Consider the following 71,210-nt stretch of genomic DNA (forward strand, 5'->3'; position numbering starts at 1 on the left):
CCATCCTCCTCTCTCACTTTGAAAGCTTTCTCCCTCCCATCCTTTGGTCCCCTTGCCCCTACTCCAAAGCCACTTTCTCCTCAGCACCTCTCCAGGGCAAGATGCCCCATACCTGCCTCCAGGGTGTGCATTTTCCCCAGACCAAGCAATTCTCCGACACCCACTGGTGTCATTCAGTTCAGCCCACTTCTGACACTCTCTACCTGCGGTCCCGTGAGACCGCTTCCACCCCCCCACCCCCCATCCCCCGCATACACACACTTCAGAGGCCAATCACACACCCAGGCTGTCACCAACCAGCGATAGATCAGAGGTCCCCAGGATCCCCTTTTTGGGTTGCATTAATTTGCTAGAACAGTTCACAGAACTCAGGGGAACATGACTAGAACACCAGTTTTTTATCAAAGGATATAACTCAGGATCAGCCAGATAGAAGAGATGCATGGTGCATGGGGGTGAGGAAAGGATGTAGAACTTCCAAGCCCCCTTCTAGCACGTCTGCGCGTTCACCAGCCCAGAAGCTCTCCAAATCCCAGCCTTTGGGGGTTTTAGGGAGGCTTCATTACATAGGCGTGCATGATTGAATCATTGGCCGTCGGTGACTGAATCCTGAAAATTTCAGCCCTCTAATGGCATGGCTGTGCCCCTTGCAAGCAGTCCTCAACCTTGGTTTATCTAGGGGCTTTCCAAAAGTCACTTCATTGACACAACCAAGGATATCACTTAGGAAATGCCAAGGGTTTTAGGAGCTCTGTACCAGACACAAGAAAAAAAGACCAAATATTTATTGATTATTATAAATCACACCCCACTGCCCCTTTCCCGCATTCCAGCCACTTCCTTCTTCCGCAATTTCCTTGCTTCCAGCAAACCAACCCACCAGACCACTCTTTGCCTGGTTCACTAAATGGGGATAAGATAAAGGTCTGCCAAAAGGGCATCCTATTCCCCCCTCCCCCATGAGATTAATTCCTCCTACAGGAAGGCCCACAAAGAAACCGTGGACAGGAATATGCATGTCAGCTACAATGGAAACTTCTCTCTACAACTCCTCGCCAGCTCTCCAGCATATAAGAATGAAGTAGTACACTGATATCCTCACATAGCTGAGCAAAACAAAGACCTCGTGTATCTGAGCAAAATAAAGACCAATCACAGACCACAAAAGTTCTATTTCAATAAGAATGGCTTTTATTCACCTGGCTGTGGCTCCTGCCCAGCAGATAAAGGCAACCACAGAATCCTGGCTCTTGCTCCGGCTTGGTGATCTCAGTGAAGCTCCCACAAGGGTTTTCCTGGGATGATGGAGGACTTTTTTCTTTCTTTCTTTCTTTCTTTCTTTCTTTCTTTTAACACCACTTAACTCCTGACAATCATTTCCTACACATTCCAGTATCTTTGTCTCCATTAAGTTGGAGTTGAATTGTAAGCTAGAGTTTACCAAACTGGCAGTGGTTGGGACTTCGTGTTCCATTTTGGATCCTCAGCAGCTAACCCGCACCTCTAACCTGACACCAGTCACTTAACCCGTGACCCCCAAAGGCTGTCTTCCCAATCCCCAGTCTGAAAAGCTCCTTTCTCTTTGTAAGTGGACCTTCTGTAATTCTTTTTGCCTGAGTTCTGAAAAAGGAGGTTGTGCTGTTTCCCATAAAAGACTGACCACAACTAAGTAACGGCTCGAGAATATTGGCCTCTGGTCCTCAGTACATTAGCTGCACTTCTTAGCCACAGCAGTCATTTTAGGCCATGTCAAGCTGCTCCTGAACTCAGCCCCTTCCTCCAAAGCCCCTGACAACAGGTACATTGGGGCATGAGAAGCATCATGAAGGGGAAGGGTCACACTGCCCCAGCAGATGGCATTCACCCCCCAGGCCCCAGCACCTATACCTTCTCTTCCTCAGTCTCTCTCCCAGGCCCCAATCTCCAGGGGACTCCCTGGCCCTCACCTCCTCCCCACTGCCTCTCCTTTCACTGAGAGGAGAGGAGGGGTTTTAAAATGATCAACAACAGGTTTGAACCCAGAGGTACTGCCATGATGAGTCTGGGGTACCACCTGGGCATTGGGGTTTTTCAGAGCCCATGAGGACTGGACCCCAGATTAGGCCCGCTTGGTCCCTCCACACGCAGGCTGGGCCACTGGGCACCATCCCCAAGCTTGCACGCACCAGTCCTCTCCAGTCCTCACTGGTCCCGGACACCAATCCTGCTGGCGCCCCCAGCAGGGAGCACCATCCCAGCTCCCAAGGTCCCTAACACTCTGCGCTGTCTCCCCACTGAGGCCAATCACCCCTTGTGTCATGGTTTGTGTTTGCCCTGCTGGGGTCCTACAGCGAAAAGGAAAGTGGTATGTTTCTTGTCAAACGACAGACAACCACCCAGGCCCTGTGCTTCTTTCAGCGGGCCTGCTCTGTCCGCTCACCTGGAGGACATGTCAGTTTGTGACCCTGGCCTTGTCCTCATTCCAGAGTATGATTATCATCATTCCTAACTCCCATGGGAGAAAATTAAGGCTCGGGGTCATGCAACTTGTAGCTGATAGATCTTCTTGGGTCATCTAGACTCACAAACCCAAGCTTGTGATTTTAAGATCTACAGGATTCTGCTTTCTGCGGGTGAGCCAACTCAGTAGCCTACCCTACTCAATTGCCAGAACATTCTGGCTGTTGGAAAGTCGTGCCTTCTGTGGAGTCCCAAACTGCTCTTCATCAGCAAGCATAACAGGCATATAAAAAGAGAAGAAAAGAAGGAGCGTCTGAGGGCTAAAGGGGGTTGGGTTGACCAGAGGGCTCTGCTCAATGAGCATCTGCTGTCTGGAAAGACTGCCCTGGCAGAATTCCCACAGAGCCCAATGCTGTGGGCTCGAAAGGAATCTGGGAGCTCACATGCCGGCAGGAGAGAAGGAAAAGATCCCTGGAGATCAGAAGTGTGGGACTGGGGGTGGCCAGGGAGGGCAGGGGGAAGGCTAGAGCTGGAACACAGCCCCTGGTTTGGAACGGAGGTTGAAGGAATGCACTTTGAAGATGGAGACAGGGGCCACAAACCAAAGAATACGTGTGACCTTCAGGAGCTAGGAAAAGGAAGGAAGTAAATTCTGGCCTAGAGCCTCCTTTTAAAAAAAAAAAAAAAAAAAAAAAATGCTGGCCTGCTGACCCCTGATTTTAGGACCTCTGAACTCCAGAACCATAAAAGGGAAATTTTTGCCAGATTCTACAATAGGCTGTGGTTCTTTGTTACAGAGGCACAAGGAAAGGACTGTGGTTAGAAGTCGAGGTCCTTCCCACATGGGTCAGTTTGCTAGGCTTCTGTATGGACATACCACACACCGAGTGGCTTACAGAACAGACATTTATCACCTCCCCATCCTGGAGGCTACAAGTCTGAGCTCAAGCTGTGTGGAGAGCCACACTCCCTCCCAAGGCTGTAGGGAGGGAGCGATGATCCAGGTCGTTCTCGTAGCTGCTGGGGTTGGCTTGGCTGGCAGCAGTCTGCCTACAGCCCTCACATCACGTTCTCCCTGTGTGTGCGTCTGTGTCTGGGTCCAAATTCTCCCCTTTGATGAAGACACAGTCATACGGAATGAGTGCCTAGCCTAATAAGCTCATCTTTATTGGATCGCCCACAAAGACCCTCTTTCTAAATAAGGCTAGGGGTTAGTACCTCATCTGATCTTTTAGGGGGACACAGTTCAACCTGTACACAATGTTATTCCTAAATGTGGCCTTCCTTTATGAAGCCCGGGGAGGAAAGAAAGCATTCCTTCCCTGCAAAAACAAGTCATCTGAATGTGCTCCAGCTGCCCTGCCCTAGCTCCCTGCAGTTGTCCTGCGAAGCCAGAAGCGATGCCCAACACCCACGGCCAGGACCCACCCCCCCCCCGCCCACCCCCCCTGTAATTCACCACACCGTGCTGGACCTGCTGGAGCTGGAGTGCCTCTGTCCAGACAGGATGGGGACATCCACCCCCCGGGGAGCCTCCTCAGTTCCTCCTTGGCCACCCTGGCCTCCCAGCTCCAGCACCCGCAGCGTGCCACACGCCAGTTAAGTGTGGGTTAGAAGAGTGCACTGCTCATCTCTGCTTCCCATTCGCTGAACCCAGAAACAACACCAGCACTGAGTCGGTGTGTGTGAAATGAAAGCGTGGCCCCGGAAAACCTTCCGTAGACACAGAGGAGCTGAAGTCCACCTGTTTTCAAACAAGGCACTGCTGGTGCCATGGGGACCTTCTCTGAGTCACCAGGACACTGCGAGCAGTTCACCTCTGCAGCTCAGGCAGAAGTAAATTGGAGCCCATCCTTTTTGAAGCAGAGACCAGACCGAGAACCTCTGGGAGATTAAGGAGACACACAGGGAGAAACGGAGCCTGTACGCATGGTACCCCCCCACTCCCCACCCCATGAGCGCAGCAGAGGGCTTCAGACAAAAACATCACCTGCAGGGCGCCTGATCTCAAGAATATCGACGGGGTGCCTGCCAGGTCAGCTTAAAGAGAGGCCAAGATGCCAGCCTGCTGCCTGCAGAACCCCTTCCAGGCATCAGGTCTCTGCATTAACGAAGTCGTGCCGAACACAGAGCTCCTGCTGTTCTTGGATAGCAAGGCCTCCTCTTGGTCTGGAAAAAAAACAGCAAACACTAGTCTCATCCACAGGCACACACACAGCCCCTGCGCCGGAGCCTGCTCCAGTGTGGTTTCTGAACAGTGTTGCTGTGGGTCCTTGAAGCTGGCGAACATTCCAATCCTTTTCTCTCTCCTGGGAGGCAAAGCAGACACGGCCTGAGCAACGCTCGCCAGGGGCCAGTCTCCCCAGTTTGGACAATGAGCCTAGTAGGGACTATGGAGACTTGGGCCCATTTCCTTATTCTCATTCCCTGACAGAAAGGGAGATCAGGCCTCAAGGAATCCCAGTGAAGTGTAGGACTCGAGGCAGAGGTACAGTCTTCCTGGGGTGGAAGAAGAAGGCAGGAGAGCAACTCTGTGGGGGGTCAGAGGTGGGCAGAGGCTCGGGCGTGGTGCCTTCCTTCTGTGGCTCTTGCAAGCCTCTCAGCGCCCTATGGCACAGTTAGTAAACTACAGCCCGTGGACCCAAATCTGGTCGCCACTTGTTTTTATAAATAAAGTCTTACCAACACACAGCCATGCCCCTTGATTTGCATATGGTCTGTGACTGCTTTTGTGCTACAAACATAGACCTGAATCACTGTGACAGAGACGATATGGCCTGCAGGGCCCCAAACCAGGGGCAATTTCATGGGCATGCAAACCATGAGGCCCGGTCTTAGAAGATGCCACAAGCTTAGTTTAATTCTCTGCCGCCACCATCTTGGAATTCATCATTATTTTCAGCAACGGGTCCCGCATTTTTGTTTTTCACTGGCTCCTGGAAATTATGTAGCTGGTCCTGCCCAGAATATTTATTATCTGGCCCCAAAGTCTGCCTACTTTTCCCTGTACTTTTCCAACCCTGGACTCCCTTTCACCCTCTGTCTGAACAATTCCAGCCTTGGGGAGTTCACTCCTTTCTGAAGCAGCCTAGTAGACTTGTGGACAAATGAGAGTCCGTTCTTTCCCGTACTCTTGACAGGAATCCCATCAGTGACCATCATCAATAGGCCTACCGTGAGCCGGGCACTGGGTTGAATGAAGTCTGCTGCTTACTCACAGGTCCTCGGGACCACTAAGAATAAATCTCATCCCTGAAGCTTTCATGAATTTGCGTAAGATTCTTCTGCTGTTCCCCTTCAGTCTTCTCTCCTTCAACTTGACATTATTTTATTTTCATGAGACATACTTCCAGCTCTTGTACCGTCTTTTACCCTATTTAGACAGGATCTAGTTTCCCAAAACCTCTCTTGGAGCCTGGACCCCACGGTGTACCAGGTTCCCACTGTAGTCTGACCAGCACAGGGCTGAGTAGGTAAGTCACCTCCATCGTTCTGGATGGTATAACTTTATTAATATATCCTGAGACCACATCACCTTTTTTGGAAAACATTCTAAAAATCTCCAAAACCTCTGGTAGGAATCAGGTACCAAAATTTGGTAAGAGGGGATGGTGTCCTTATCTTCGTTATATAGAAGAGTTTCTTCTTCTCTCTCCAAATCCTTAGTTCTCCCCTCCAGGAACCAACACTCTTCATCTCTAAAATGCAGAAACTGGGTCTCTTCCAGCTCTGGAATGCTATTATGTGTCTTCTACATGCAGGCTCCAAAAGCCAAGTAGGAAACAAAAAATAAAGGCCCTCTGCCTAGATCTAAAACTCTGACAAAAAGCAGAAAGGTTTCTTTCTCTATGCACCCTCGCCTTACCTCTCTTGGAGACTTCTGCATAAGCGATAAATCCTGCTGGTTAACGCAGCCTTCAGCCTGACAGTTAATTGAGTCTTCAGACTGTAGTGCTATGACTCTCCCAGTGAGTCGGTCTCTATCATCTTTCCTATTACTTCCCTTTTCTCACTCCACAGATTTATGTCTTCCTGCACATCCCATTTTCAAAGATTTTTCCCTCTCTCCCTGAACAAGCCCAACAGCAACAACAAAATGCCTTTAAAATAAGAACGCAGAGTCCTCCACAAACCCCCAGGCACAAGATGGGCTTCGGAAAGCCACTCTGCCTCCTTTACTGTGCTTCCATGTCAGGAGCTCTGCCCCAGGGCTGCCTCGAAAGCTTCATCTTCCAGCATGTTCTTCGTAATGTCTCCTCCATGGGTTCATGGGCCCGAAGGTGCCCTGTTAGGGCTGTTCCTGTGTGTGAGGCGTGGAGTCCAGGTGAGGATGGCCACCTACAGCGGACAGGTGGGAAGGTCAATCGCTGACTCGGAGTCACGATACTGGCTAGTGATGGGGCCAGGGGAAAACCTCAGGCCCAAGTTCCTAACAGTTCCTGAGTTAAAGGCTCTTCCCACTACATCGCCTTTGGAAACAGGATCGTCAGAATGAAATAAGAGACCGCTCTTTCTCCACCATTGGCACGTGGCTCTTCCCACTCTGCCTAATTCCACTCATCCTTCTGGTCCCGCTGCAACACCACCTTCAGAAATTATTCCCTCATCACCTCGGACCACAGCATCTCCTTCCTCCAACACCCAAAATGTGTATTAGCTGCCCTACAGCCTCCTCAACATCGACCACCATCTCAAGGCGGTCACCCTTTCACAGGACCAGTGGGACAGCTCAGGGACACCGAGGGTCCCTTCGCAAAGCACCAGTGTATAGGGAACCTCGACAAACAAAACCAGCTGTTCCTGCTGCTCGCACTCACTGGGACTGTAAGCTAGCTACCCTCAGGTCCAGGGCCATCAAAAAAGTATGTTTGAGGTCTCTGTGGTTTCAATATTGAGATAGGACGCAGAGTAGCATGTCTGCCCCACGACATCTGGGGGAAGCTGTGGAGGTTTAGGGGTGACTTGAAGCCCAGGGATTGGCCTCGTCCACTGCCATCAGATAACTAGTGTCCACTGCTAGCTGGGGGCCTTAGACCCTTCGCACATGGTTCTCCACATGGACTCCTATGGGCTTTCTCAGCCCCCAGCTGATTTCCCAGAGCAGGAGTCCCGAAGGTGGAGAGCTGGCAAGCGGTATCCTTCCTATGGCCTGGCCCAAAAGTCCCAGAACATCAGTTCTGCTGTGTTCTCTAGATCAGAATAGTCTAAGCCCCCACCCAGATGAAAAGGGAATAGCACAGACCCCACTGAGTGGAAGAGAGTCAGTCCTCCTATAAGAGCATAGATGTGGCCATCTTTGAAAAAACACAGTCGCCCATAGTCATCACTATCTGTTACCATGACTTCTCCTTTACCATGAGCTTCTTCCAGGCAGCTCCTCCTCCGTCCTTTGTGAATTACTACCACCCCAACTTCCCCGGCTCTTTACCAGACACATCTGGTCCCATGGTGGACAAGACTGAAGCTCAGACTCAGACCCCTGCCATATCCCACGTGAACACAGACAAAAACGCTTTCTTCATCTCGACTCTTCATAGGAGAAGGTCGAGAGTCCCAAGACCTGGGTACCCAGGCAGGGGGTGAAGGAAAAAATCATGGGGTAAGTCCTAAGAGGGTTAGGAATGGAGTTTGCTAGTTGCCTACCATTTATCCCTAGTGACACTGTGGGGCTACCAATGTGCTCTGCGACAAATCTGCATTTCCTAGCCTCATTGGCCAAGAGGGATAGCCAATGACAAAAAAAAAGTTGTCAAAAGGGACTGGGGGGGGGGGGAGCTCTCTGATGGAGCTGACTAAGCTGGCAGATACCTTTTCCTGGTGCACCCTTGCCCCCTTTCCCTCTTTCATCTGATCACTGGAAGAGCGGCAGCCCCCTTGTGCCTAGGGGGTGGCTATAATAGCAGAACAGAAAGATGGCGGTCTGGGAGACTGATGGCATAATGGAGCTCCCACAGTAGTTCTGAACTGTCTATTTGTATTATGTGAGACAAGGGGGAAAGCCCCTACCTTGTACAAGCCACAAGTATTTTGCATTTATTAGATAGTAGCCAAGCAAAATTACTAACAGAGCCCAGCTTTTTGCCTTGAGCTTTTTGACTGTCTTCCTGCCTCAAATTCACTCAAGCGCTAACCACCAGTGATCTTCCCGATAGATCCTCTGCAGTGCTGAAGTCTCCAGTGCCTTCCTAATACCTCTGTAAAATCCATACTCTTTAGGGGGTGCCTGGGGGGCTCAGTCAGTTAAGCAGATGGTTAAGCATCTGCCTTCGGCTCAGGTCATGGTCTCAGGGTCCTGGGATCAAGCCCCTTTCCCTGTGCCCCTCTACCCCCACTCTTCCTGTGCTTCTCCTCCCTGTGCCCCTTCTCCCTCTCTCCCTGTGTACCTCCTCCACCGACCACAGCTCATGCTCTCTTGAATAAATAAAATCTTAAAAAAAAAAAAAAACAACCCGTACTCTTTAATATGATATTTGGGATCCTTCCCACCCAGGCCCAAGCTGAGCCTTATGTCCTGCCTCACTCACATCAGACAACCACGCCCTGGACACTGCACACTTCTCAGCATCCTAGTTCACACCAGTCCTCTGACACCTATGGTCTTTACACCTGAAATGTTCTAGGTAGTGACCTCCTGCTTGCCCTTCAACACCTAACTCTAAAGACACCTCCCCTAGGAAGTCTTCCCTGATGGCCTCCGAGGAAGCTATTTCTTCCTGTGGACGTCTTAAGGCAAGGTCTTTGTAAAATATCTCTGAGCTGTAACACTTGCCACACCCTATCATAATTACTTATTTTTTAATGGGTCTGTCCCCACAGACTAGGAGCTCCTCTGGGCAGGAACAGAGCCTGATTGGTCTATTTGTCACCAGCTGTTAGCAAATCTTGAATGAATGAGTGGGAGGCTGGGTGAATGGGTGCACAGACCCTGGCACCTAGGGACCCAGAGTCTTGCTCGGGGACCTTGCCATGATGCCCAAGGACCCAGAGAAACCGAGCAGACACCTTGGAGAGGAACATCCCACCGACAGCCTTGCAGTGTCTGGGGCCCATGGGCACCCCATGCTCACTTGGGGCAGAGCAAAGGGCAGCATAAACATGGATTTCATGTGCCCTCCACGTGGCATCAAGAAGGCAGAGGAGGGTGGGCAGCCCCGTCAGTAGTCTGCTTCTCTGTCTCCTCCCACGGTCCATCAACTCTCCTCCCAGGGAAACCCCGGAAGTGGCAAAGACTCAGCCCTGCTCCCGGCCCCCAAAAGGCAGGACCAGGTACTAACTGCTCCAGTGAGAACCTCTACCATACAGCATTTCAGTTCCTCAAGCCCCTTCCCACACACGAGCTCATCTCCTCCTCTCCAGGAGGGCAGGCAGAGCCCCTGACTCTTATTAGCGAGGCCCCATTCTCCAGGTGGGAGCGTGGTGGGCCAGAGAGGCGAGGCGTGCCGAAGCTCCCAGCCCGCAAGGGGCCGACCTGGGGACCAACCCCTCCACCCCGCCCAGAGCAGGCGAATTCCAGGGCCTGCACCAACAGCCCAGCCATCCTGTGGCCCACAGACGCCAAAGCCTCTGCTCTCCCTCGGGTGAGGCCCGGTGCCCTCAGGAGCCCCTGTAAGGAGTGCTGGACCTTCCAGCAGAGCTCCAGTCTTAATTTTAGCTTGGAGGCCTGCCACAGAGGCTTTAGCGAGAGGGAGGCTGAAGTTATGTGGGACAGCTGTCAGCTGGCATGCTGGGTGGGGCCTGCTTAGCCTGCAGGGACACAAGTCTGGGGACACTGAACTGTGTCCCTGCCCCAAGTCTTTTCAGCCCCACTGGCCACACGGCTCGGATCTCCCCCTGCAGTCCCCCAGCTCCAAGATGATGGCCGAAGAGCACACAGACCTGGAGGCCCAGATTGTCAAGGACATCCACTGCAAGGAGATCGACCTGGTGAACCGAGACCCTAAGAACATTAACGAGGACATCGTGAAGGTAGGCTCGGCGGGCCTGCCTGGACACCGCTGCCCGGAGGGTGTCGGGTCTGCAGAGTGTCCGGGCACAGGACGGGGGAGGGCTCTGCTCCATGCACAACCACGACCGGCTTCCCCGATGAGAGGCCCTGTTCCTCGGTCTTCTCCAAATCCTCCCTCAAAAGCCAGCTTGTACACCCCCAAAGAAAGTTTAGTGTAAACAAGAGCAAAACCTCAGCCGCACATACATGACGCAGGTGTTGCCTGGGGCGCGGAGGCAAGTCAGAGGCAAGTGCCTCCCTACTACTCCGAAGCTCTTCCCATTAGCTTCTGGCCCTCGTCCCAGGATGAAGACAAACGGGTGGCCAACTTGGGCTCTTTTCTGCACCAGGGGTTATTTCTGCGGTCTCCTCAGTGGGTGCAGGGTTAATCCCCAGAGGGTGGCTTCCAGTCGGCATTAATTCCCCCAGAGCACTGCCCCGTGTCTACTGCCCATGGTGTGGGGGGCCGTGCCCGGCATTCATGCCAGCTCCCCGCCTGACCCCAGGTCCTGCAGCCAGACCAAGGCAGAGGCCTCTGGGAAGGCTCCTGAAAGGAAGCTCTCAGCAGACAGTCACCTAGCTTTTAGGGTGTCTTCCCCATCACCACTGCATGAGTCAGCCTCTTTCTGCATCTGGATGCGACTAGCAGCCTGGCTGCCTCCAGGCCTACACCCCTCACTCCAACCTCCTCCCAGCAGTTGGTAGCCACAGGGATCTTTCAGCAGAATTCCTGGAAGCAGGGTGCTCCACCCCCAGCATGGGAGTCTCTGGAAGGGCTGTTAAGAGGGCAGGTGCCTGGGGCCCCTGGGTCCTACTAAACGCATCAGAAGCACAGATCAGCCCTGACCAGTAGAAATACAATGCGACCCAATATACAATCACCCAAAGTCATTTCACATTTTCTAGCAGCTACAATTTCAAAAAAGAAAAACAAACAGGTAAAATTAATTTTTGTAATATCTTTGATTTAACCCAATATTTCCAAGATAGTATCATTTCAGCCTGTAACTGATCTAAAACAATTATCAGTGCACGGGTAGAGTCTGTTTCCACCTCTGAGGTTCAGCACGTAGCTCCCATGTAGGCTGTCCATCCCTCCAGCCTCCATGTGGATCAGAAATCCTTGTCCGGTCTTAAGATCTCATAAATGTACAGCTGAAATTGAGTCACAGGTCCAAATTTTTCCCAGTATTTTAAAAAAAAAAATTTCCCATCTCAGAATGAAGTATTGCTTTTTACATTTGAATTAAAGTTAAACAAGATTGAGAATTCTTCTGTTGCCCTACTCATAAGTCAAGTGCTCAAAGCTCGTGGCCACTGGATTAGACAGTATGGCTCCGCGCTTGCTCAGAAGCACAGCCCTTGTATCCCACAGCTCGGTGGGATACCTCCCACGTCCCAGAAACTCTAACTCCTTGCCATGGCTTTCAAGCCCCAACCTTCTTCTTCCACGTTCCAGTTCCAACGCCAGTAGCCAGCCACACCTATCCAAATATACTCCTGTGTCTATACCAGGAGCCCCCGCCCCCTCTCCCTCGCCTCCCTGTGGTAAATGCCCTGCTTAGATTTCAAGACCCAACTCAAAGATCACCTCCTCAAGGAAGCCTTCCTCAGCTCCTCCAGGTAGTCAGCCACACCCTCCTCCATGTCCCAAGTTCCCTCAGGGCATTTCCCCATCACAGCTCGTACTATGTTATTATTGTATTTATCTGTATCATTAGTGGGGCAATAGGGTACTTATGGCCCAGTGTGAGAAGTGCCACAAGGAGGAAATGACTAAATGTAAAATAGCATTCATTGGTGGTTTGTGCAGCATGGTCTGGAGGAAAGAGTCCTGAACTTGGCTTTAAAAGGCTTGGTTTCCAAAATAAAATAAAATAAAATAAAAGGCCTGGTTTCAAATTACTCTCCTCTGCATCAAAGTGATGACCCTGGGCAAGCCACCCAGTTTTTCAGGACCGAGTTTCCCTCTGTACAAGGAGCATTCCCTCATTTACCTCCACCAGGTACAGGACTCCCAGAGCAGCGCTGTGAAAACAAAAGTATAATGTGAGAAATAAAAGAAAAAAGGGATTGGAAAGTGCCTAATGCAGTCGCTGGCTCGCAGCAAGGGTGTGGCCCGTGTGAGCGGAGCCGGAGCTCGGAGGAGTGTGCAGGACAGGGCCACGCAGCCACAGGCCAGCTCTTACAGCCAGGTGCCCCTCGGGAGATCCTGGCCGGCTGCTAGGGGTGGAGAAGAGGACCCTAAGGGAGAAAGTGGCTTCTAAAGAGATCCACAACAGGTAACCAGTGTAGAGAAGCCCTTGGGCCCCACCAAGCCCAGAGGGAGCCGGCCCCAGGCTGAGGGAGGCCCTCTAATCCGAGGGAGGGCTGGGAGCTGCCCACAGGTGCAGTGGCTTAGGCAGCCTCCCGGGGTGCTAAGAGCAGTCTCTCCTGAACCCCAGAAACATTCCTCAATGGCTAAGCAAAACCGTTGCAGATAATCTTGTCGAGAAGAGATGATTGTTTGGTGTATTTACTGGACGTTCCCTGGTTTGGGGGGTTATTTGACTTTCTTTTGTTTTTAGTAACTGAGAAATGAAAGTTTTAAAATTCAGAATGAGGATCATAGAACGGAGTCGGATAAACAGCACAAACAGGTCGAAGTAGACTTGGGGTTTGTGTATGGTTTTATGAAAGGATATAGAAAAGGAAGAAAGAGACAGGAGAGCTGGCTGGGCAGGCAGCTTGTGAACGGGAGCCTGAGCGACCTCTGCTTTTTCAGTCAGCTGGGGCAAAGACAAGACGGAGGGAGGCAGCAGAAAAAGGAAGCGAGGGGTGACAGAGACAGAAAGGATCAAGGCAGAGGCGAAGAAGAAGGCTCAGGAGGTGTTATGCATCTGAGAGACCACCAAGGGGCCAAGCACCGATGCAATCACACGAGGGTGCATTTGACAAGCTTAAGCTTGGGCCCAAGTATACCTGACACAGCGGAGTAGGGACTTGGACCCCCAACCAGATTACTGTTAGAGTTTTTAAAGGCAGAGTAGGGGTGGACTCGGTGGTGGGTGAGGACAAAGAGGATTAGGGATGGTGTAAGTCTCTAAGGAATTTTGGGGACTCGATCCCAGGACCCCGAGATCATGACCTGAGCCGAAGGCAGAGGCTTAACCCACTAAACGACCCAGGCACCCCTCTAAGGAATTTTGGAAGCAAGGTCTCCAGGACCTTGAGGAGCTAGCTATTATTGGGAGAAAGGTTATTTATTACCAATAATAAAAATCTTCTCATGAGACCCTTTAGATGTATATCAGTGGGCCATATACTTGGGAATGATTCTTGACACTATCTTGGAGGTTTAGAGATAAAGTTTCCTAAAGGAATTGTTAAAGGAGACTTACAGGATTCTGGTCGGACCTGTCGGGGTAGGGGGTCAGTCAGGCTAGGATTGTCCTTAGCAAAATCTCAAGGTGAGGGCAGTTAAGTCCCCAGGGGAGAGCCACTCTGTCTGTTTCAAGGGCTTGTCAGTAGGTGAGGAATTTTAATGATTTTCTTCTGCCTCTGTTTCCCACATCAGCTAAACTTGAGGTGGGATGGCCTTAATTTTCTTGGCCTCTACAGAGGGACCTGTTAGGGTGGTTTCACCAGTGCTAGCCCTGTGGGCTAGAATGCAAGACACAGGAAAAGGCCGGAATAAGACTGAGCTACAGAGACCCAGGTTCTGGTCCCAGCCCTGACACAGGCTCACTGTGTGACTCCAGGAAAATCCCTTTCCCTCTCTGGCCTGAGTCCTGGCAGCAACAGAGGCTGGGTGGCAAAGAGGGAGACCCATTCCCTCTGCCAGCCACCGCTGAGCTTTCACACAGAAAAGCCAAGGATGCAGAGCAGGAAAGAGACCCATGTTGTCTGTAGATTTGACTCCCAGAAGACCAGAGGTGCTCCCTTTTGACTTTCTAGCCAAAACTTCCCTAAACTTCCCCAAAGAAGGCATGGTATGGCCCTTGAACCAGGGCTGGAAAATGAGTGCCAAAGGCAGAGCAAGAGCCCTGTGCAGTCCACCAGATTTGAACTGCGGTCCCCAAGGTTCAGGGCTGGGTCTCGGGCAAAAGGGAGGCTCCTGGGCATTAGAACTGAGCACAGCCCATCCCCCCCACCCCCGACCATCACCACTACTCCCAGAGTACGGATCCCACGAGTCTGTTTCTGAGTGCCTACTATGTGCCAGGCTCTGTGCTGTCTCAGAGGAGATGGTGATGAGCACAACAGGCCCACTGCACACGAGGCCCTGTGCCGGGCTCTGAGGGACGCGACGCTGCAGCAGTCCCCAGGGCCCTCCAGCCTTCCCTTCAGACCCACCTGGGAAACCTCCCAGCCCTCTTCCGTGGCATTCCTCCAGGACCACAGCCTCAGCTCCAAGGCCTCTGAGTTCTTTCTGAGAGGGCTCAGGACTGTCCCCCTAACCCACACCTAGGCACACAGATCCTAGAACAGGAATGCATGAGCCCAAAGTGTCACATAGGTTCCTCACCTTCAGGCTCCAACTTCCTTTCCTGTAGCCACTCAAGGTCAAACAGAGCAGGAGCCCAGACATGACTCCTACCCATCCTAGGTTTTCATCACACCTCCAACCTACATTTGCCACTAAACACCCTCCTCCCTCAGAAAAACACACAAACCGCACCCTTTGCCTATCAGCTCAGGCGAAGGAACAGCCAAAGGACCCGGTAGTCACCAGTTCAGCAGACTCTGCCCCCGGTTTGGGCCCACCTGGATACCCCATTGTGGAGAGATGAAACTGACCTTTACTTCCTCTGGAGGGGGTAATCCAACCCAACAGAGAGGATGAGACTCAGGAAATGAGAATATCTGGGAAAAGGTGCTAAACACCATAAATGACAGCCTGGTGCAGTGGCCTGGGAGGAAGAACTTACTCTAGTCTCGGAAAACCAGGAGCCAGATCCATGGGGAGACAAGTGCCCAGGTGCATAAAAAATGGGGAGGGCGCCTGGGTGGCTCAGTGGGTTAAAGCCTCTGCCTTCGGCTCAGGTCATGATCCCAGGGTTCTGGGATCGAGCCCCACATCAGGCTCTCTGCTCAGCAGGGAGCCTGTTCTCTCTCTCTCTACCTGCCTCTCTGCCTACTTGTGATTTCTGTCAAATGAATAAATAAAAATCTTTTTTAAAAAGGAGGGGGGAGAAAATTAAAATGTGAATAAGGCTTTTGAAGAAGAGGGAACGAAATAAGCAAAAGCCATAATATTGAGAAGGACGTTGAGTGGCATTGACAAGCTTGAGAGACGGGTACTGCCACCACCACCACCTGCACCGACCTATGTCCATGGCAGACATTAAGAGTGGAGCCCAGCACTCCTTCAAGCCATGAACCATGGGCAAGACAGAGTTGGCTCACAGAAGAAACCTCTTTGCTACTCTGCCTGCCAAAGAATGAAAAGACTAAGGGCATCCAAAAGAGAATTTGTGGGAGAAAGAAGAAGGGGCAGGCTGAGACTGGGTTATGGAAGGTCATCCAACCTGCCGTTCATGCCATGTTGGTGGTTTCTTCCATTTGGACATGTCTGGTCCCCTGTCAGGTACTCTTGGAAGGGTTACACTGAACTAACTCACACTAAGGTACTTAGAATCCAGTGATATGGGGAATCCTAGTTCCTAAGTCATCTAGCTTTTCTTTTTTTTTTTTTTTTTTAAGATTTCAATTTATTTATTTGACACAGAGAGAGAGATGACAAGTAGGCAGAGAGGCAGGCAGAGAGAGAAGGGGAAGCACGCTCCCCGCTGAGCAGAGAGCATTGCTTTGGTTCCCCCAGATCATATAGGATTCTATTATTGTGATTACCAATCATAAAACAAGAAGCGAAGCTTTTTCATTTTTTAGCTGTTTCAGAGCTATCATGTCATGTTAGCTTCCTACTACATCGACCAGCATTTCTCAAATTATCTGGGTGAAGGGCCAGTTTTATTATTATAATTTCAGTTTGTTGAACACAGAGACTTTGGTAAAATTCAATAGAGATGAATTACTAGGGAAACGAAATGAAGAATAAACATCTACAATGTAAACCCCAATTTTTATTATTAGGAGAGTTACCAGACATACAATGACTGGCTCAAATTTCTGTGACAATTTCTAAATGCTTACTCTCAACTACTGTCCATACCTTGTTGGGAAGAGGGCACCTGCTCTGAACCAACCTGTAAGTAGCAAGGTACTAAGCAAGAAAACTAAGACCAGTAAAACTAAGCCTCCCCCTTGGGTGTTCTGACTTCAAATCAAACTCCAAGTCACTAGATATCTTGGTCCAATCTTCTTGGGGTAGTTTAAAAACAAACAAACAAACAAACAAAAAACCCCAGAGACCCAGGGAGGAAAAGCACCATGACCCAAATCACACAGCAACTCAGTGGTCAAGAGCAGACTGGCCCCCAGATGTCTATCCCCCTGCCTAGAGCTGCTTCCCACCCACAGATACTCTATCTGAATTGTCCAGGGCCCCGGATGCCCAAGGACTGAGTCATATTGGAATCGTGGGAGGTATTTTTGACAGAGGGTGGCTGCCGGCCTTCCCCGAATCCCCGGCAAAGCCCGCCCCTGTTGTCCTGCACCCTTCCCCACCCTCTTGGAGCCTGTGGGGGCTGCGCTGGCTCGTTCCAAGTAATCAGCTGGCTCTCTCGCTGTTCCAAAAATAAATATGCCAGAGAAGGGGACACTGACTCAATGGGCAGCCACGTTCACCCTTCCCATCCTCTACCCTTCCTCTGATTGCACACCAAACCCTGAGGCTCTGCTGATAGGTCCAGCACCACCACCCCCACCCTCCCAGAAGAATCCTTCTCTCCTTCACTTTAGAGACGAATTCGGAAATGAAGTCACTCTGTGCTTCTGATACACTGGCATGACTGGCTAAGATCTCCCTGAGCCGGGTCTTATAAATACCTTCCCAGAGCTGTCCCAATGCTCACCCTGAGTGAGAGAAACAGCTGGGCCCGCCCACACAGCCCACCCCGCAGAGAGCACATTTTCTGATTCCCAGAAAACGAGCAGTCACCCCCGTGCACAGTGCCCAAAGGCAATTGCGGGGAATAATTCAAACGTCAGCACCGATGTCTTCTGCAAAGAAATAATCATTAAAAGACTCAACAGAGAGGTCTCAGGGAGTGAGATTATTACCATAAACAGAAAATGAGGGAAAAGAAGACAGCACCCATCTTACCCGCGAAGGCAGAGGCATGCGAGCACACGCACACAATCACAACCAGGGAAGTCACAGAATTACTGTATTTAGGATCTGGGGTGTCAATAGGTTTTCTGAGATATATTTTTGTAGGAACTTGAGAACAAGGGAACACATACTTAATGTCACTAAGCACCTAGCACGTGCCGGGTACATTGTCTACGGCCAAGCACAGAGTGGGTGCTGAATAAATCCGTGTTTGAAGGGATGGAGGGACGGACGCGTGAATCAATGCATGGAAGGGTGGATCGGTGGATGGATGGGTGGATGGATGGATGAGAGATGGAAGGGTGGATGAATAGGTGGTCAGGGGGACGAACGGATGATTAATTATTTCTATTCCTCATAACAAGGTAGTAAGAAATAGCAAGCCCATTTTACAGATGAGCAAGTGAAGCGCAGAGCTGTAAGACACCTGCCAAAGTCACTCATCAGAGCAGCGCGTGCACTGGTGCGCCAAGCCACCTTTGGGGCTCTACCGTCCTCCTGAAGAGAACACTCTATAACAACCCACAACAGCAGCTATCAGTGATGAGTCCGGTATTCTGCGCAGGGCGGTGTTCTGAGTATTTAGATGTCTTACTTTATTGAATCCTCCTTCAGACTTTTTGAGATGAATCCTGGAAAATGAGGCACAGAAAAGCTCAGCCCGCTAGCTGACGGTTACGGAGCCAGTGCGCAGCCGAGCTGGACTCCAGCCTCTGCAGTGGGACTTCAGACAGGGCTCTTTTCCACCCGGCCGTCTCTCAGAGGCCAGACGCAAATAATCACATGTGTTGAAAGGCAGAATACATGGGACTAAGTGAACAGAGCAGGCTGGGCTACTAAGGAGCAGGGTGGGTGGCTGGAAAGAAGGGGCCAGGAGCCCTGCCTTGGGGCACATCTTTCTGGCCGACGAGCACCAGACCTCAGACGCTGCATAGCCAGCAACCACCTCAGCGTCTGATGCTGGCCAGGCAGTATGGACAGCTTAGATTAGAATCAGGAGGCCTAGATTCGCTCGCACCTCCGGGTGGTCTGCCTCCTGTGAGGTGAGGAGGCAGGGCTGGGTCACCTGTGAGTAGGGGAGGCACCATCCTAAGGGAGGGCAGGGAGGCTACACGCACTGAGTGGGAAGACAAAGGAAGGAGGAAGTGCCTGCTGGGACAAAAACAGGGAGGCATGTCTCTGCCCTAATATCTCCTTCTGCTGGCAAAGCTCCTGGGGCTCCGCCCCGCTCCAGAAGCCAGCCTGGGTGCTCAGAGGCATCAGTCTGGGGCACGGCCATGACAGAGGATGGACAGACTGCAGAGGTCAGGACAGGACCCAGGCCCTAGGGACCTAACTGAACCTCAATAACCATGATGAGTGAACCCAGATCAGGGCTGGAACGACCGTCCCAGGCCTCTCCTCCCCAGCTTCTTAGATTTGAAAGCTCCCCCAAGAAACAACAACTGAACTTTTGCCCCGTAAAAACCAAATAGAGAAGATACCAGCCCTTTCCAAGCACTGTCCAAAGCCACGAAATGCTCCACAGCCATCTTGGGTCTTCTTTTCCAAATATGCAGCACACCAGTCTTCCATCTCTGCCTCCAAACTTCACAGCCCACCAAATTCCCAGCCCGCCACCACCTCCCAGAAGCCCTCCAGGAATAAGTATCATCTTTCTGAGATGAGGACCATATTTATATTCTTCCCTCTAGCCTTGCCCTTCCATCCAGCCTCCCCACCTTTAAGAGGTTAAATGACCCCTGCTGAACCCCAGCAGAGACAACTGGAGGCTGAGATTTACAGGGGGTCCTGGAAGGTCCCACTGACAACCTGAGCCAGCTTTTCACATCACCTGCAGCCTGAAATCCCAGTCTGTCCGTCAACTTTGCTCTCCATGAACATAGCAGCCCCTGGGGGAGAATTCATCCTCTGCTGTCTCCAGGGGGATGTGGGGACCTGAGACATGGCACAGGAGCTCAGAATATACTCGTGTGCCAAAAACAGGACTTGTCATTGGATGTACAACAGGATTATGTCCACTCTCTCCCTGCAAAAAAGTCACCCTGGAAAGAAAAGTACCAAAGCCATGACATTGTTAGTACTAGAGAAATACAAGTTAGAGATGCTTTCATTTTCTTTTTACTATTTCCCGAATTTTTTGCAATGTGGCTCTGTCATTTTATAATGAAAAGTAATTTGAATAGTAATTCTGGGCCCAGAAGACTGATGGTTGAGCTCTGGCCCACCTAGGCCTCACAGGCGACCCCTCCACCCTGGGTCTGATGAGTCTGAGCCTTCCTTCAACCAGCTTCTATTCAAATGGCCCAGGAGAACGGAATATGGTCATGTCCCCATTTCACAGACAGGAGAGCTAAGGCTTAGGGATGCTAACAGACATTGCATATAAGAAAGCAGCTATGATGGTGTTTAACACATAACAGCGACTCAAGAAAGATGAGTTAAATGACTCGGCTGAAAGTAATCTTTTTTTTTTTTTCAAGTTTACTGATTATTTTTCCCCACCTCCCCCATGGGGCCTCAGCCACCATTTTAGTGGAATGTGTGAACCGGATTCTCTGGGCACCGGTGCTCCATCCAGCTGCAAGGCAGGCTGGGGTGGGCAGCAGGGAGAGGACAGTCTGAGGTCACCGCGGGACCAGGGTGAGGCGCTGCGGGCCTGCTCGGCCTGACTCAGCACCACATGTCAGACCCTGAAATAGCCCTCCGACCCGTGCACCCCTCTCTAACCCATCACCATCACCCCAAACCAGCCCGCAGCAGGTCCCATCCGGAATACTGCCATGGGTCCCCACTGGACCCCTCCCTGTGTCCTCTCTCCCAACCCCCACAGGCTCAGCCGGCTGCTCAAAATTCAGATCAGAGAGCAGAGAACAGACAGGTGGTTGCCGGAGGCAGGGGTGGGTGGTGAGCAAAGCGGGGGTCAAAAGGAACAACCTCCATTCATAAGATAAATAATTCATGAGGACCTAAGTTCTGACACAGTGACTGCAGTTCACAGACTGGGCAGCAGCTATGAAAGGTGCTAAGAGAGAATATCCTGAAAGTTCTCATCACACACACAAATGTGTCTCGATCTGAGGGGACAGACGTTAACTACACTTAGTGTGGTGATCATTTCCCAAATATACACATACTAAATCATTATGTTGAAACTAATATAATGTTATAAGTCCATTACACCGCAATAAAAAATAATAATAAACTCCGATCAAGTCAAGCCAGTCCCTATGCAACAGCCTTTGGAGACTGCTCATCACTGTGACGGTCTGGCTGGGCCCCTCCCACCTCACTCTGGCCACGCTGGGCTTGGACTTGGCCTTCCAGAAGCACCTGCATTATCCCCGAGGGCACACATTGTCCATCCCAGGAGTCTTAGCTGTGCCCAATATGCTTCTCCAGTCCTCACCCCGTCTTCCACCTGGCCACCTTCGCGGACCAGCCTAGCTAGATAGCTCCGCCTTACCCTTAGGACGACGAGGACCGTCCAACTCTCCAGGATCACAAAATCACAGAAATTTAGAACCAGGCCTCTAACTTGCTTGTGGCTTTAAGCAAGTCACGCAACCCCCCAGGACCTGTTAGCCCCCCCATAAGTTGGGGGGGGGGGGCAATTCTGTGCCTCACTGCTCCGGAGCGTCACCAGCATCACCTGGGAGCTTGTCAGAAATGCAGTGTCAGGTGCCCCCCAGCTGTGCTGGTTCAGCATCCCCCGGGGCAGGGGGGGAACCCCACCAGCAGGTGCAATCAGCCTTCCAGAGCATTCTGATGCTGTCACACAGAAGGGTAGGAAGTGGGGAAGTGGGTGGATGCTGCAACTGAAAGATTGCCCTTCCCGCCCCTGCAGGTGGATTTTGAAGACGTGATTGCAGAACCCGTGGGCACCTACAGTTTTGACGGCGTGTGGAAGGTGAGCTACACCACCTTCACGGTCTCTAAGTACTGGTGCTACCGCCTGCTGTCCACGGTGCTGGGGGTCCCGCTGGCCCTGCTCTGGGGCTTCCTGTTCGCCTGCATCTCCTTCTGCCACATCTGGGCGGTGGTGCCTTGCATTAAGAGTTACCTGATCGAGATCCAGTGCATCAGTCACATCTACTCCCTCTGCATCCGTACCTTCTGCAACCCTCTCTTTGCTGCCCTGGGCCAGATCTGCAGCAACATCAAGGTCATGCTGCGGAAGGAAGTGTAAAGCCAGGTGGGGGCGGTGGGGGTGACAAGGCAGGGGGAGTCAGTCCAGGCTGACCCCCTGGTTCTGCTCCATGGGCCTGCCGGTGAGCGCTTTCTCTTTACGGACTGCTATTTCCCCCCAAGATGGAAAGAAAAGACAGCCCAGCCACGCAAGCAGTCTGCCCCTGACCTCACCTCAATGCCCCTGTGACCAGGCAGGAGGAAAGAGAATTTGCTAAGAGGCAGCTACCGCAAATCTTTGCATTCACCTGTACTGTAACAGCACAAACCAGCACTCAGTTCCCACCCGTGGTCAACCTGTCTGTGCATGCCGCCCGGGAAAGCTACCAGTGACTCTTGGCATTAGGAGGGTGGCTCCAATAAAGGGGTTCGGCTGCATTTAGAGAACGCTGTTTTGTGTGCATCAATAAGGTCCATGCATGTCCCCATGAGCTCCAAAAATACAGTTTGCTGCCCTGAGAAACAAGCGGGGCAAGTTGGTTGGCCCTTCTCCTGGCCAAATTCAAGAACTAGAACGGAGTCTGGTTCCTCTTGGACTTCTTATTTGCTGGGTATCTGCTCCCCCATGCTCCTTAAGAGATTACTTCCCACTGAGTTCTTTTGCTCTGGGCCAGCCAGTGGTCAACAACAGAAGAAAATGGCCCTTGGGCTGGAACCGCCAAGGGCAGAGCCTGGGTTCAAAACTCTGAACCTCCCCTTCAGCTCAGTAGACCCCAAGCCCCTGGCACTCCTGCTTGGCACACGCACCCCTTAATGTGATGGGGGCATAAGGTCCAATATGTGCATTTGTGGGCTCACTATAGATGTAAAGTACAATAGCAAGGGCACGCCCTGCCCTTTCCTCACCAACCCCAGTGGGGGAGAAAAACAGTAATCTTACATTCTTTAGAGATACTCTTCCTAAGAGTGTTATTCAGAACTTAGTCCTTAGGGAAAAAAAAGGATGGGGGTGGCTGTTGTGATTAAATTTGTTTGGAAAATGCTCTGTATTTCTCTCAGAGATTTTTCAATAGACGTCAGGACATCAAAGGTTCTGACAAGTCCTGCAGTAAAGAAAACTGTTTAGGACATTGTCTCCCAATCCCACTTGACCTTTTTTTACGCCCATGTAACACCCATATAAGTCTCATAAAATGACGGTTCCACAACAGGTTTTCAGAGGCATCACCTCACTGGTGCCTGGCCATGAGCCCAAGGGGCTTGGGGGACAGTGTGGTAGAGCAGATTGGGAGACAGGGCACAGGCAGACTCGGTTCTAGTCTTGTCTCTCCTCCTAGTTGCCTTCTCTGTTTCAATTTTACCATCCACAAAATGATCCCTAATGTCCATCTCAGCCCTAAAATGTTACCCGTTTTTGCTTTTTCTAGTATCTTATTATGCCATTTTCAAACACAGAGGAAAGTCGAAACAGTTTGCTCTGAACACCTGCGTGCACTCCATCGAGGTCTGACAATGAATGTTCTTCTGCTCCTGCTTTGTCACAGCTCTATCCATCTGCCAACCTCAGCTTTGTTTGTTTGTTTGTTTTCTTTCTTTTTTTTTTAATTTTTAATTTTTAATTTTTTTATAAACATATATTTTTATCCCCCTGGGTACAGGTCTGTGAATCGCCAGGTTTACACACTTTACAGCACTCACCATAGCACATACCCTCCCCAATGCCCATAACCCCACCCCCCTTCTCCCAACCCCCAACCTCAACTTTCTTTATGCAAGCTTATTTTTTATGCATTTTATTTTTTATTTTTTTTAATATTTTATTTATTTGATAGAGAGAGCGATCACAAGCAGGCAGAGAGGCAGGCAGAGGGAGAGGGAGAAGCAGGATCCCTGCTGAGCAGAGAGCCTGACGTGGAGCTCGATCCCAGAACCCTGGGATCATGACCTGAGCCGAAGGCGGAGGCTTAACCCACTGAGCCACCCAGGCGCCCCTTTTTTATGCATTTTAAAATAAGCTGCAGATATCCATATTTTTGCTACTAAACACTTCAGCAGTCATCCCTTAGTTTTTTCCAGGTCGGGAAGTTACAGCCCAGAGAGATCAGCAAACTTGCCAAAAGGGACCCAGCAGGACAGCATTGGAGCACAGCAGCTCTTGCCCACCGCTCTTTGCCTTATGCTGGGACTCTTCACATTCTCAGGCAGACTCAGTATCCAGGCTCCTCCTACTGAAAAGGCTTACATTCAGTATTACTTACATCCCCCTTGAAGGGGCTGCCCTTTCAAACATCTCTTGAAAGCATTAGGCCAACAGCTTCAGACTTGGAATCTTGGGTTATGCAGAGATTTTTCACCCCTTTGACATTTCCCATAACCTGATTTGACTACAGCTCCAATTTTCGAAGCTCGCTCTCTTTCTCTAGGGACAGACGAGACCAGGTGCTCAGTTACCCGTGCTGTTCACGGAACTGGAGAAAGGGCACACATTTAAAATGCATGTATGTCTGAGGAGTTCTGTTTCTTCCGGGAATCTCCTGGAGAATTAGCGGGAGAGGAGCACACTGGGCGCGTATCAGGAACAGGCTGGAGGAGGGAGGTGGAGCTCTGCTCTCTCTCACATGCTACATTCGGCTCATCAGGGACATGTACTCATAATGCAGCTCCAGAGTGTGAGTCCGTGGAGCCCAGGAACGAACACAAACCCATCTGTGGTTCTGCAGATGGGCCCCTTACCTCCCTGGAAGAAATATGTGCTAAGGCCCATTCGAGATGACGGTCTAGAATCCTATTACCTCCAGAGTTCCACAGCAGCACACAGTGGGTGTGGCCATGTCATATCCAAGAGGTCGGTGCCTGGGTCTTGGAGCCTCTTTTTTTTTTTTTTTTAAAGATTTTATTTATTTATCTGACAGAGATCACAAGTAGGCAGAAAGGCAGGCAGAGAGAGAGGAGGAAGCAGGCTCCCTGCTGAGCAGAGAGCCGGATGTGGGACTCGATCCCAGGACCCTGAGACCATGACCTGAGCTGAAGGCAGTGGCTTAACCCACTGAGCCACCCAGGCGCCCGGAGCCTCTTTTGATGGCACTCTGACAGATCGTGACCGAAGGCAATGGGACCAGGTCCCCCAACCCCTGCCTCCCACCCCTGCCCCACCACACCCCAGGTGTACTTCTGTCATAATCAGGCTGAAAACTCTGCCTCCCCATTGGGGATTCCAAGTCTGCAAACCACCAGACACAATCACTGTTTTAGGGAAGGAGAAAGAGGACAAAGCAACATATAAAAAAAAGTTTGTTCAGTGTGCCTTTTATAAAGCAGGTGATGAAGCAGACATCTTGGGACTGGCCACATCATTCACCGACAGGCACAGTCCACAAGGCTACCAAAAAACCACCATAGTAGAACAAAATGGAGGAATTCACATTTTGCATTTAGTGGTGTTTCATTGCCACTGAATAGAAAAGGCTAAAGACTTGGAAACCAAGATCTTTGTAAAAGGCAGCCTCCTGCAGCTGTAACCCACAGATCCATCCCCAAAGGAGCACAAATTGTGACAGATTATTCCTTTCAGGGCCTAAAGAAATAAGGCTCGGAGTCTTCAAGGGTTCACATTTCACTTCTGACCACCAGAACAATGAAACATTCCAGAAAAAAACTTACATGTTCCATTTGATTGGCACTGCCAGTCAATTGTGGCTTGTCAACAAGTCTGACACTGTGGGAGAAGACGGTACGCAGACCTCAGGCGTGGGGTCCGTGGAAGGAGGGTACCTGGGCTCCAGACAGTGATCAGGACCCCGCATTCATGCTTCCAGGCTCGGTTGGACAAGGACTGATATGGTGAAGATACTCTCCAACACAAGACTGGGAGGGTAGTGGTATAGAGCCACGAGTGCTGCTGAAATCAAATGCCACCAATTTGGTGGTTCTCCATGGTGCTCAGGAAGGGTGTGCCCCTAGTGAAAAAAATCTGTGACTCGCTGTCCCCTTAGTCCCCAGTGGCCTCTGTTAGCCATTAGGGTAACAGCTTCCCCAGGAAGAGAAGAGGCAAGGACATCTCTGATTGGTGAGCAGGGAGGCTCAAAAGCCAACAGACCCCACCATGGCTGCAGGTACACCCAGAGTGCCCCAGGGGTCCCAAGCATGGCCACAGAATCCCCCAATCAGCGTCCTGTTAGCTTCCCGAAGAGCAGGGACACACTGGTGTTCACACTTTCGGGACATGTCACAGCAACACCACTTCTGGGTCTTCAGTGTCCAGTTAGTCCTGAAGACCTTGTACTAACTGATAAGAACCTGAATATGGGCATTCCGCCGCATGTCTCACTTCTCTCTGAATGTCTAGACCATGCCAGCTCCTTCTACTATGTGCATAAATGTGTACGTGTATGTGTGTAACACAGTGTGCAGGGAGAAGAGGACAGTGTGTAGAGTGACAGTGTGTAGAGTGGGCTTTGGGGAAGTGCTCTTCCTTGGATCACAGTCCAAAAAAAATATGTATAGAAGTTTTTTTAAAAGTGCCCCAGAGTGCCAATGAGTTGGCCAGTCCCCACTGAAAAACCTCTGATGTAGAACATCCTGTGCTTAACAACCAAAGGTAGTTCTTAGGCATGGTTGTATCCTTCCTCAAGGCTGAGAAGACACCTGAGAACATGTTTACCAGATAAGTATAACCTTTGAGACCCTTGGTAAATTGCTCTTGTCAGTAAAACACAACAGTCTAACCACAAGACATCACTTGTGCAAGATGGGGGGTTACTAGAGCAGGATGGGGGGATTATCACCACTTGGCTCCTTCGGCCAAATGGGGAACACCATCTCTTGCGGAAAATCTGAGGAGCCATTCCTCCTAAAATAGTGAGTCACAGAGACAAATGGAAGCTCAAGGAGAGTCTAAGGAATTCATCCTTCCAGCTGGTAAACATTTTTTTTGTTGTTAACTTCCTTTAAATATTCAATTCAGTGGTTTTAGCATATTCTAAAAACTCACCTACCATCATCACTAATTCTAGAAAATCATCACCTCCCCCCTCAAAACCCAGCATTTATTCTCGTTCGCTCTCCATTAAGCCCAGCGTGCAGCCCCTGGCCAGCACGGTCCTCTAACCTTCTCTACAGATTCGCCTATTCTGGACATGTCACAAAGATGGAACCAGACGGTATGTGGCTTTCTGCAATGACTTCTTCCACCTGGCATCACGTTTTCAAGGGTCACCCGTGTTGTAGCATGTACCAGGATTTCATTCCTTTATATAGCCAGATACCATGCCACTGTACAGAGAGACCATATTTATCCATTCGTCTGCTGATAGACATCTGGGTTATTTCCACTTTGGGCTATTACAAGTGATGGTGTCAAGAACATTTACATCCAAGTTCTTCTACTTGTGTATGCTTTCATTTCTCTTGAGTAAATACCCAGGAGTGGCATTTCTGGCTCATATAGTAATTCTATGTTTAACTTTTTGAGGCACAGCCAAAGTATTTTCCAAGAGGCTGGACCATTTTCTATTCCCACAAGCAATGCAGGAGAGCTCCAGTGACTACATCCTTGCCTGCACCTGTTAGCGCCCAGCTCTCTGAGGACGGCCATCTTAGTGGGTGTGAAGTGGCATTTCCCCGTGGCTTGAACACGCATTTTCCTAATGAATAATAATATTGAACATCTTTTCATGGGTTTATTGGCCATTTTTATGTCTTCCTTGGAGAGAATATAAACATATGTCTATTTATTTGTTTATTCAAATATATTGCCCCTTTAAAAAAAAAACCATCTTGTCTTTTTATTGTTAAGTGGTAAGAGTGTTTGATATATTCCAGATAGGAGTATATGATTTGCAAATATTTTCTTCCATTCTGTGAGTTGTCTTTTCACTTTTTTGACAGTGTCCTTTGAAACACAAAGGTTGTGTACCCCATTTCATGATGAGGTTAATTTACCTATTTTTTTCCTTTCCTTGTGCTTTTGGGTAGCATATCTGAGAAATCATTGCCTAATCCAAGGTCACAAAGATTTATGCCTGTGTTTTCTTCTAAGAGTTTAACAGTTTTAGCTCTTACATTTAGGGCTTGAAGCATTTTGAGTGAATTTTTGTACACAGTGTGAGGTAGGAGTCCAACTTCATTCTTTTTTTATTGAAGGATGGTTGACATACAATGCTTTATTAGTTTCAGGTGAACAAGATAGAATTCCAACAATCCCATACATTATTCAATGCTCACACAGTAAGTGTAATCAAATACAAGGTTATTACAATATCATTGGCTATAGTCCCTGTGCTGTACTTTTCATCACTATGACTTACTTTTGTAACTGCAACTTTGTTCCTCTTAACCCCCTTCACCAACTTCATTATTTTGCAGGTGGATTACCAGTTTTCCCAGTCCCATCTGTTGAGCAAATTGTCTCCCCTACTGAATTCTTCTGCCGCACTTGTCAAAAATCAACTGGCCGTGAATGGGAGGGTTTTTAACTGCACTCTCCATTCTATCCCATTGGTCTACTCCATTGATCCACATGTCTATCCTCATGCTAGTACCACACTCCTTTGATTACTGAAGCCTTGTAGTGAAGTTTGAAACCAGGAATTGTAAATCTACCAACTTTTGTTCTTTCCAAAAGATCATTTGGCTATTCTGGGTCCCTTGCATTTCTGTGTGAATTTTAGGATCAGCTTATCAATTTGTGCAAAGAGGCCAACCAGGATTTTGATAGAAGATTTGCATGAAGCCTGTAGATCATTTTGGACAGTACTATCATCTTAATAATATTTAAGTCTCTGATCTATGAACACAGGATGTCTCTCCATTTCTCTGAGTTTCTTCAGTTTCTTTCAATGATAGTTTGTTGTTGTCAGGGTATAAGTCTTGTACTTCTTTTGTTAAATTTATTCCTATTTTTTCTTCCTTATACCAGTATAAATGTGATTATTTCTTAATTTCATTTTCATATTGTGAGTTGCTAGTATAAAGAAATACCACTGGCCTTTGCATACTGACCTTGCACCCTGCAACCTTGACGAATTCATTTATTAGTTCTAATGGGTTTGTATGTGTGCGTGAACTCCTTAGAATTATCTACATACAAAATCATACCATCTGCCAAGAATTTTACTTCTTCTTTTCCAACCTGGATGCCTTCTGTTTCTTTTTCTTTCCTATTTCACATAAATATTACCTTCTTAAACACTTGTAGCCCCACTTTTCATCAGCTGCCAATGCCAAATGGTTTCATAAGGGAATCCCTTGTTCCTAGGGCCACCTTCTGACATGCTGGTGCCCAAGGATGCTGGGACAGTTCCATGCAAAAGTAAAAGCACTCTAAAGTCAGAAGGATATTAGCACCACCCTCCACATCTGAGGTCCCACTCCCACTCCTTATTCTGAGCTCAGAACAGTATGCTTCCACACACCAATCCCATACTTACCACCTTTCACAGGATCCCAGAATAAAGGAGTAAAAAGATACTGGGGAGAAATGACAGGTCCAGGAGAATAAAACCAACTCATCAACCAACGAGAGCAGCAGTGGGTGCAGGGTGTATAAACCCCCGTAGGAAGCCAGGGGAGATCCAGGGACTGTCTGGCTGAGTCACCCCAACATTTCTACCATGGAGACTACTTCCCCAACCCATGCCATAATTTCCCACCCCACTCAAGCTACCCCGAGGTGTGGAAAGGGTGCAAACTGAAAGGTACTTTATACATACACGCACACCGCCACCAAGGGGCGGACTGTCTATGCAGGCACACCCCGAGCCACAAGAGGCAGTCCTAGCCCAGCCTGGTCACACTGTGGATGGCTGTGAGCAGCTCCTCTGGCTGGAGCTGTGGCGGCTCAGGACAAAAGTGGAGGAGTTGCTCTTTTTGCTGACGCTGGTCTCTCCTGGACGGTTGCCCTTCAGGTAGCTGGAGGAGCAGCAGAGGAAGCGCTGTACCAGTTCATGGAAGAGATGGCCCGTGAAGAGCAGGTAGATCCACGGGTTGCAGCAGCTGTTGAGGCTGGCCAGGAGCATGGCTATGATGAAAGCTGAGGCTGAAAGGAGGATGGGGGCGCAGGGAGAAAGGAGAACAGGCCATCACTACTGGAGGGCCACCATCATTTCCCGAGACCAGCCTTCCCCAGGGGCCAGGTGCTGAGTCACAAGACAGAAACGTAGAGGGACAAGGTCTGCCTGCCGTCCACATCATGGCTCCGGGTGTGCACTCAGCCTGCCCCGCCACACACACACCCCAGCCTTCCTGGGCTCAGCCAAGCCCTAGAATGCTCCCTGTCCTTTCTCTTGTCAAGAGTACCCGCCGAATGCTTCCTTCAGCAGGAGCTGCGCTCGTCACAGCCACCTGTTCATTCATAACTCACCCAGCGCATATCCAGTGCCCACGACTCTGAGTGCCCAAGAGCACAGCGTCGAGGAGCTGCCAGACCTAGTTGGTAGTCTTGTTCTGCCAGCAACAAATTACTTTCGTTCCCCAGGAGACTGCTGTTTGCTAATCTTTACATGGGGATAACAAAAGTATGCAAAACACGCAGGAAGACTGCAAGGATTAAAAAAAATGCGTGGTATACAGTAAGGGCCCAATACGCGGTAGCTGCTATCGTGACTGTGTGCCATGCACCAGGCTAAGCCCTGGGGACACAAAAATAAAATGAGTAGCACCACAGGGTGGGCACAATGCAGGCGGTGGGTCAGACCAAGGAAGGGGAGCAACTCGGAGTGAATCATAGGCCAGTCTTACAGAAAGCGACGTTTGAGCCGAAACCTGAAAGATGCGTAGGAGTTTTCCAGGCAGAGAACGGAGGAAGGGTGCTCCAGGCAGAAGGAATGGCCCAGGCAAAGGCGTGGTGGCAAGAAAGCGTTGCCATCTTCGCCGTTGAGAACACTGAAAGTTCTGTACCCCTAAGAGCACGCTTTGGCATGACAAATCAGACTCACACAGGAGAAAAGGTTATCCTGAAATTCTTTAAGGTACTGGGCAGAAGCCATCATACTAGGGATCTATTGTGTTCCAGACAAAATTAAGGATCAACTTCAAGACACTGCTTTTTGCAAATTCAAACTTCAAAAGGAAAGAAAAATTCTGAATCCTGAGGCACCTGGCTGGGTCAGTCACTAGAACATGCCACGGGTGATCTTGATGTCGTGAGTTCAAACCCCATGCTGGGTGTCGAGGAAAGAAAAAAGGAAAAGAGAGTAAGAAGGGAGGGAGGGAGGAAGGAAGGAGGAAGGAAAGGCGGGGGGAGGAGAGGGGAGGGGAGAGAAGGGAAGGGAAGGGAAGGGAGAAAAGAAGGAAGGAAGAAAAGAAAAATTTCTAATCCTATATACTTCCAAGTAGAGGAGAGGGGAAAAAATCTGAGTTTCTTGCAATAGACTTCCATCTGACAAACTACAGAGCTCTCCCAGCAGTGGAGGAGAGTGAGCCCTCCCTCCAGAAACCTGCCAGGACAGCAAGACACCCGAGAATGCTATTCACAGCCACATCCTTATCAGTGAAGGCAGCTGCAAGAGGGCTTGAAAAATCTGCTGCTCTTTGATCTTTCCTGCAGAAAGTTTTCAAAAAATATCTCCAGAATTCTGGGCACCTGGCTAGCTCAGTCAGAGTGGCGTGCGACTCTTGATCTCAGGGTTGTAAGTTTGAGCCCCACGTCAGGCAGAGAAATGACTTAAAGGAACAAATAAATAAAAACAAAACAAAACAAAACAAACCTCCAGAATTCAACAGCTGAATCCAGGAAAGGATTTCTTGCAGAGACTGTGAAGCCACAAGACCTAGATGCCACCACAGAGGCAAGCATGGAGACATCTGTCAGACATCTGTCACCTAGTCACCAAAGGAAGAAGGATGATTATCCACAAGACGATGGTTTGGTTCTCAAACTGGGATCCCTGGGTCACCTGGGAACTTGTTAGAAATGTGTAAATTCTCGGGCCTTACCCTAGACCTACTAGACCAGACTCCTGGGGGTGAGGTTCTGACACACACACAACTTGGAGAACCACTGGTCTAATTCCTTGGTGCACCTGTTGGCACAAAACTAGAGCAAATAAAATCAGAAAGTCTTGCACAAGAGAATGTTCAGGGAAACAAAGGAGGAGCATCTAAACCTTAGACTAAAATAGTAAAGAACAGGGAAGTGGAAAAGCGGAGGGGGAAAAAAGTCAGTACTGCTCATTTTCTATAAAAGAGAGTGAAAAAAATATATATTTGATTTGAGTAGCTAAGAAGATGAATTTAAGTTTAGAAATTCTGGTGAGAAATCACCAAGACTAAAAACAGAATGTCCTCAAAAATTCAATGTATAAAATAAAGGAGGCAAAATTAACACACGGTTAAAATTTAAAAAGGACCCTGAGAAATAAACTACCAGACACAGCGGCAAGAATGCAGGCATGTAAGGTTAGGAAACAAGGGGGAGGACAGAGCAGGAATGAACAGGCTTGCACAGGAAGGCACCACCTTTTACCTAACTGTATAGAGTTAAAACTGTTATCTTTTTTCTTAAGCTATTTGCCTGACTTTACATTTGGATCATTTAACTTATTTGTTCTACTTTAAAAAAAAAAAAAAAAAAAAAAAGGCATACAGAAACATCAACAGCAAAAAAGGAAACAGTTAATGAATTCCAGATACACCATCCCCCACCCCCCATGGAGATTCCCTTCCTCTGCTAGGCCAGCCCCTGTAGGACTCTGGACCAAGGCAGGTGCCTCTGCCCCCCCCCCTCCCCGGTGGCCACAGACATGTAGGATGGGCCTGGCTTGGCTCCCTGGGGGATAGAGGACCCTCTCTAAGCTGAACCTGCTCCTGTCGGGTTGCCAAAGGCGAAGGGCACAATTGCACTTTTAAAAATCTGGCAATATCCTAACCGTCGAGAGACAGGAGTCCCCAGTGGTGGACATGCCAGCCCTCAGCAAGGAGGAGAGCTATCTGGGAATCAGGAAATGGCTATGGAGGACATTTCAGAGGAAGGAAGCAATAGGAATGAAGGCACATAAGTGAGAATGTCCAAGAACGTTCAAGGACTGCCAGAGTTGGGGAAAGGGAGTCTCATGGGGAAAGAAACAGGAAAGAGCCAGGCTGAGGAGGACCTTGAGTGCAGGCTGCCTGAGCTTTAGTCTACAGACAGTGGGGAGTCCTTGATGGTTTCTAAGCAGGCAACTGACTGATTGACTGCCCCTCACAGGCTCTCTGCACTTTCTGTTCCTTGTTTAGACCACACTGTTGCCCTTTCTGGTGGCTAGAGAAGCCAAAAGGAATAGAACAAAGCATGGAAAGTATTGTCCTCATGATTCACGACGTTGTTTCCAAGAGAGCACAGGGCCATGTAGCAATGCTGACCATGGGAATCACTGCTCAAGTTGACACAGGACCCTGTGGTTTTTCAAAGCAGACTCATCCCCGTCTTCTGTGTGAGGAAAGTGACTTCCCCAGGGACACACAGCATGTCACCCCGTGTTTCTACCTGAACTTAATGAAGCTATTCCTTTTCAAACTAGGTCAGCGTTCACACGTGTCAGGTTGGTACCAGTTAGTGAATCCTCTCAGTCCCAAAGCAAAGACATAGGCTTGCCAGACAATCTCTCTTAGGGTGTGATTTGAGGGCGAGTCAGAGAGCAACTACCCTTTTCCCCGCACAGGTAGAATTGCCCACAGAGGCGGGGAATTGCCTGTTCTCAGTGATGATCTTTTATAATCTAAGTTTATCTGGGATGGGAAACACATTACTTCCTTTCAGACCATCATCGTTTGTAGCAGAAATGTCTCCTGGTCTAGACCAGTGACCAACAAGCTCTATTGTTTGGCCTATGGGGGCCAAATCCCACCTGATGCTTGTTTTTCTAAATAAAGTTTTATTGGAACACAGCACACCCATTCATTAATATATTGTCTATGGCAGCTTCTGCACTACAAGGAGAAAGCTGAGTACCTGTTCCAGAGACCTTATACCCACAGCCTAAAAGAGTTACTGCCTGGCCCTTTACAGAAAGTTAGCTCACCCTTGATGCCTGGAGAAGGGGCAGATGTTAAAAAGCCGTGGGAAGGGCTCCTAAGGGTAGGGGGGCTGGAATCCCACAAAGCAAGCCACGCCCACTTCTCCCCACACTCCGGTGATGGCTTTGCTTTAAAGTTACCCAGACTCGGCACAAATCCTGGCTCTGCCATTTTGCACTTTGTGTATTCTAGGGCTAGTCATCTAACCTCTTAACCTCAGTTTCTCCATCTGTGAAATGGGAGTAATAAAAAGAACTCCTTTACAGAATCATTGCCAAGTTTCACTAGTCAGGACGCCAAGGACCCATCATGATTCCTGGCACTCAATAAAAGTAAAAACTTAACGTACTCAGTTATTACCGTTATCACTACCATGATGTGTACATGCCCAATAAATGCTACTTTTCTTAAGGATAACAGAGTTAATGCCAACCCATGTGAAACAATGGGGAGAGGCTGCTTGGGCTGAGTGTTGGAATCTGAGATAGCCCAGGGTAGGGCACAGGACACAGGACCCACTGGCTGAGCTGCTGGAAGCTGCATTGACATATGGCAGTGTCCATCCAGTGAGTCTCTTGGGCCGGACCGCATGGCCAAGGAGGTCAGCTCATACGTAGATTCCTTTCCTGGCTCTACAGGCCCGCACCACCAGTCCAACCTACAAGCTTATCTACCTTGTTCAGCTAGCTTGTGACTTCCGGATGGGTTTAAACAGACTGAAACAATGGGCCATCTTCAGGGAGAGCGAGGGGGTGCCAAGACTCCACAAAGTCAAAGGTGTGCCGTAACAATGAACCAGCGATGGAGGAGAATGTCCTTATTGCCTTATTCCATCTTCTTTGGGGTCCTGGGAATGTCTGATCTCACCTGGCAGATTTCAGTACGAAGACCCGTTTTAACGCACATGCAAGCCTGGACATCACAGGGAAGAAGCATCTGTCTCTGCACCGCAAACTTCCCTCTCTCTTTTCTGCTCCAGCTTTCCAGCTCGAGGTTCTGGTGCACGCCACACGCGGGGTGTTCTTCTGGACCAAAATCCTTAAATGCAGACTTCTTTCTCTCTTTTTCTTTCTTTTTCTTTTTCTCTCTTTTTCATTTATTTATTTGAGAGAAAGCATGAGTGGAAGGAGGGGCAGAGGGAGAGAGAGAACCCCAAGCAGGCTCCATGCCCAGTGCAGAGCCCCACTCGGGTCTCAATCCCACAACCCTGAGATCATGACTTGAGCCAAAATCAAGAGTCAGCCGCTTAACCAACTGACCCACGGAGGTGCCCCAAGACTGTCTTCTTCAAAACACAGCTACCCGTGGGGTAGCTGTTAGAGAGGAACCATTGAAAAGCGACTCAGGGTGGTGCCACCTAGAGCTGGGTCTAGCAGATCTGCAGCAGATGGCATGGTGTTCTGAGCCCAGATCTTGTCTTAGGACCCAGCGCGGCTCATTCCCCAGCTACCAGGGAGCTGGCCAGTGAGGCTCTCAGCTGAGTTCCTTTGGGGGCACTGTCTTTGGCCACAACAGAAACCCCTGTCCCAGGAGCAGCCTATACCCGATGACCAGTCCATGCAAATGTACAAAGGCCCATCCCTTTGCCTTAATTCTGCCTTCTCCGAAGGGCCGTTCCCTGCTGCCCACCTCCAACCCTGGCCCCTGGCCACATGTCAGACAAAGCAGAGCAATGATGAAGTCAGTGCAGAAAAGGAGGAGCTGGAAGTCAGAATCCACAACTCTTCCAAAGGTGTGGTCTGCAGCCCATAACTCCTCTGGGGCCGGGGGGGGGGGGGGGCAAGTGGTCACAGAGGGGCCCCAGTGGAGCCCTGGCTCAGTGAGGAGCCAGGGACACAAGATTCAGATGCAAACCACTGGGGTCTGAATCCTCCACCTAATCTTTCTCTGAGCCACATCTACTGTATGAGCCTTAACATCCTTGTCTATAAACTGGAGGTGACACTTGCAAGGACTTTGAAAAAACTGGTGGAGGATGTAAAAGATTGCAGTGTTTATTCAGGTGATTAGTATTGTTACTAACAGATATGAGATATGACCAGCTACATCATTTTTAAAGTCCAAAGTTTAGAGGCTCCTGATCCCAGGCCAATTAAAGAAGGTGTCCATTGCCTGTTTTTCCATAACTTCAAAAATTTTAAAAATTAAAAAAAAAAAAAAGAGGGCACCTGGGTGGCTCAGTTGGTTAAGCGACTGCCTTCAGCTCAGGTCATGATCCCAGAGTCCCGGAACTGAGTCCCATGTCGGGCTCCCAGCTCCATGGGGAGTCTGCTTCTCCCTCTGACCTTCTCCCCTCTCATGCTATCTCTCGTCCTCTCTCTCAAATAAATAAAATCTTTAAAAAAAGAAAAAATGAAAAGTCTGGGGTTGGATGCCATGACACCAAAGGAACTCCTGATCGTCCATTTGGAAAAGCTTACCCAGAGGCACCTGGGTGGCTCAGTAGGTTGGGTTAGGGTTAGGGTTCGCAGGTCATGATCCCAAGGTCCTGGGATTGAGTCCTGCATCAGGCTCCTTGCTCAATGGAGAGATTACTTCTCCCTCTCTCTCTGCCTGCTTCTCTGCCTAGTTGAGCTCTATCTCTATCTCTCAAATAAATAAATAAAATCTTTGAAAAAAAAAAAGAAAAAAAGGAAAAGCTTACTCAGCCAGTGACTTAAGAAAAGCCAAAAGGAAAGGTGGTTACAGCCCTGAGGAGGGCAGAGTTCAGAGTCTCCACTGAACTCTTCCACTTGCTCCCCCATAAAAATAACATCCCTCCCCAGGACAAAGCCCTGAGTGGTGCAAACTGCTCTGTCTGGTCTTTGCCAAAAATGGGGGGCCACTGGAAGGCACTTGTCCAGGGACTGGTCCTCACACCTCCCTGGTCACCAGCTTAGCTTTTCTCGGAGGAAAAAGAGGAGCTCGGATGTTCTAGCATCCTTTCATGCCCTGTGCTCATTGTCACAGGACCTACTCTCAAGGGAAACACAGAGAACACAGCACTCTATTCAATAGGGAGGTGCAGCACTGGGGGAGGGGGTGGCGCTGCTGTGCGGCTGCAAGCCTGAGGACTAGGAGTGATCCTCAAGGGGGCTCCTAGGCACCAAGCAAGAGATGTGAACAGAAATGGCCACCCACCAAAAGCCAGATGCCCTACCTGGCAATTTTACACCCAGGAGACAGACACAACTCTGTATTTCCACTCAGCGCTGTGATTCATGGAGGGGTGGGTGGCAGAGAGCCACTTGAGGATGAGGACGGTATGCCCCAAAGTGTTCCACCCGCCTACGAGCCTGGCTTTACTCAAGTCCCAAGAACTCCCATGTTCGGATTTCCCAGCACCCCCTCCACCCGGTCACCGAAGGCCCAAATTAGCCCCGAACAGCTGATGGGCAGCTGGCCACGGCCTCTCTGGGCTGCATTGTGCCTGAGGCAACTAATGCACTTCACATACACTTCAAAGACTTGTGGCTTAGCTGACACCTCTCCTCCGAGAGTCAAAATCAAGCCCACCCACTTTCATTAGAAGCCCTCTCTCCAGAAACCAAGTGCTTGGTTCAGGACCACACCCCTCAACAAAGGGACTGGGAATTTGGGTCTCAGTACCTTATTCCTAGGGGAGCTTTGTAAGAATTTGAGAGCTGTAGTTCACAGAAGGCTTTTTCTTTTTACAATTTTTGAATGTATACTCACATAAAGATTGAGTACTAACATGTATTATGGAGTGTCTCTTTTGAAAAGACCACAATTTTACAACATTGGAATGGTTTTAAAATTCACAGATGTGTGCTCCCCCCACGTATCATAAAGCCAGGATTAAAAGCCAAATTTGTGGGCTACATAGTTTTAACTGAGCTTCTATTATATCATTGCCCAAATCTGGGGCAATCTCTTACATCACTGCCCAGATTCTGGAAGCAGAAGGGCTGGGGCTTTTTGGTTAAAAAACCAGCCCTTCTTTACCCTGCAGGGAATGACAGGCCGTGCAGCCAATTTCAACCACAGGTGCAAAGGAAAACTGCACATTTTGATAAAAGAGGTAAGATATTAAAGACTTCCTATTCAATATGTAGTCAGTCTATGGGCAGGCTACACAGGCATAGCCTGGCTGCTTGGTGAAAATGCAGACTCTTGGGCTCCCTCCCAGACCTCCTTAATCAGATTCTGCATTTTAACAAGATGCTCCCCCACCCTGCCAAGGTGAGCTCTGCAGCCCACTGAAATTTTCTAAGTATCACTAGGGAGAAAGATAATAATAAAGTGTCTACCCCATGAGGTCAACAAGGAATGTGCTTCTTTGCACAGCCAGCTCCTACTCATCCTTGGAAACCCTTTTCAAATGCTGCTTCCTCTCTGAAGCCCTCCTGACTTTTTTCCTCCTGGGAGACAGAATCAACAAATGCTTCCTGGAGCATTCACCAGGGAGGGAGGGGAGGAGGGTGGGGGGAATAAATAAACACTGATAGTAAAGATCTCTCTTCCTGTGGCATCCCTTCACAGTGTCATTACTTACATTTCCAGACTTGTGGCTGGCGGGATGGGTGTCATTTGCAGAAAACAGGAAGAGTTCTAGAAGGGACTGAACTGAAGTGAAGTGTGAAATTAGACAACTGGAAGTCCTGATAGAACTGTGGAAAGGCAAAAAGGCAATCTCCCTGCTTGACAATAGGAGGGGGCTTTAACCCCACGAGTGGATTCTCATGCAGTTCCCTCTAGGAAAATCAGGTTCATACCCAGATATCCAGGTCTGGTGGAGAGAGAGAGAGAAATGGAATGAGCAAGAGTGACCCTTGTCACTCTCGAAGTGAGGTGTGGGCCAGAGCATCTGGCCCGTTGTGGGGGGAAGTTCCCGCTCCCTGCAGAGCACAACAGGAGACTCTGGCCAAGGCTGCCCCTCCGTGGGTGGCCGGAAATCAGGAGCTGAGACTCCACTGCCTGGACTACACTCTTGCCCCCTGCCACTTCTAAAACCCAGAACTAGAAATTCCCGCCTCCCCTCCTACTGTGTCCTCTAGGTAAGGCTGTTGTTTCTCTTCAGAGGCCAGGGATGCTGCCCGAACATCCCCCAGCACCCTGGACAGCTGCCCACCCAACAGGGATTACATGGCCCAGAATGTCAGGAGTGCTGACATCGAGACACTCGGGTCTCCACCCAAAAGGAGACGTGTGGTAGAGCTAGAATGGAGTGGCCATCAGGGAGCAGGGTCATCAGAGAGCATCAGGGAGCAGCAGCAGGTCATCTGAGAAACGGAGGCTTTGAACACACAGTGCCCAGTGGGTGGTGCCAGGAGAACACAGGCAGCCAGGTGTGTGTGTGTTGGGTGTTTCAGCCAAGAGAGCCAGGAGAGTAGAGATGTTGGGGTCACAAAGAGGGTGCAGGGCTCTGGGGCCAGGGCAGGAAGGTGGAAATGCACAGAGGCCTGGTATTAAGTGTTTCCCTGTCTGAAAATGAGCTTCCCAGCTCCTTCCTTTTCCTGTGGAACTGTGGTCCCTCGGGTGTGGCCTACCCACCTCACCTTTTCAAGGATGTTGTTCCCAAGATTTGGGTGGGCCAGGTACCTCGGAGGGTCTGGTCTTTAGGTGAGCCATTGATAGGCAAAGCAGTGGGGGGGGAAGGGCAGGAGGAAATTGGACAGATCATTCTCTGTCCTGAAGAGCTCTTGAACTTGGCCTTTCTGGGGATAAATTGCAATTAGATGGACAGTTAACAACCACACTCTTGTCATTAAGCAATTGTGAATTATGTTTTTGGCTAATGCGAGTGCTTCCCCTTTGGGTTTTTGTCCCAGGTGACTTCACCTTTCCCCCCCAAGAGGTTTGATCAATAACAGGAAAAAAAAAATCTGCTGGGGGAGGCTTTGCTGCACATTTCTTCCATTGGATGGATATCTGCAGGGGATACTTCTAAAAGCACCCAGGAGATCCCAAGGCCAAGAGTGGTAGGCCATCTTGAAAATGCTGGCCTAGGGATGAAGGCCAGTGTGACAGGGCAGCCTAGGGAGGACCTAGGTTCAAATTCCATGCCTCACTCAACAGTGTCCTCAAGCAGGTCTTGCCTCTCTGGGCCTCAGTTTCTTCCTCTGTAAAAGGGAGACAAAGCCCCTTTACCTTGCTGTGTTCAGGTGAGGATGAGACGTGGGACTGTGTACTCAAAAGTGGGGGCCTCCTGTTTCCAACTACTCTAACTCCTCATGTCACTGAAGCAGTATCCTGTTCTAGCCCCATAGGTCTGCTGAGAGTAATGGAGGCCCAGAGATCACACAGAGACATGGCCCAAATCACAGAGAAGGCAACAAGACCAGCTCACAGCACTGCCCAGTGCCGTCTCCCGGGGCTGATGCAATGGGGGCTGGCAGAGCACAGTTCAGCCCCTGACAGCCCCTGCCCCTGGGGGTGACCCCCATGAGGTTCCCTTCATTTCCAACAATTGTTAGTGCAAAGTTCTGGGGTTGTCAGGTGGCCCAAGCCCTCAGGCAGCAAATCTGCCAGCCCAGTCTCTCCAGAGAGGACCCAGAGCCAGGGGGAAGTCTCTCCAGAGAGGACCTAGACCCACAGCCTCCCACAGCCTTCCCATCCCTCAGAGGGCACAACATCCTTGAAAAGGTGAGGTAGGTAGGCCACACCCGAGGGACCACAATTCCACAGGAAAAGGGAGGAGCTGGGAAGTTCGTTTTCAGACAGAGAAACACTTAACTCCAGGCCTCCTGTGCATTTCTACCTTCCTCCTAATACAACACTCCTGACAGAGGTTTGGTTGCCCCCAAGTGACAGGGGTGCTCACTTCTTCAGCAGGCAGCCAATGCTAGTGTTGAAGGGCTGCTTAGAAGATCCTTATCTCTCTGCAATCCAAATCCGCACACCCAACCCAGGCCATCTCAGGCACCTTTCTCCTCCCATATCCCTCGTGTCTGTTCAACCAGCATTGGCTGAGCTCCCGTTGGGTGCCCAGCACCGTGCTCGGCTGTGGACGTACACTAGTGAGCAGAACAGAAGGGGTCCCTGTTGTGACCAGACTCACAGCCAACCTTAACAAGTTTCTCCTCCACACCCCCACCACCCTGGATGCACGGCCTATCATCTACAGGCTCTGCCTCTCTGTGCCCCAATCCCCTCTGCCTGGGCTCTTCCGAAAAAACGCCCATCTCCTTCCTCAAGAATGCCTGCCAAGATTCTCAGAGTCCATCCCAAGAATGCAAACAAAACGGAACAAGTAGAACGGCAGAAGAGGAGTGATGTTGGTCACGTGGCCCCCAGGTGCCTCGAGGCACACCCTGTCATTCTCCTAACAGCCCCACAGGTAGGCTTTGCTTCCTTGATTATATACAGGAGGAAGCGAAGGCCCAGAGAGGTCTAGTGGTTTGCTCAAGGACACACAGAAGAAAAGGGCAGAGCAAACTCCAAATAGGCCAGTGGCATGCTTCTTTCCCTGCACAAACCACGCAGGATTCCAGAGTGCCTGCCCACTGTGCTGGCCCACCAGACAGGTCTCTTGGTCCTTCCACGGTCTCTGGGGAGTGGAGGTCCCCACCTTCTTCTCTGGACATTTTCTTGCTCCCATGGAAATCAGCCAGTTTGAGAGAAAACGGGGACTATTCTGTATATGACTCATCTATGAAGTGTTAGTGAGATTTAATTCAAAAGCTTCTCCCCTAGCCTCCAGGCACCAGACAGGAGCCACGAATAGTGTTCAGTGTGGACGGGTGGTGCACCTGCCCCATCTGCCAACCTGTCCCCGCTTCTCTCTCATCTCTGCCTACAGGACCAGGCATTTCACCAAAACCTAGAGCCAGAGACTCAAAATCAGCCCCACCACATCCAACCAGCATTACTTGAACCCCTGGAAATACAGACATGCCCCCTCTCCATTTCCTCCCTCCCAACTACCCCAGTCGGAATCCTGGGGGCCAGCAGCCAAGCAAATCGCACTGAGTTCAAGAGGAGAGGTCAGCGCTGAATCTTTGACAGTGGAATTTGCTTGCCAAGATACATATAGGGCTGGTCCACACGCGCCGTGGGTGTCTGGTCTCCCTCTTACTCCTATGGTCTCACCAGCTTCATTAACGCAGGGCTCCAATGGCGGCTTTGGGCTTTGGGTGGGAAGGAGTGCAGTAACTACCACAGTGCTCCCCTTCCTTTTCTCTTCTCTCACTGTTGTTTTTTTTTTTTTCCCCTGAACACTGTTTTTTTCTCTGAAATATTGAAATGGAGAGTTTCTGTCTTTGCTCTGGCTTAGAGAAAGGGAGCTCCATGCACGGCTCACCTCTATACACAGAGCCTTTATTATTATTATTATTGCTATGATTATATTATAATTTTCCTATCCCTTTTTCCCCTTCATCCAGGTTTCCTTGTATCTACTTTGTCTTGCCACAGTACCTGAATCTTTGTGGCCAACCTCTCATTACTTTTGGAGCAAGATGAGCTCTGAACCTGTAAAGGCGGAGCTTGGTGTGAACGCAGGTCGGCATAGGAGGGAAAGAAGTCCATGAAAGGAGAGAGGTGTGAAAGGAGCCCCTGGGCTTGCAGAGAAGGTCAGGGTGCATAAAGCCTCAGAGAGGTAGGGGGTTTTGAGGTCAGCGAAGGGCCACATGGACAGCTGAAAGGCCAGTGTGACTTCTCCAACCCCTCTGGCAGCCCACAGTTGGGTTCGGAGCTTCTCCTTCCCTCAGAGGTTTTCAGAACGAAGCTGTTGACAGGGACAGATCCCACATGTGCCGCACTCCCTCCACCTTTTTTCTTTTTTTAAAGATTTTATTTATTTATTTGACAGACAGAGATCACAAGCAGGCAGAGAGGCAGGCAGAGAGAGAGAGAGGGAAGCAGGCTTCCTGCTGAGCAGAGAGCCCAATGCAGGGCTCGATCCCAGGACCCTGGGATCATGACCTGAGCCGAAGGCAGAAGCTTTAACCCACTGAGCCACCCATGTGCCCCATCCACCTTTATCTATACCTGCCTGCCCCTGGGCTTCCTGCAAGAACTTCTGCCTGCTCTCAGTGGGCTTCCTGAACTTCCAGCCTCTACCCCCCAGGAGATAAGCAGAGCAAGGGGCCCGGATCTAGATATTTTGCATCTCTTCTCAATTCTCTTCATCTTGGAAAGTGAGGGCTGTGCATTCCTTCCACGGTGCTGATCATAATTCCTTGAATAGCTCAAGTGTCTCCTTGTTTTGTTCCTTAACACTTGCTGATGGCCTCCAGACAGTCATGTCTCCAAACTGACTGTAAACACCATTATTTCTGATGGCCCAGCCTGCTACTTGCAATGGTCCCAATTAATGTCAGGTGGGCACAGAGCTTACAGTCCAGCTAAGCCCAAGTCCACTCAGACCCCCACTGCTGCCCTGAGGCCGTGGCACGGCTTGGCGGGGCTTGTGGCCAGAGCCCAAGTCCTTGGTGCTGGGCAGGCCCTCACACAGGAACTGGGCACCCGGTCCTGGAAGGAGGCATCATGAATCCCATTGTCTTCATTTATTCTCTTCTCGGAGCACCCAGGACACAGAGGGCCAAGGATGAGGGGGCCCTGGGCTTTCCATGTGGCACCCACCCTTTCCTCTGAACTGGGAAAGAAGCCAAGGAACAGAGGGAAGACTTGAGGTTCCTGGAGTCTGTTTCTCTTCCTGCTCCGGGAGCCTGAGAGCAGGAGGCTGGCCCCACCGGGAGAGAAGGCCCCACCATGGAAACCTCAGGGGACAGCATACACACAAAAGGCCTCTGGCCCCCACTTTAGTCAGATGCTCTCGCTCTCATTCTCTCTCCTCTTGTGTTTTGTTTTTAAGACAAAGACATGTATTATTATCTGTTGCCTTTTCAAAGCACAGGAAACATCGAAACCTCGCTCAGTAACTAAGATATATTTTAACCATATATTCTCGTTCTTTAGGGAGGAAAATAGGAAGAGGAGATCAGGCGAAGGGGTGGACAACAAGAAGTCATATGAAGGGGGGTGGGGGGGGGAAGGGAGGGAGAAAAACTCACCAGGAAGGAAAATGAATGGGAGAAGCCAGGGGAAGGAAAGAGAGGGAAATGAATGAACACTGCAATGTCCTCATTCTAAATGCAAGACACTAACAGTCAAGGGAGAGAAGGGGACCCCTCACCCAAAGTCCCACACTAGTGGGGGCTAGAGAAAGGGCTCCCCAGTAGGCATCCCCAGAATCTGCTCAGTATCAGTCTCACTTCCTCAAGGACCGGGGTTTGAGCTCCACAAGACCTGGGTCTGGTATTTCTTTGGCTCCCACCCAGGAAACAGGTGTAGTCTGATGCCATAATGAGAAACACCCACTGGTGCCTTTGGCTGGGCTCACTCCCTAGTTTTGTGTCCTTCATCACAAGGCTGGCACTGGAGGAAAGAGCTGGGGTGGCACAGGAACCCTCCCTCCCACACCCACCTGCTCTAGTCTGCCTCCGACTGACTGACTGACGGTGTGACCTGGAGAAAGCACCTTCCCCACCCTGGAGAAAGCACCTTCCCCACCGTGAACCACTGAACCCTTTCTGCGAACTGTGACCAGGGGCTGCACAATGGAGGCAGGCTGGCTGTGCTGTGTCTGCCCAGCAGTCCTCCCCTCCCCACTGCCCCAGCCTGCAGCACCACAGGTGCCCCCTATGTGCTCAATAATAACTGCCCTGGCCACTAAGAAAAATGCTGGATTACGAGGCAGGGCTGGGTAAAGCCAGGAGTCTGTGGTTTCTGAAAGACAGCAAAGGAAAATTATCCAGCTGAACAAAGGGAGATTTTGGCTTCCACGGGATGGTTATAGTTTAGACTTCTGGGAGCAGGAGTGATCATATTTAGAAATGGGACATTTCTGCAAAAAGGGTCTAAAGCAAACCCCTTGCTCTACTCTTACAATCACTAGAGTCACCTGCATCCCAGTGCAGTGCTATGGGCTTACCGGCAAACAAAATGTGTAAGTCATTCACCACCACTGATCATCCCTCCTGCTATTTGCAGATGAGCTATTGGAATTGTGTGCAATGAAGGTGAAGCTGTCTGGAGCTCCCAGCAACCCAATGCTGGCCACAAGCCCCAGGATCCAAGGCGCTCTCTGCTCTCCCAAGCTCCCTCCCCACATACCACTCCATTCTACGCCCCACCCAGCTTCCCCTCACCACCCTCAGCCCAGACCTCCACAAGATTTCCTACAGAAATCCCCTAGCCTACCAGGTCAAATCCGAAAATTTGCATCTTTGCTGGGAGGCTCCCATCCTTTTCCCACCCCTCCCCCCCACTCCCAGCACCACCAACGTCTCTGGCCCAAGGCACCGCCAGTTCCCCGCTCCCCATTCTCCCCACCCCCAACCAGGCACTCACCTCTCTGCCTTTGGAGACTCTCCGCCTCCAAGGAGCCTGGGGTTCAGAGACTGGACCTTAGACCTTACTTCCCCACAACGCCCCGCCCTCCTACGACTACTCAAGTACTCAGCGTTCAGCTGGACAAATCAAATAGCCCACCTACTGCTGTACTTGACCCAGGAGTTCAGGTTGATTTGAATTTAAAGGAGAAGTTCAACATAAAGTAAATTTCAAGTGGTGAGAGCTTCGGCTTGGACCAGGGTTCGAAAGTTACTTCCACCACTTGCTAACCAAGTGGCAAAGTCATTTGAACCTCAGTTTTCCCATTCATAATAAGGAACCATATGCCCCATATGTAGCCAAGGGACTGTGCTAAGGACTTTGCGTGCGTTTTCTTATTTCATCCCCTCACGAGAGCCAGTACTTTCATCATTGTGGCCGTTTCACAGAAGAGGAAGCCAAGGCTCAGGGAAGTTAAGCCCCAAATCCCCTGGCCAATGGAGCCATGCCTCAAACCCTGCAGGATTCCGAAACCCACATCCCCAGCGCGAGATCCCCAGAAACCTGTCAGTGCGGAGGAGGCAGGACAAGGACCCCGCCCCGCCGCGCTCCCTCCGGGTTTCCAGCCAGCGCTACCTTCCTTGGGCGCGTTGGCATCCCAGACGCTCCACATCTGCACGAAGAAGAATGGCGTCCAGCACACGATGAAGGCCAGCACGATAATGAAGGTCATCTTAACCGTGCGGATCTTGGCCTTGGAGATGAGCTTGACGCTGCTGACGCGTGCCAGAGCCGCGCTCCCCGCGCTGCCCGCCGCCCGGCCCTCCGACCCCTCTGCAGCCTCCGCCGCGGCCGCCGCCGCCGCCGTCTTGAGTCTCAAGTTCTGCCAGATCTTGAAGCTGATGAGGCCGTAGCAGGCGGCGAGCACGATGACAGGCACGATGTAGACGGCGAGTGTGATCCACGTGATGTAGGCCTTGGGCCCCCAGGGCTGGATGAAGACGGCCCAGCAGTCGAAAACGCCGTCGGCCACCTCGCGCAGCGAGAAGATGTGCACTTGCGGCGCGCTAGCCACCAGGCAGCCCAGCCACGTGGCGAGCACCGCCAGGCGGTCCGCCCGGCGACGCAGCGCCCGCAGCGGCTGGCAGATGGCCAGGCAGCGGTCCAGAGACATGAGCAGTAGCAGGTAGGTGGAGGCGAACATGCCCACCACCTGCAGGTACTTGACCAGGCGGCACAGCAGGTCGGGCCCGTAGAAGCGGAAGGTGATGTCCCACAGCAGTTGCGGCAGCACCTGGAACACGGCCACCACCAGGTCGGCTATGCTCAGGTGCTTCATGAAGAAGAAGAGGCGCGAGTGTTTGTGGCGCGTGGTGCGCAGCGCCAGTAGCACGCAAGCGTTGCCGCTCAGCGCCAGGAAGAGGATGAGGCACAGTACGGCCACCTCCACGCGCGCCAGGGCCTCGTTGCGCTGCGGGGGCCCGGCGGTGCGGTTGCCCTCGGCTTCCGGAGGCGCCTCGCTGCCGTTGACCGCCTCGGCGCTCCAGTTGGCCACCAGAGAGCCCTCCATGACCGTGGTCGCCCTGCGCCCCTGGTCTTCAAGCCCTTTAAGGAGTAGTGCGGCGGGGTGGGGCCGGACGCGTAATCCCGCGCGCCTGGGGGTGGCGGGGGTGAGAGGCGCTCCTCGGGTTCCACTCGCAGAGACACCAAGGACCGATTTGCTGGTCGGAGCCTGAAACGAATCCAGAGGACTCGGTGAAGACCAAGCACTACTCGCCCGACGCACATCCGACTCAGTTGTACCCTTCCCAGGAGCCCCAAATTATTTGGGACTAGGGGTACAACCGCCTGCCCCGGGGGTGGTTCAGCTGCCACCCCAGAAATCCCCGTTTGAGGTACCTCCTCTGAGCCACTGGAAATGAGCGGGAATCTGCCAGACTGCCGGTTCCTTAAGATTTTAAGTCACTTACCCTGAGGGAGAGGGAAAGGTCCTAATCACTTTCCTGCGGGACTGCGCCTCCTAAACAGACCATCTCTCCCAGAGATCCCCAAACTAGCCGCCTGCCCCACCGTCCAGACCCTCAGCACATCGATCTCCCGCCAGACGCCCCAAACAGCCATCTCTCCTTCCTCCAGTTACTTCCTTCGGAGATTCCCCCAAAGGGCCACTTGGCTTGGGAAGCTCCAGCTCAGAACCACCCCCCTTCAACCTCCTATTTCTAAGACGTCTAGCCATCCCCTCTCACCCCCGAACTTCCACAACAACTGCTTCGGTGGGTGCCCAATCCAGCGGCCCCTCCTGGAAGAACTCCTGTCTGAATTCCTACCCCCAGGGCTCCCAAATGCTGTTACGGGTACCCCTCTCATAAGGATCCTCCCCAGCCCAGCAGTCCCCCGGGAAGCCGACGCTGTCTTAGCCCTCGACAGTCTATGCATCTTGAGCCTGAGTGGTCTCTTTGCAGTCTCTCAGAGCACGGGGCGTGTCTCCAGGTACCAGGGGCGCGAGGCACCCCACCACCTCCACTTGGGTTCCAATGGCTCCTCCAGCCCCAACCAACCCGTCTACCCGTGCGCAAGTCCCAGCTACCTGCACCCAGTCCTCGAGCGGGCCTAAAGTTGGCTCCCTGGGGAAACTGCACCGCCGCGGACAGCTCCGAAGACGCGTGCGCTCCCAGGCCAGGTTGGGATGGCTGCTGGCGGCACCCAGTCTGATACTATCGTGAGGTCCCGGACTCTGAAGCCTCAGCTGGAATCCCCTCGCCCGCACCTAACTGGTCACTGGATAGGGACAGAAGGCGAGCTCGGAGCGCTGCCCAGGCTGAGCGCGCTAACAGCGTCAGGATGCGGCGCTGTCTGCTGGTGGCCCGCTTTTCTGCAGCCTGGGGCTGGGGCTGCACCACCACACGAGTCCGCTGGGAGGCGCGGAGCGCAGGCCCCGCCGACCCCGCAGAGCAGGGTTAACTTGCCCAGGGTTCGCCCCAGAACGGTAATAAACAGGGTTCTTTCACAGTGGCTTAAAACTGCAAGAGGGAGGGAGCTCATAAATAAACCGCTTGGTTTCTTCCTTTCTTGGTTTGGAAGCTCCTGACTCTCAGGCAAACGGGAGCTTGGACAGCGGTGTTTTCCCCCGAGTAGATGGTGATGAAGTTGCAAAAGCATTTAACTGACGTTTCCCAAACATCAGGTTAATTTCAACGCTTATTTTTCCCCTCCCCGGAGCTTGATATACTGGATTTAGCAGTGAATTCAAATCCTTTTATTCCTAAACCCATTCCTAAGGAATGAGAAATGCCTTCTGTTATAATCAGCACTGGCAGAGGACTTCATTCTTTAGGTAATTTTAGGGCAAAGATCTCAAGAAAAGAAAAGGGAAAAAAGTCTGCCTTCCTCTTAAATTGATTCTGTTCCTTTGTGGCCCGAAGCCATTTCTGCCTCTTTGCCATGCTTCAACATTAAAATCCTACATGATGCCAAAGGAAGTAGAAATGTTAAAGACATCTTCTGATTCTTAACTCCTTTTCTATTCTAAAATCAGGTGGGTTGTTGTTGTTGTTGTTTTGTTTGTTTGTTTGCTTGTTTGTTTTAAAGTAATTTGCAGAGACCAAGAATTAAGGCAGAAAAGGTAAGGATTCAAAAATGAACAAGGCTCTTTAAAATTTAAATGCATACTTCCTCCTGACATTTCCCTTCACCCTCTTTTACTTATGTGGAGAGAATTGAGTTAGTCATGGACTGGGTTTCCTGAATCCACAATTACAGCCCTGTGCCAGGACATCCTAGGGGCAGACCATTACTCCATCCTGGTCCCAAGGTTCTAGTTGAGTGAGCATTCCTGGATGAGCCTGGGAATTCCAGCAGCCCTGGAATTTTAAAAACAAAATTCAAATGAATAAAATTTAAAGATCTTACTGGCTTTTTTCAGCAATGCATGAATCAGGCAGTATCCCATCTACTAGATAAAAAAAAGCTCTGAGGAGATTTTTATGAAAGATTTTTATAGGCAGAAGGGAGCCCCAGAACATGGGAGTTATACTTGGCAACAAAGTGACTGGTTATTGCCCCGTTACTTTCACTATAGGGAAGGCAGGGGTCTGTCAGACAGATACTCACTAGTGCTGATCAGGTGGTTCCGGATTGACTGGTTTGAAATTCCATCCATCCCTGGGTGAGCTGAAACTGAATCTTAGTTTGGTAATGTGGGGCTAAACAGAAGCAACTCCATTTTGGGTCTGTTGCCTTGTTTTTAACACATTAATTAATAGTCTCCGTCACACAAATTACAGATCAAATTACAAACTACTCAGGTGAGAATTAAGTAGTCTTCACTTTCTCCCCTGGCCTCAGTTTCCCCATATATAAAATGAGAGGGTTGATCAAGATCATCTCCTCTCTGAGATCTCATCCTTCTGGTTTTCTGTAATTTGATGATATATGCCATCTGAGAACCTAATTCTAAGAGGTAAAACACACCTGCCCCACTCCATGGTGGGATCAGGGAAGGGTTTTCCCTAAGTACCCCCAATGGGATACATTATATTTACCCATCACCTTACTTATTCCATACTTATCAGTAAAATGTGTTGAAAAAAATGATTAATGGATTCCCCCAAGAACATCCCCCAGTATATTAATCACTAGGGTCAGACCCTGGCTTCCCAGAAAAAATATTTCTGTGGCAATCTGGCTATAGGAGGGCTGTATGTAAGAAAGTATGGCATTTGTACACATGGGTCATTCTTCCCAAGAGAAAGCAATGACAGAGATAAAGCATGACAATGAATGTAACAACATAACCCCTATTAAGGAAGTGGCATAAATACATGTATTCTCCATCTGTAGACACTGTTGGCCTAGGTGAAGACACAACAAGACATAACTGAGACAAAAAGCATTCTTTGGGAATAACTGAGCTTGGAATAAAAGCAGGCTGTTCTTTTGCAGAAGAAAAGGTTTATTGAGAATCAGGATCTTTGAAATCTGTGGCTTCTTTCAGAGAAATAGGGCCCCAGGAGCTGAGAGTCATTTCAAGGTGGTTGTTATCCTCCATACAAGCAGAGCAATTGGGATTCTCATGGTGTCTATCTTACAGATGGGGTTTAGAGGTTCAGAGAGGGTGAGGGGCTTGCCCAAGGCACACAGCTGGTCAAGGGCCAGTGTGGCTGGCATGAAGCATGAGGCAAGCCTAGAGAGGTCCACCAGAACCGGACCACCCAGGCTGGCAGCCTTGGAAAGAGGCTTCATGCTCTCTCCCTCAGTGCTGGAAACTGGGGGGGGGCGGGCAGGGAGAGGAGGTTACCTGAAGGAGAGATGTGATAGGCAACAGCAGGAGGAGAGATTGGAAGGGGGCAAGTGGCAGGAGGCAGATGGGATAAGAGCCCCCTTGAGAGCAGATCTGACCTGAACAGAGAGATGGCCAGGTTGATATGGCAAGGACAGGTGACTTACCCAAGGTCCCACTGCCATCAGAAATGAAGCCAGACCCAAACTCCTGTCTCTGCATAGACCCAGCCACCTCCTGTGTCCTGAAAGGCCTGAGCAGCACTGAAAAGGGGTTGGAGATAAAAGCCAGAAGGACCTTTTGGTGAAGGTGAGGGCAAGGGGGCATGATCTGAGAGAGGACTTGAGACAGTCCCCAGGGACCATTTAAGAGGTCTGTGTAGATTCACACAGGACACCAAAGGAAACTAAGCTCTCTTCTCCCGTCTGCCACCCCTACCTTGTGTCTGTCAGTCCATCTGCGAGCACAGAGGAACCTAAGGCAAATTCCAGTGACCTGACAGCTCAAACACAAACACTGCCCCAAGCCCCAGACAACCCTATCTCTCCTCCTCCACCAATTCCAACAGCCTACTCACCTTCTTTTTTATTAAAAACAACAACAAAAAGGCATTTCTTCCCAGAGGGGCACCCAACAAAACATCCTTTCCTCTTGGAAGGTTGAGCACATTTTGGCATAGGAAAATGTACTATTTCCTGTGCTCTGTTATGCAGATTCATTAAGTAAATATTTTCTTAGCACCTACTGTATGCCCAGTGAGGTGACCCTGAATTGAACCCAGGAATTAAACTGGACCAACAGCAGTGCTCCTGAGGATAGGTGAGATCAGGTCAGGACAAGCAGAAGGACTGGAATCCCTGCCTGAATTCAGGGTTCCGATTGTACCAGAAATGCACTGCTCTCTATGACCAGGGGCAAACCCCCACCCCTCCCTGGCCTCCATTTCCTCTCCTTAAAATGAGGGTATGGACAATCTTTAAGGTCCCCTCCAGCTCCATCTGTCATTTTCTAAGTCTAGGCAGCCAGACACACAGAGTGAAGCAGTGGACACAGGATGGCTGCACGGGGGAAGCCTCTTTGGGCAGGGATGGCTCGGGCACATAGTAGGTCCTCAGGAAACATGGGTCAGAAGAGTGTGGACTGTCTGGGAAATAGTAGGTCCTCAGGAAACATGGGTCAGAAGAGTGTGGACTGTCTGGGAAAGGAAAATGCTCTGTTAGGAGAGGAAGTCTTCAACAACTGAAAATAGCATCTTTCCCCTCTCTAACTGGTGAGAATGAGCAAGAAAAATACTCTGGGGCAGAGGGTGGTGGGGGAAGGGGTCCTGGGGCTCTCAAACAATGCTAATGGGAATGCATTTTGGAACAGCCTCCTTAGAAGGAAATAAGACAATATGTATCAAAAGTCTGGAAAACCTGGATACTTTTCACCACAGCAAATGTATCCTTCTGGTGACAGAACTTAAGGACACAATTCGGCAAGAAGGCAAAGAGATTAATACAGATGTTAATCAAGCATTGAGAACAGTGAAAAAAGATGAATGGAAAGAGCTTTGTTACGTACCTCCAGCGAAAGAGGATACAGAGGTTAAAAATGACAGAGCGCAGGTGACTCCGTGGCTCAGTCCGCTGAGTGACTGCCTTCCGCCCAGGATCGTGGGAGCGAGCTCGAGCTCGGGATCAAGCTCCCTCCTTTAGCCCAAGCTCCCTCCTTAGCCGTGAGCCTGTTTCTCCCTCTCCCTCTGCCTGCGGCTCTGCCTACTTGTGTTCGCTCTCTATCTCTCTGTCAAATAAATAAATAAAATCTTTCAAAAAAGAATGACAGATTGGATCTTTGTAAATTGACCTGTAATGGGTGTGTGTGTTGCTGTAAGTGGCTGAGGGAGAGAGGAAGAAGATGATAAAGGATGGGGAGGAGGAGGGAGAGGGGAGAAAGGAGGCTGAGAGTTAACTATAAAGGATGTTACAAATTAACAGCAGTTACCTGTGGTTGGTAGGATCACGGATGGCCGCAATATTTTGATGGTCTGTACCTTGTGATATTCATAGTACATATAGATCATTTCTGCAATGTGAAAGGAGAGAATTCTGTTTCCCAAAAGCCATGTCACAGATTGACAGGAGTGACTCTGGATGCTACCCTCTGCCTTGCCTCTGCAGGATTCTCCCTCACCTACTGGAGAAGTCGAAGCATTCCTCCAAGTGTTTTCAAGCATCCTAGGCTTGAGTGGGGCTTGCAGCTGGTGGGGGTCCTGGTCCTGCAGTAGGAACTCCACTGGAAAGGAACAGCTACTTTCTTCCATCCCCTCCCCCAGCTCTTCCTGAATCTGTCAAGCACACAGCACTTTCTCTACGATGCTGACACACTCCATCCTAAAGCGCCATGTTCTGGCAACCTGTCCTCACAAGACAGATGTACCAGACCAGACCAGGACAGCCAAGGTCTTGCAGCCTGTATTCTTAGAGGCAGCCCATGTGCAGGACTTTTCCCTAAGAGCCACATCCAGGAGCTGAGCCAGGACACCCAAGCTGAGGGCAGGAGAGCCCAAGATTCTGGAGCGCTAGGACTACGAAGAACACAAACACACATCTCCGTTCATTTCCCGCAGGGTGGATGTGAGGGTGGAAAGGAGGAAGGGTTTCTGATGTCACCCAGTGAAACAGAGGCTGAGCTGCCCTCCGAATGCCAGGCTCAGGGTGCTGATTAAGCGCCCCACTGACCAAACCACCCCTCCAATATGGCACAAACGCCACCCTCCTAGTCCCCAGCAGACTCTTAATTCCACCCCACAGCCCCTTGCAGGCCTCTGGCCTGCCCCTCTGCCTCCTCTGCTCACACAAAACTCTGCTCCCTGCAGCAAGCCAGGCTCTGTGGGCAGGACTCCCGACACTCCCTGCTCTCAAGTAGCCTGTCCCTTACTGGGAGAGCCCTTCCTGCTGATCCCCTTGTCAAATCCCACACCTTGTCCACTTTACAGGCAGAGAAACTGAGGCTCATGACAGGAAGGGGCTGCCTAAGATTGCCCTGCTCACTGGCATCAGACTAGATCTCTGACCCCTTTTCTGAGAACTGAGTTCTGGAACTTTCCATCTGGGTGCCAGAGAGTGGACTCTTGCTTTGCTGCCTCCAAAATGGATGATCATGATCCTAAAGCCTCAGCTCTCCCGAGGTCTCCTTATTTGTGCCTTCAGGGACCCTTAGAGTTCAAGGCTGGCAGAGGAGGATTCAATGAACCAGCTCGTGCAGGCTCACCTGGGGTAGACACACAGCCCCCGGGGTCTGGTCCCAGTGTTGCATGGAGGGGCAAGGCCTGCCAGCATTGAGTCTTCCAGCTATCACATGCTCACTGCGTAACCCTGAGAGGCATCCCCAACCTCTCTGTGCCTCAGTTAACTCAATTAACAAGTGATGATGGTGATAATAGCCATGTGCTTCAGTTACTATGGCTACAGAAAAAATTGCCCCAAGATGTAGGGCTTTAAAACATTTATTTCACTCACAGAATAATGGTTTGAGCAGCACTTGGACGGGATAGCCCATCTCTGTTTCATTCAATGTCAGTTGGAGCAACTCAAAGGCTGGGGTTGGAATCTGCTATGGCTCGTGAAGGCTTGGTCTCCTGCAGGCAGCGGTCGGTCCCAGTGGGAACCATGGCTGGGACTGCAGTCAGAGCCCTGCAAATGGGCTCCCACACTGCGTCACACATGGTAGCTGGGTTCAAAGGCAAGCTTCATGTGTGAGAGAGACACAGAGAGAGAGAGAGAGAGACAGCCAGAGAGAAAGATCCAGAAAGAAGCCATATCACTTCCCTCTGCCTCATTCCTTTCAACGCGGTGGTATCAAAGTCCCATTCACAGTCAGGAGGAGAACTGTGCTCTGCCTCTTTCAGGAGGAGGTACTGGAGGCAAATGAGACCCAAAGTATTGCTGTACCATTTTTGCAAAGTACACAGTCACACCAGGTCCCTGAGGGGTTCAGGGAGATTCAGTGGAACAAGAGCTAGAATGGCATGTGGCCCGTTGGGGGCACCAGACGCCGTCAGGTGGTCGCTGTCTACAAGAATGCGCAGGGGGTCTGGACCCTACAGCTGGGAAACAAGCCCAAAAGCTCGAGGCTCCTTCAGTCACCCTTTTTGAGAGAAGCAGGGTCTGCTCGTGGCAAGAGCTCCAGAAAACACTGCTGGAGTTCTCCCCCACATGCCCCACCCTGCACACCCATCCCACCCCAAAATTATTGCTGAACGTCCCAGATTGGGAGCCAAGGGTGTTGGTCCTCAAGAAACCACACAGTCCTAAACAAGCCCCAGGCTACAGAGGCAAGCCACCTGGAAATGAGAACAGAAACCTCTGCCAACCACAGGGCCGGGGGAAATATGAGGCTGCTTCTGAAAAGCCAGGGGCAGATGTCTTGTAGGCCAGTAGAAATGGTCCCCAGCACACTGTTACTCCTGGCCCACCCGGGGGCCCGGGGACCCTGTCCCAGGCTAAACTGTGATGGCAGGGAGGGTTTGTCCTCTCCTAACAAGTCTTCCCCTGGCCCTGCCAGTAAAGACCATGCCACTCAAATTTCAGCGGAAAAAAGCCCCAAATATCATGACTCCCAGAGGGCTTTTGTTGTACCTCACAGGGCATTTCTAATGGTAGAAAACTGGGCAAGTGACAGAGAAGACAAGCAAGGGCCCTGCCGAGCCCCTCCTCACAAGCTGGCCCATACACGACCCAGCAGCCCCGAGAGCTTCGCACGGCGCGGACATGCCACCAGAACCAGAACAAACACAACACGTCAGAGCCGGAAAGGACTCTAGAAATCATCTTCCACATCCCTTCTGTTTCCCAGAGAATCAAAGTGACGTCCAGAATGAGAAAGGGAAAAAAAAAAAAAACCCAGCCCTGGTTTCTGCTGATTCCTTGCGGGGCGAGGGCCCCTGGGGCCGAAGCTGTGATTCATGCCCAACTGGGTGACTCTAGCCACGAGCCCCACGGGAACAGCCTGGGCACCTCCTCAGATGAGCTGGTTCAGAGACTGCCTGCAACTGGAGGAGAGGCCGTCCTGAGATCCCTGGGTCCAGCCCCAGGGGGCAGGCCCCATTTCCTAACTTGTAGAACCTGGTGCCAAGTGAGGGGCAGAAAATGCCCCTTTCCAATGAAAAAGTGACAAGGCAGAGCCCCTTGGCCAAATACTATGACCCATTTTAAGACAGTGAAAGAAGAGTGAGGATGGGGCTAGCGCTGAGGCACAGACAGCATCCCGTGAAGCCAGCCTTCCAGAAGCTTCCCTCACACCACCCACCCCACCTTTCCAAAGCACCCCTTGAAGCTGTCCTCCCTCCCCTGGCCTCCATGCCACACGCCACTCCACGCTGCCACTCGCACACGCTCCCTGGGGAAGCCACAAGCCCTCTGCCCCTCCCACCTGCTCTCCAGACAGCAGCCAGCCTTGCCTTTGATTTTTTTTTTTCCCCAAGATTTATTTATTTGAGAGACAGAGAGATAGACAGCAAGGGGGAGAGGGACAGAGAAAGAGGGAGAGAGAGTCTCAAGCCGACTCCCTCCTGAGCACTGAGCCCAGTGCAAGTCCAATGTCACTGCCCTGAGATGACCGCCGGAGCCAAAACCCAGAGTCAGAGGCTTAACTGACCACGCCACCCAGGCGCCCCAAGTGCCGCCTTTGAAAATGCCACATGTGATGATATCATCCTCTGTTGCTAACAATTCAGTGTCTTCCCCCCAGGGATAAAGACCAAGGCTTTAACGCAGCCCATGGCACCTGAGGGGCCCAGCCACTGCCACCAGGCAGCCTTGTCTTGTGCCACCCTCTTTGCAATTCTCTGAGCTTCTGCCAATGCCACGTTCCCTCTTACTCATGTGTCATATCCCAGCAAACCCCCCATGTCCTTCTAACCCCGTCAGAACCCCATGCCTCTCCCTCTCAACACTTTGCACTGGTGTGATTTCACATCTGTGGGTTGAGGGAGGTTGACTAATGCCTGACCCCGTAGGCAGAAGCCAGATCTGGTGGCATTCACCAGTGTCCCCCACTCCCACACCCCGTGCCTAGCATGGTGTGTGTGCACAAGTCACGTGATGAATGGCTTGACTAATAAGGCAGCACCACATGCATGGAAATCCCAGGGCTAACAGTGTGCCTGGAGTCCTCTAGGCACCAGAATGTTTTCTCCACTGTAACAAGGAGACAAGAACACTTTCCTTTATTGAATGGTGTAAGGATGAGAATAGGTACAAAAAGCAGCTGGCCCAAGAGAGATACTCAGTGGTGTCTGTGAAGTGTTTGTGGGGGAATACAGATGGGCCTGGGGCAAGGGCACATCTCTCTCCCGTCCCTACTCCCGGGTATCTGGGATTCTAGGAAAAAGATCTCGAAATCATTTGTTTCTACTGCCAGATCAGAGGTCTAATGCCATTTTTCCTCTTGAGGAATATGAACTTAAAGAGGGACTTCTCGTAAATGAAGTTGGGTTCATTGAGTTGTAAAAGTCCTCATAGCCAGGCGAGGTATGTGGGTGCGGGAGGGAAAGTTCAAACCTAGCTGCGGCGAGCTCCAAACCTAGGCCCCATTCTACATCAAGTTGCCTTTTAGGTTAATTAATAAACCTAACTTAATTAATTTTAGCCTCAGTGAGGTTTAGCCTAAGCCCTAATTCGAATCTCACTTACCTAACTTCTGGTACCAAAAAAAGCAGGATGGACACCCAACCCTACCCATAGGCACAGAGCTGCCCAGGCCACATCCAACTTTCTTGTTCCCCAAGAGCTTCCTGAAGTTCAGACTCAAGGAAAAGATTATCAAGGGGCCTTGTCAACTCAAACAGAAGGCAAGCTGCCCCTGCCTGCCAGGCCACCCGCCAGGGAAAGGCTGCTGATCCTCTCACGCAGCCTTACCTTGGCTCTGCCCTCTCAGGCAGGGTCTGCAATGCCCAGAGGTCATGTCCAGCCTGGCAACGGGTAGGCATTGTGTGGCCCCACCAACAGCTGTCCAGGGTGTCTGGAGAGGGAATGGACGCCCCTTGTTTTGAAATGTGGCTGCAGGCAGAGGAATTTGAACCCCTGCTGCAAAGCCCATCTCCTCCAGCCTGCAAAGCTTAGAGTCTGCAGGGAGCCAAAGCGCCTTTATAAAGAGTCCGAATCAGAACATCCTCCCACATCTGTCCTGCTTCTGTTCTTCCTCAGAGCACATTCTGGTCTCTTCGCTTGTTACAGCTTAAAAAACAGCTCTATGCAGTCCTTAGGCAGGAATCCCCATTCCTCAAAGAGGAAACGGAGACTAGGGAATGATTCTCTCCAGGGGCAGCACTGCAGTCCTTACTGAGTGCTTGCTGTATGCTTCCCGAGAGCTCTGCATGAACTATCCCAGTTACATTCTGAGAAGTGTTTTAATTATTTACCTTCATTCTCCAGGTAAGACCTGAGAGCTGGGAGCTGGGGAGAGCTAAATAACTTGTTCCAGGTTACACAGCTAGAAAACAAAATGGAGCTTGGGTTTGAATCAGGATTGCCTGACTGCAAAGACCAGGCACTAGATTTAGCCTAGTCTGGCAGCCATTTCCCAGAAATGGCCCCTCTACAAGGTTCCCACTCTGAGTCCAGAGCAGCAAGACTCTGTTCATTTCTGGGCCCCACCCGTCAATGCTGAACCTGCTGCCAAGCCTGGTCCTAACACCTCTCTCAGACCCAACACTGACCCACAAATCTGTGAACCCACAGATTTTCAAGGAAGTAGGGCTCAAAGCATGATGTCCAACCCACTTTCCTAGAAAACACTGCTGCCCGCATCATAAATTCCCATTCCAAAAAACTCTAACCACACAGAGATGTTTACTAAAACACAACATTAGCTCCGAGGGATTTACTGTGGGAACACCAAGGTATGTGAAATTGCAGGACACCAAAGCTCCCGCTCTGTTCCAGGCACGGTTTCAGGCCCTTAAGATTCAGCTTTGAGTAAGACAGACCAAGTTCCTGCCCCCGTGGAGTATTCCTCCCTACATTCCAGTGGGAGAGATCATAAACAAATATACACATAGAACCTTAACATAATAGCAGGAGGGAATAAGAACTCTGAAAAAGAAAAAAAAAAAATCAAGGTAAGGAGACAGAAGGAAACTTGGCTGTTATTTTAGGTGAAGCTATCAGGGAAGGCCAATCTGAGGAGGTAAAACTGGGAGAGATTCTATAAACTGGAGTTAGCTGTGGGAGATGAGCATTTTAGGCAGAGATAATTGCAAGTGCAAAGGCCGAGAGGCAGCAACAATCTGATGTAGCATGAAGTGTGTTCAAAGTAGAGTGAACTGAGGGTACAGTAATAAGAAACGAGGTCATGGAGGTCAAGGTCCCAATCACAGAGGGTCTCATGAGCCATCAGGAGAATTTGGACTCCTTTCTAAATATGAGAGAAATTAGAAGGTTCAAGTGGGGTAATGATATCATTCTACAGATTTTTTTTTTTTTGGCTTGGATAACACAAATATATTTTCTCACACTTCTGGACACTATATGTTATAGTATCCTATATGCCACTATATGTTATATATATATGTTCATGATTAAGGTATTGACAGGTTTCTTTTTTCTTTCACGTTTATTGAGATACAAGTGACATACAGCGCTGTACAAGTTTAAGGTATACAGCATAATGACTTAGTATATGTTGTTGGATAATCACCACAATACACCTAGGTAGCATTCATCATATCATATAGATAACTAAAGAGAAGGAAAATATTTTTCCTCATCATAACTAATTTTAGGACTTACTCTCCTAGCAACTTTCAGGTATACCATACAGTAGTGTTAACTACTGTCATTATATTGTATTTTATATCCCCAGTACTTAGCTTGTAACTAGAGTTTTGTACCTTCAACCACCTCCATCCAATCTTTCTACCTTCTCTTGATAACCACAACTCTGATCTTTTTCTATGAGTGTGGTTTTATTTTTTTAGATTCCACATTTAAGTGAGATCATACAATATTTGCCTTTCTCTGTCTCACTTATTTTCCTTAGCATAATGCATTCAAGATCCATCCATGTTGTTGCAAATGGAAGGATTTCCTGCCTTTTAATGGGTAAATAGTATTTTATATATATAGTGGAATGATAAATATTTTCTATTATATATATACTTCTCTATTATATATTTTATATATTATATACATATATTTTATTTATTTATTTTGGGGGGGAGAAGGAGGAGGAGGGGCAGATGGAGAGGGGGAATCTTTTTTTTTTTTAAGATTTTATTTATTTATTTGACACAGAGAGAGAGATCACAAGTAGGCAGAGAGGCAGGCAGAGAGGGGGGAAGCAGGCTCCCCACTGAGCAGAGAGCTCAATGCAGGGCTCGATCCCAGGACCTTGAGATCATGACCCGAGCCGAAGGCAGAGGCTTAACCCACTGAGTCACCCAGGCGCCCCCAAATTTTTATTTTTAGTTTTGGTTTGAGAGAGTGAGCATGAGTGGGGAGGGGCAGAAGGAGAAGGAGAAAGAAAATCTTAAGCAGGCCCCACTGCAGCTCAACCTTACAACCCTGAGATCATGACCTAAGCCAAAATCAAGAGTGAGATACTTAACCGACTGGGCGACCCTGGTTCCCCAATAATCAAAATTTTTAATTAAAACCACAGCATTTTATTAAAATTTTATTATATTTTATTTATTAAAATTTAAGTACATTTTGTAAAATTACAAAATAAGTACATTTTATTAAAATTTTATTTAAAAATTTCATTTTATTAAAACCACTGCACCAAAACAGAACAAAACACATATATAGCATTATTTACATTTTTGAAAATCTCTTCATAATCTTGCTCAATAGAAGGCAATTGAATTATGATTTTTTCTACATTCAGTCAGTTGCAACATGAAGTTTTGGTTGAGGACTAGGATGAAAAAGGAGCCTTACTCAGATGTAGTTAGAAAAAGGAAGTGTATTTTAAACAGTTTTTTCAGTATTGTGGATTTTCTTCTTTGGTACTACACTAAAACTCAACAAGTCATTGTTTCAAAAAGGCTAGTAGCAATGTAGAAACTGGAGCCATCTAAATGAACTTTTAACACATTGATACATCAAAACCCACTGGTTGGTTGATCTTGACCGTAAAAGCATATTTACCCATGCATGATTTCATAACATCCTGCATGAGTTTATGCAGATCTTCCAAATGTTCATAAAATTTCTTCAAACAACGTTCTAAAATGCATATTCATTAATATCACCAATGACCTCATCAGGAATGTCTTCATGTATTAAAAGCCACCAAACTCAGAGAGTTATATACAAGTTTTCTGAAGTTCTGTTTCCCTTCAAAGCTGCAATTTAGTCCTTGTCAACAAATCCTGTAAACTCTTTTCTTTGAAGTGACAAGTCAGTTTCATTCATTTTTGTGAAAGTTTCTGACAGATACCCAAAGTTTTTTTTCCCTGGTTCTTTCCAGTAAAAATTGTGTTCCATGAACAAAGCAGCTAGTCCAACTCACAACCCAAGCCAGAGGCATGTCTCCTTGTCACAACCGTCATACCTCATGTGCAGAAGTGCTTTGTGCCTTCCTCCTAGCTCATCACCAGGACTATGAAAGTGCAGTGTGCTCAAAAGTTGATATTTAACAAAATTAGTATTTTTTTTCTTTTGCTTCGTCCAGAACATTTTTAAGTGGAACTGGCATTTTTTTACTCTAAGTGTGTGGCAAGGAAGAATACAGTGACTATTACTAGAAAGAGTGCCAGGGCCTCAATTCATATTTAGGTCCCAGCAGTTTTACTGGCCTGTGGTAGGCAGAATAATGCCCCCAACACCACCATCAAGAGGTCCATGACCTAATCCTTATGACCTGTGAACTTCTTCTGGTGCATGGCAAGGGGAAAATCAGTCACGGGTCAGCTGACATTGAAATAGGGGATATTTTACAGGGTTGTGTGGGTGGACTCAAAGTAATCACAAGATTCCTTATCAATGAAAGAGAGTAGGGGGCAGAGTCAGTGTCAGTGTCACAGAGAGACTGTAGGAAATTGCACTGCTATCTTTGAAGATGGAGGAAGCAGGCATCAGCCAAAAAAGGTGGCCTAGAAGCTGGGACGGACAAGGAAACAGAGTCTCCTGGAGAGCCTCCAGAAGGAGTGCAGCCCTGGAATGAAACCTAGCTGTTAGTTAGCCCAGGGAGATCCATTCTCAACTTCTGATCTCCAGAACTGTATCATAACAAACTTATGGGATTTTAAGCCATTTGGGACACTTTTATCAGTTGCTGATAAAACTTCATACTCATTAGCACACTCCCCATTTCTCTCCAAACGTCCAGCTCTAGGCAACCACTCATGTATTTCCCATATCTATGGATTGTCTGGGCATTTCATATCCAGGAATCATGGACTCATGCAATACAAGGCCTTTCCTGTCTGACTGTTTTGATCCTGTGTCATGGTTTCATGGTCCATCCATTGCTGCAGCATGTGTCACAGTATTACATTTCTTTTTCTTGCTAAAAAGACCTGGATATTTGGGTTGTTTCCACTTTCTGGCTCTACAGTAGCCCCCCCCCTTATGTGTGGGGGATAAGTTCCAAGACCACCAGGGGATGCCTGAAATCATGGATGGTACTGACCCTAAATACACTGTTTCCTCCCATGCATACATACCTATGATAGTTTAATTTATAAGTTAGGTACAGGAAGAGATGAACAATACAGTAATCTCTTAATGTAAAGAGATTAACAATAACGAATAGAACAATGACAATATACTACAATAAAAGTTATTACATGAATGTCTCTCTCTCAAAATATTTTAATGTACTGCTGTCAGCCTTCTTCTTATGCTGATGTGAGATGATAAAACACCTGCGTGGTGAGATGAAGTGAGGGGAATGACAGAGGCATAGCGATGTAGCGGCAGGCTAGTACTGACCTTCTGGTCATATGTCAGAACGACAGTCATTTGCTTCTGGACTATGGTTGATCATGAGTAACGTGACAGCATGGAAAGCAAAACCACAGATAAGGAAGGACTGCTGTGACAAATGTTACGGCCACAAACATTTGTGTGCAAGTTCTTCTATGAACTCATAGTTTCAGTTTTCTTGGGCATACAACTGGGAGTGAAAATCCTGGGGCATATGATAACACCATGTTTAACACTGTGAGGCATGTCCTCACTGTTCTCCAAAGTGACTGCATCATTTTACATTCCCACTCTCAGAATATGAGGGTTCCACTTTCTCCATACCCTTGTCGACACTTGTTACTATCTCTCTCTTTTGATCATAGCCATCTTGCTGGATGTGAAGTGATAACTCATTGCCCTTTCGGTCTGCACTGTCTTGATGGCTAGTGACGCCGAGCAGCTTCTTGTGTGTTTACTGGCTATCTGCATATCTCATCTGCATAACTGTCTATTTACCCTCTGCCGTTTTAAAAATTGGGTTATCTTTTAATTACTGGATTATAGACATTCTTTATATATTCTAGAAACACCTCCCTTTTCAGAAATATGACTTGTAAATATTTTCTCCTATTCTGTGAATTGTCTTTTTCACTTCCTTGATGGTGTTCTTTGAAGCATGAAAGTTTTCAATTTTGACAAAGTACAATTTAATTTTTTTTTTTTGTCACTTGTGATTTTGGTGTCGGTCCTACAAAACTACTGCTAAATCCCATAAAGACTTATGCCTATGGTTTCTTTTAAGAGTTTTATGGTGTTAGCTCTTTGATGCATTGTGAGTTAATTTTTGCACCTCGTATGAGATAGAGGTTTGAATTCATTCTTGAGCATCTGGATATCCAGTTTTCTCAGAACCATTTGTTGAAAAGACTATCTTTTCTCCATTGATGGGCCTTGTGGAAAACCAACTGTCCATAATGATGATGACTTATTTCCAGACCCTCAATGATAATACATTTACTTACGTGTCTATCCTTATACTGATATCATACTGTCTTGATAATTGTAGCTTTGTGCTAAATTTTGAAATGGAGAAGTGTGAGTTCTCCAGTTTTGTTCTTTTTGGTTTTTGGCTATCCTGGGCCCTTTACATTTTTCCATGAATTTTAGAATCAGCTTATTAATCAGCTGGAATTTTAATAGCTGACTGAATCTGTAGATCAACTTGGAGAGTGTTACCTTCTTAGCATTAATAACTTTTCTGATCCATGAAAATGGGATGTCTTTCTATGATTTAGGTCTTCTTTAATTTCTTTTAATGATGATATATAATTTTCAGAATATAAATTTTATACTTTTTACTGAAAAGTATTTCTAAGTATTTCATATTTATGCTAATATAAATGGAATCACTTTCTTAATTTCATTTTCAGATTGTTCACTGCAGGTATGTAAATACAAATAGTTTTATATATGGATCTTGTATCCTGCAACCTTGATAAACCCTTCTGTTTTTTCTAATGGTTTTTTAGTGAGGTGTTCTGACTAGAGCTTGCTGTCTGGTGTTGAATAGAAGTGGTGAGAGTCAACATCCTTGCCCTGGTCTTAGAAGGGAAGCATTCAATGTTTCACTATTAAATATGAGGTTGGCAGTGGGTTTTTTGTGTTTTTGGGAAGTTCCCTCTATTCCTAGTTTGTGAATATTTTTATCATGAAGAGGTATTAATCTAATGTTTCTTCTGCATCCATAGAGATGACTGATTTTTCCTTTTATTTTCCTTTATTCTATTGATATGGTATATTACATTATTTGATTTTCTGATGTTAAGTCAATCTTGAATTCCTTGGTCATGCTGTGTAAAGTTTGTTTTTTTAATATGTTTGTAAATTCAGTTTGCTAGTTTGTTTTTTTTTTCTTCCTTGAGGATTTTTTTTGGCCCCTTTTCCTAAGATGCATTGGTCTATAGTTTTCGTCTCCTGTGACATCTTTACCTGATCTTGGTATCAGAATATTGCTGACCCCACCGAATGAGTTGGGAAATGTGCTCTCCTCTTCTGTTCTTGGAAAAGTCTGTTAAACACTTGGCATTTAAATATATGGTAGAATTCATAAATGAAGCCTTCTGGGTCTGGCCTCTTTATGGGTGGTTTTGCTTATTTCTAGCCATTAATTCTCTAACCATTCAATCTCTTTATTTGCTATATGGGTCTATTCAGATATCCTGTTATTTCTTCAGTCAGTTTCAATAAATTTTGTCTTTCTAAAAATTTATTCATTTTCTGAGTTATCTCATTTGTTATCATACAGTTTTTCATTGTATTCTCTTATAATCCTTTTAATTCCTGTAAGATCAAAGGTTTGTAAGGTCTTTCATTCCTTATTTTAGAAATTTCATTCTTCTCTCTTTCTTACTTGGTCAATGTAGCTAAAAGCCTATCAACTCTATTGATCTTTTCATGTAACTAACTTTTCATCCTGTTAATTTTCTCTATTTTTTTCTATCTTCTATATCATTAATCCCTGCTCTAATCTTCTTTATTACCTTCATCCTGCTTCCTTTGAGTTTAGTTTACTCTTCTTTTTCCAGAATTTTAAGGTAGACAATCATGTTGATTTGAGATCTTCCTTCTTTTTAATATAGGCATTTACAACTATAAATTTCTCCTGAAGTTCTATTTTAGTTGGATCCCATAAGTTTTGGTATGTTGTATCTTCATTTTCATTCATTTCAAAGATTTTTTTTTCTTTGTGATTTCTTCTTCTACCATTAGTTATTTGAGAGTATGTAGTATAATTTACAGACAGTCATGACTTCCAAATTTCCTTTTGTTGTTGATTTTTTAAAAAAGATTTTATTTATTTATTCAAAAGAGAGCACAAGTAGGGGAAGAAGCAGAAGGAGAGGGAGAAGCAGGCTCCCTGCTAAGCAGGGAGCCTGATGCCAGGCTCCATCCCAGGACCCTGGGATCATGACCCACGCTGAAGGCAGACTTAACTGATTGAGCCACCCAGGCGCCCATCTGTTTTGATTTATAATCTCAGTCTATGAGACCAGGGAACACATTCTGTATTATTTTCATCCTCTCAAATTTATTAAGATGTATTTTATGTCCTAAACTTTGGTCTGTCCTGGAGAATGTTCCATGTGCATTTGAGAGGAATGTGGATTCTGCTGCTGTTGTATAGAATGTTGTATAGATATCTGCTATGTCTAGTTGATTTATAATGTTGTTCAAGTCTTTTCCTTGATCTTCCATCTAGTTTTCTATTATTGAAATTAAGATATTGAAGTCATAAACTTATTGTTGAATTGTCTATTCCTACCGTCAGTTCCATCAGTTTTTGTTTAATGTATTTTAGAACTCTATTAGGCTTATGTATGTTTATAATTGTCACATTTTCCTGATGGATTTACTCTTCCATCATTATAGAATGTCCTTTTTTGTTTTTAGTAACTTTTTTGTCTGGAAATCTATCTGCTATCAGTACAACCACTACAGCTTTCTTATAATTGCTGTTTGCATGACAAATTTTCTACATCATTTTACTTTCAATCTATTTTACCTGTGAATTCAAAGTATGTCTCCTGTAAACACCATATAGTTGGGTCTTGTTTTTTTATCCAATCCACTGGATTGAACATCAGTGCCCATGTTAACACTATATAAAAGATATATAAGGTCTTTACATTATTATAAAAACCATTTGACCTCACAGATCCCCTTTAGTCTACCCTTTAAGAACACTTCAATAATAAGCATTTATTTAGCTTATGCATGTGCAAGTTTACTGGGAGTAGACTGATCTAGGCTGAGCCTGGCTGGATAACTCTCCTGAGACCAGGAGGCTATTGCAAACATACCATTCTCTTGGTAACAACAGAAGCTCAAGATGCCAAGTGAAACAAACCTTTTAAGGATCTGCCTTATTGCACTAGTCAAAGCAAGTCACATGATCGAACCCAAAGCCAAGGAGCCAGAAAATACATTCCACCCCTTTAATCAGAAGAACTGCAAAATCCACACAAAGCCAAAGAATACTAATGAGGCGAATGACGCAATCTACACAGGGCCCAGGAGTGGGAGCAGAGGGGCCAGTGAAGAGCTACGGAAGCAGCCTGTGAGAGATGATGGTGCCTCACACTAGGGTAACAGCAGAGAGAGAAGTCAAAAGCAGACGGCTCTGGGTATGATTTTAGGCAAGTCAGTTCTTCTAAGCCTTCATCTAGTCCACCATGAAAAGGTGTTATTATGACAACTAAATGAGATGATGCAAACAAAGTTTTGCCCCCGATAGGCATTTGCTCTATGAAGGCTCTTACTCTTATCTCTAATGGGGAGTGGGGATGATTGAAGACCTTCACAGATTTCTAGTCAGGACCAAAGCACCAGGAGCAAAGGTTCGCACATAAAATATACTCCAATTGTTCATTACTTCTATTCTGTCAGCTTTCTAAAAGGATTTGAGGAGATTTACAGTAAAAGACTCAGCTATATTAACACTATGAAAAGCATGGTGAGGAAAGAAGAAAAAGGACTTGTCTCTCTGACTTAGTTCTTGAACTGATGAAACCATATAAAGAAAAGGATTTTAGTCATTCTGCTCTACATGGAAAGTATGCTGGTATTTCTGATGGAGCTAACCACATTCCACAGAGATCTGTTACTATGTGGCTGGATGTGGACAGAGGAGGTAAGATGGAGTTCGTGGGGGAAGCTTCCAGGTTAATTTAGATACCAATTCATGGGGACTTCCTTTCTTTGATTTTCCCGTCAGCATTCATCTGCAGGAAAAGATGATAATTCAGCTTGGTGATCTCAAACAAGTTCTTAATCTCTTTGTACTTGGGTTTATCTGTAAAGTGGGGATATTGCTAATAATATTTCCTTTGAGGACTAATTGAGTTAATATACTTAATATGCACTGTATTACAGCAGAAACTAACACAGAGAGTGTTACCAAGTCTTTCATATTATTGCTATCATTATTTTATAAAAACTCAGATGTTATTACCCACAAAAGTTGGGCACGGCTTCACAAAGTCAGTTTGAGACTTAATCTTTTTGCTTAGGAAAATTAGGGTCTACATGTCTTCAAGAAACCAATGCCCTGCTCCTACTTTTAGAGCAAGAATCTACATTTCCTCTCTGATTGCTCCTCTCAGATTTGAAGCCCACAGGTAATCAAGAAGAAAGCCAAGTCCTGCAACTTGCTAAGCCCTACACAGGCATTGCCTTGCCCTCCCCCAGAGCATCCAGTCTGGCCATGTTCACAGTGCTTCCAGAGCTGTCACTAGAAGATAATAAAGACTAGACATAAAGTTAGATCTACAATGCTCAAACAAGGGTTGGCCTTCAAAAGCACATTTCTAAGACCTTTCTTTTAAAGCTGAGGAAATTGTGGCTCAGAGAAGAGGAGAGAGTTGCCTAAGGTCACACTGTTAGTGGCAATAATATCTGCCTGGCCCCCCATGGACTTCACGATAATACCTTTATGGACCCTGCAACAAAGCTCCCTCACTCAAGCTCCAATCCTCAGTGTCTTGGATCCACTCTCTGGACAGAGTCTATAGACCCTTTTCTCACCATGTCATTCTGCTCTCCCCCTCAGAAAGCATAGTATACAGATGAGACCATTTTCTAGATGATGTCTGCCCAGCCCTGAGGCTGGTGAGACAGTCCTCTCCTTTGTCCTAAATGTCACACTCCCATTAATGTGGCTCATTAATGTGGCTTCCTTGGAAGCTCCTGTCATGTTGACTTACATGCTGCTTACCATCTACTGACCCGGAGGCCCCTGCAGAGGATGTTGCTGAGCAAAGCCTCCCTCTACTCCAGCATCTCACACTCAGAGCACCTGATGGCTAGCTCAGTAGCTCACCCTGAGAGGCTCAGAGCGCCCTGGCTGATCAGCTTCACTGACTTCTGCAAGGGAGGGAACTGGGACTGCAACCCAAGAAGAGGACTCCAAGGTGACCTGCTCCTCTGGTACCTACCCGGCAGGACGGCCACCGATTCAGGCCTGGCCCACATTTTCCTGGGGGGAAAGAAACCAGTCTTGATGCTCCCAATCTTGCTTCCCTGACACTCTCTCAACCTTTTCTTGGAATCTCAAACAATCCAGCTCTGCCCATCCTCTTCTGAGCCTACCTAGCCCCTAGAGAGCCATAGAGATGATCATGCAAACTACCCATGCTCTGAGGTGGGGGGGAAGCAGGTTGAAGAATGCTATGGGGAAAGTATGGCATGGCATTTTTTTTTTTTGCAAAAATAAAAAATCTTTTGTGAATTATATTCAATCATATGATCGTAGGAAAGATAATAGGTTGTTTGTTTGTTTTTTAAAGATTTTATGTATTTATTTGGGAGACAGAGAGTGAGAGAGAGCATGAGACAGAAAAAGGTCAGAGGGAAAACTGGACTCCCCATGGAGCTGGGAACCTGATGCAGGACTCGATCCTAAGACTACAGGATCATGACCTAAACTGAAGGCAATCGCTTGAACCAACTGAGCCACCCAGGTGCCCAAGATAACAGATTGTTAATGGTGCTTGGTCAACTCTGAAAGCTGGGCTGGTGTTAAGTGAGGAAGCTACAGCTTTCTGCTGTACACATTTCAGTATTTTCTGAACTAATGAACATGCTTGTTAATGTTAAATGTGTTAGTTGAGTGGATGAATGGAAGAGGGAAAGAAAAAACGAAGGACGGCAGGAAAAAGAAGGAATTGAAGTCTAAGTGCTCAGCACAGTGCCAGGTACACCGTAAGAGCTCCACTAGGCTTAGCTTTACTCAGCTCCTCAACCAGTTTGGAACAAGGGTTGGTCCCCTGCCCAGCTGCCCCCCTTTAGCTCCTCTCCCTGAGTATTGCTTCTGGTCAACCCTACCATCATGCCTTAACCCCACAGTCAACTCGGGAAAAACACCCTCCCCCTCCACTTTCCACCTGCCAGTGACCATGGCCTCCTCTCTCAGAAATGGTCTGGTCAACTCATGCCCAAGGAGATGTTACCAGTTTAATATCTCCATACAATTTTAAGGGGCAGGACCCACCAAAACAGTTTACCCTATGGAGAGGAGTAGTGAAGAGGGTTCTGGAGACATAGGCTGTCAGTTGGTGGCGTTACCTAGTGTGGGCTTCAGGACCCCACGGGAGAATCTCCAGTGCTGCTGGCCCCTGTCCTCTTTGGGTTAGGAGCCCCGAGGAGTCTGAGCCCCACAGCACTGGCCTGTGAAGGCTAGTTCCTACCCTTGACAAAGCTATCCACATCCCATGCCTCCCACAAAGAGCAGTCTCCTTCCTGGCCTGGCGGGCCCGCCTCTCGGCTTCCTACCTAAGCCCTGACACATGGCCCTGATGTGGCAGAAGAATGTCTCCCCCAGGAGATTCGGTTTGATTCCACGCACCACAAAGTAGCAGCAGCAGCTTTGGCCGGCAGTGTGGGGCTCCGGGGGGGCCACCCTCCCCAGTCCTGGCTCCACCACCCACCAGCTGCGGGACCCTGGGTAAGCCACCCGCCTCTCTTGGCAGCCTGCTCTTGAGTCACTGTCAGGAGGAGTGGGGGAGATAACTGATGGGCGACTGCCCAGCACAGTCCCCCACAGTGAGTGCTCGGAAAGGCATGTGGGGACACCGAGCCCTAGAACATGCCCTAACAAAGACTGTCTTCTCCGCGCTTCCCTTCCTGAGCCCCCCCGCTGCCGAGGCCATGTGTTAGGGGCTGGCCATCCCTGCAATTCTAATGAGTGTGAATGAATTCAAAGGCCAGAGGCAGACACATGAGTACAAGTGACTGCCGCCCAAGCTACAGGGTCCAATCCAGGAGGCAAAGGAAGGCACAGGGCCCCAGATCCACTTGACATCACTCCTTCTGCCTCAGGGAAGAGACGAGCAAATGCTGGCACAGGAGGCAGAGGCCAGACAGCAGCACTGCTTGAGGAAACTCGATGGATGCAGACGGACCCTGAATCACCAGGAACTGGTGATTCAAAGTCTCAGAGACATGAGCTAATTGCTAAAGTGATTATAGGTGATCAGGGATTAAAGTCTCTCACGCCAGGCCGACAGGGTACTCGGGACAGCATCAGAGGTCCCTTCCCTGGGCCACAGCAAGCCAGTGGCTGTGGAAAGCAGGAGGTAATTGAATTCTGAGAAACATACTTAGCTGTTAAAGGCAGGGATGCCACCACTTGAAAAACAAAAGAGAAGCAAAAGACAGCCCTGGGCATCGTAGCTATTGACTGCAAATACCTAGAAAGATGGGTGAACAAAGGGGCAGGATTATGAGTGCTCATTAGCCCCTCCTGCCAAACAAACATGTTTGTAGGATCCCCACGGGCTCTGGCAGGTGAAAATGTCCAAAGGCCTTGCTGTGCGAAGGGCGTCCCAGGGACCAGCAGGACCAGCATCGCCTGGGAGCTTGTTAGCAAGGCTGACTCGGGCCTGCTCCAGAAGCCCTGGCATTATAGAAGCAGAATCTATATTTAACAAGACCTTCAGGTGATCTGTCCGCACACTAAGGTTTAAGAAGCACCGGTCCAGACACATAGTCATTTGCCTATGATCAAGTATTTAAATTTTTTCCAATGAACATTCATCTATCAGACATTTACTAAAGATCTATGATATGACAGCTGGTCAAGCCCTAAGGATGCAGCTGTGAATGGGAGGGACAAAATCCTGCTCTCACAGAACGTATGCACTTCTGAGGGGAGACATAATAAACAGATGCCGTGAACCAGATAGTTCTAGATTGTGGTAAGTGCAAAGAAGAAAACAAAGTAACATTTCAGAGTGATGAGGGCAGTCAGAGAAAGCCTCTCTGAAGAGATGGCATCTGAGATGGGTTTTGAGGAATAGAAAGAATACAGCCATGCCAATAACTACAAAAAACTCTGATGGAAGAGCAAGTGCAAAGGCCCTGAGGCAGGCACACCTGTGGCATGTTTGAGGGATAAAGAGGGGATACATGGCTAAGGATGGTGCTCTAAGTGGAAAGTGGTAG

At 48.8% G+C, this 71,210-nt stretch overlaps 2 protein-coding genes across 2 annotated transcripts; one reads left to right on the forward strand and one right to left on the reverse strand.

Moving 5' to 3' along the window:
- The first annotated feature begins 10,149 nt into the window (after positions 1-10,149).
- On the forward strand, positions 10,150-22,796 carry CAV3 (caveolin 3). The gene is made up of 2 exons (XM_059165189.1): positions 10,150-10,404; positions 21,487-22,796. The coding sequence occupies exons 1-2, from the start codon at positions 10,291-10,293 to the stop codon at positions 21,826-21,828; spliced, it is 456 nt and encodes a 151-aa protein (XP_059021172.1). The 5' UTR covers positions 10,150-10,290; the 3' UTR covers positions 21,829-22,796.
- A 5,085-nt stretch (positions 22,797-27,881) lies between these two features.
- On the reverse strand, positions 27,882-47,885 carry OXTR (oxytocin receptor). Its single transcript, XM_059161577.1, has 3 exons — positions 47,623-47,885; positions 45,672-46,767; positions 27,882-29,802 (listed from the first exon to the last, which is right to left on the reverse strand). Exons 2-3 carry the CDS (start codon positions 46,603-46,605, stop codon positions 29,555-29,557), a joined length of 1,182 nt encoding a protein of 393 aa, XP_059017560.1. The 5' UTR covers positions 46,606-46,767; positions 47,623-47,885; the 3' UTR covers positions 27,882-29,554.
- Positions 47,886-71,210: the final 23,325 nt, after the last annotated feature.

Source organism: Mustela lutreola, chromosome 2, assembly GCF_030435805.1.
Source record: "Mustela lutreola isolate mMusLut2 chromosome 2, mMusLut2.pri, whole genome shotgun sequence".
NCBI lineage: Eukaryota > Metazoa > Chordata > Mammalia > Carnivora > Mustelidae > Mustela > Mustela lutreola.

Coding starts and splice junctions, on each gene's coding strand:
- CAV3 (XM_059165189.1), top strand. CDS start 10,291: ATGATGGCCGAAGAGCACACAGACCTGGAGGCCCAGATTGTCAAGGAC. Junction 10,405..21,486: donor TTAACGAGGACATCGTGAAG/GTAGGCTCGGCG, acceptor CCGCCCCTGCAG/GTGGATTTTGAAGACGTGAT.
- OXTR (XM_059161577.1), bottom strand. CDS start 46,605: ATGGAGGGCTCTCTGGTGGCCAACTGGAGCGCCGAGGCGGTCAACGGC. Junction 29,803..45,671: donor TGCCAACGCGCCCAAGGAAG/GTAGCGCTGGCT, acceptor TCCTCCTTTCAG/CCTCAGCTTTCATCATAGCC.